General features: G+C 49.4%; 1 pseudogene; it reads right to left on the bottom strand.

The window, feature by feature from the left end:
- Window positions 1–30,686: 30,686 nt before the first annotated feature.
- LOC138645413 (trichohyalin-like) lies at window positions 30,687–46,961 on the bottom strand (annotated as a pseudogene).
- Between the last annotated feature and the right edge of the window lie 24,949 nt (window positions 46,962–71,910).

The raw sequence follows: 71,910 nt of genomic DNA, 5'->3' as shown, positions 1-71,910 counted from the left end.
GAACCGCTGCAGCAGGAAGTGCGGGGGAGCGGGCGGAAGTGCGTGGGCGGAGTGTGGCTGCCCCCCCGTGCTCCGATCCCGCCCCCCCGTGCTCCGATGCCCCCCCCCGTGCTCCGATGCCCCCCCCCAGTGCTCCGATGCCCCCCCCGTGCCCTAATCTCCCCCCCTTATACTTACCCGGCGTCCCGGTGTCCGTCCGGCCGTCTTCTCCCTGGGCGCCGCCATCTTGCAAAATGGCGGGCGCATGCGCAGTGCGCCCGCCGAATCTGCCGGCCGGCAGATTCGCTCCAAAGTGCATTTTGATCACTGAGATATAACCTATCTCAGTGATCAAAATAAAAAAATAGTAAATGACACCCCCCCCACTTTGTCACCCCCATTGGTAGGGACAATAAAAAAATTAAGAATTTTTTTTTTTTTTTTTTTCACTAAGGTTAGAATAGGGTTAGGGTTAGGGTTAGGGGTAGGGTTAGGGGTAGGGTTAGGGTTAGGGGTAGGGTTAGGGGTAGGGTTAGGGGTAGGGTTAGGGGTAGGGGTAGGGGTAGGGGTAGGGGTAGGGTTAGGGGTAGGGTTAGGGGTAGGGTTAGGGGTAGGGTATTTTCAGCCATTTTAGCCCTAAAAAGCTTCCTAGGAAACACACAGTAAAAAAAGGATAAAAAAACGCATCAAAAAAGGACAAAAAAAGGACCTGCGTTTTCTGCCAAGAGCTGCAGTTTTTTAAAAAAACTGTCCTGAAAAAAAAAGGATGGAAATCCTGAACGTGTGAACATACCCTTACAGTCACTGATGTGAAAGAATGTATAGTTAATAGTGATGAGCGAATATACTCGTTACTCGAGATTTCCCGAGCACGCTCGGAGGTCCTCAGAGTATTTTTTAGTGCTCGGAGATTTAGTTTTTATTGCCGCAGCTGAATGATTTACATCTGTTAGCCAGCATAAGTACATGTGGGGGTTGCCTGGTTGCTAGGGAATCCCCACATGTAATCACGCTGGCTAACAGATGTAAATCATTCAGCTGCGGCAAGAAAAACTAAATCTCCGAGCACTAAAAAATACTCAGAGGACCCCCAAGCGTGCTCAGGAAATCTCGAGTAACGAGTATATTCGCTCATCACTAATAATTAGTTGAACTTGTTGGACCCGAGTCTTTTTCCAGTCTATGTAACTGTGTCCTACAGGAGAACAGGCTTAAAGTTGATCTCCGGAGAAGCTTTATAGAAATCTCTTCCTGCCCCAAGGATGGATTCCTTCTACATCACCTAAGAAACCATTTTTATACCAGAAACCTTTTACCTAATGTTTTCTATCTGCAGCCTGCAGTATAAAGCATGGAGGTTTTTGGAGCGCCCCCAGACAAAGGGCCACGACGTTTCGGTACTGGGCCTCTCTGGTTCGGTTCTGAGGCTGTCATGGTGGCTAGACCCGGTCCGTGACCCTGCTAAGGGGAGTCCAATGAAGGTGGTAGTACAGTCTGTCAGGAGTTCGTGACACCACCTGTGGTGTTCGGTCAGGGTGACCGACGCTGCTGTGGGGTCCGCTGGGGTGATGGAATAGCAGCCGGATGATATACCTTCCCACAGGTGAAGTATGTCCCCAGGGCTTCCCAGTAAGGTAGATGGTGATGGTGTGAGGTGCAGGCAATAACGAGGACACAGGATTGCAGTCTCTTTACCTTTTACTGAAGGCTTCAGTACACTCAGTCCAGAGCACGTTCAACCGGGCTATCAGAGACCGGCCAGTCCGATAGGCACATCCAGAGTTTCCCTCGCAGATGGAAATCGTTGCCTACCAATAGCGCCTGTGTGGTGTAGTCCTACCCTGCTGAGCATTCGGAATAGTCCTCACAGCTGCTGTTCTCCTTCGTTTGTTCTCTATAGCTTTCTCTCTCTCTCTCGTTCTTTGGTTCCAGATGTTGCTAGTTTCTAACGTCCCCCAGATATGTTATGGCTAGGACGCCACCCGTTTGACGGGAAGGCTTGGAGGTCTTCCGGGACCCTAGAGACGCCCCTCTCCCAATGTTGCCTGTTGTGAATTCTGTTGTCGGGCTCCCTCCTGTGGTCATGAATGGTACTTCGGCTGGTTCTGTCCATGGACTTCCTCTGGTGGGTGTTTCTGAGTTTCCTTCCACAGGTGACGAGGTTAATTCGTTAGCTGGCTGCTCTATTTAACTCCACTTAGATCTTTGCTCCATGCCACCTGTCAATGTTCCAGTATTGGTCTAGTTCACTCCTGGATCGTTCTTGTGACCTGTCTTCCCAGCAGAAGCTAAGTTCCAGCTTGTATTTCTTTGGTTTGCTATTTTTCTGTCCAGCTTGCTATTTTTATTGTCTTGCTTGCTGGGAGCTCTGGGACGCAGAGGGAGCGCCTCCGCACCGTGAGTCGGTGCGGAGGGTCTTTTTTGCGCCCTCTGCGTTGTCTTTTTGTAGGTTTTTGTGCTGACCGCAAAGTAACCTTTCCTATCCTCAGTCTGTTAAGTAAGTCGGGCCTCACTTTGCTAAATCTATTTCATCTCTGTGTTTGTATTTTCATCTTTACACAGTCATTATATGTGGGGGGCTGCCTTTTCCTTTGGGGAATTTCTCTGAGGCAAGGTAGGCTTTTTTTTTTCTTTCTTCAGGGCTAGCTAGTTCCTTAGGCTGTGCCGAGTTGCATAGGGAGCGTTAGGCGCAATCCATGGCTATTTCTAGTGTGTTTGATAGGATTAGGGATTGCGGTCAGCAGAGTTCCCATGTCCCAGAGCTCGTCCTTTATTATCAGTAACTATCAGGTCATTCCGTGTGCTCTTAACCACCAGGTCCATTATTGTCCTGACCACCAGGTCATAACAGTTGCCCCCTATGTCTTCGTAGGTGTAGAAGGTAGACAGCCAACCTATAATTGACTGTCCAGCGGAATTTGAAGTAACGCTTGAAGTCAGTTACTCCTACGGTGATCCGGCCACCGACTACGCGCATCAGTAAGATGTTGCCTTCCTCTCTCGGCACGACTCTTACTGGCTCTCCTTTGTGCTGATCTCATTTACACTGTTCCACAATATTCTTCTCTTCGTGTCTCTCTCTTAGGATACCACCGCAAGGTGTGCAGGCGCGGTTCCGTAACGTTCTCTTCTGTTCGCTAGGCACCTGCCAGGTTCCCACGCCTGACAGGGACCCCCCTGTGCCTTCTCCCTGCAACACCCCCTGCCACGGGATGTTGCCTGGTTCCAACCCAGTCAGCTTCTGACTAACTTCCTCCCCAGCCCCTAGTTTTACCAGTGTGAGGAGTGGCCCAATAAATGAAGCCTTTTTCTCCCCCTAATGGCCGGAGTGTGAAGTGTAATGTGTTCTGGTGATACCTGGTCAGGAGAACTCTTTAGTGCCATCGGACGTACCGCTACTCGCCTTGGGGCCATACTGCAACGACCAGGTCTCTGGGGCGCTGCATTTTCATTCTAGTTCTCCTGGCAATAGCTCTAATTTTACATAATCCCACAGATAGTATGTTTGTATAAGAAGACACAGCAAAGGGAAACACGTCTGCAAGACCCTCACATGGCCTTACCTATCGGAAACCTTCTTACTTTACACTGCAGGCTACAGAAAATTGGAAAATAATTTGAAATCCGTAAGACTTATGATACAAATGATTTACTTAGAATTTCCTGACTAAACAGCTTCATTTATAAAAGTTACCCCCCTGAGGGTATGTGCCCGAGATCCGGAGTTGCTGAGGTTACAGCATAGTGGATTTCTAGGAATCCCATCCACTGTGTGTGTGCGCCTGCGGATCACCCGCGGACACTGACATGGGGTTTACGAGTCGCAGCGTTGCTATTGGGGACAGGCTAGTCACAGTCACTAGCAACAGAAATTCCCACAATAGAAAGTATTGGACGAGGTGAATCCGCACGGTTCAGTGATCACAGAGGATTCACCTGCACAAGGAAAATACACATCCCACGTGCTGCACATGGCCTCATACATTCTGCCGCCATTGTCACATTACCCCGATATCTGACACATTGTAAGAGCGGAGCGAGGATCAATCGTACAAGTCACTTGTGATCAGGGGATTATGGAGCCGACACATTGTGCCGTCACCTCCGCCTGGAACTTCTATTAACATCGCCGGCGGCGTTTATTCCCCACGTCACACATTCATTATCCAGCCTGCAGCTCCGTAATCCAAGAGATATTAATAAGAAGGGAGACAGGAGGAAACGTGACAATCCTACATCTCTTCATATACTGATCTTAACTTACATCGTGTCTAATCCTCCAGTCACCTCCAGAGCTGCAGTCACTATTCTGCTGTTACATCATGTCTTATCCTCCAGGTCTTTTATTAAATAAAATGAAATACTTTACATGACAATAACTGTGATACATTACAAATAAAACACAACAGAACAGAACATAAGAACAAAGCTCCAATCAGACGACAACAAACGACAAAAGCCATAAAGTAATAACCGGAAATGGAACAAAAATGGAGAAAGTTCATGACCTACAAATCAGGGACGAGAAAGAAAAATTCCACTAACATAAAAAAAAGCAAAACTAAAAGACAACAAACAAATACTCATAACTAACGTGAATACCTGTAAAAAATTATAAATAATAAATAGTATAAAATCATGTAAGACCCCCGGCCCAGCTTCATTCATACTACTATATACAACCCCAACTACATTCACACCGTCCTATATACAATATGATATACAATACATACACTATAAACACATTATACTAAACCAAACCCTATACAACACCGCAAACACAACAAAACCCTACTGGTCCCACTGCCTTACCTTACTGCCACCCCTTACACCACCACATTCACCCTACAACAAACCTAAACACAACACAGTGTATAACATAACATTTGTTTTTTTTTATTTTTATTTATTATTTTTTTAAATATATATACACACACCTACTCTAACTATCCCGCCACCCCTGATCCAGCTCTGGCCACAAAGTTCAGGAATCATCCGAGCTAGGATCAGGCCCCAAAGATTTTCCCCAGGCGGGGCCTGGGCCAGGCCAGATCAGTCTCTTATCACCGCCGTTGAACCCCCCAATCCCCCCACCCAACCTAACTAAGACCCTCTATTATACACACTATATACAATATATACAATACACTATATACAATATATACATAAACCAACATCACAGAACACAACTTACATTCTCACCACCCGAGGCTCAAGTTCGATGCCTGCAAACCTTCTATTCAGGGAACAGAAATACAAAACAAAAATCTAGGGTGTAAAGACATCAGCCCACCACCAGGATATAGGAGCGCTAATGGACTAAGGCACCCTGAATGAGAATCCCCTCCAGAGATGGGCCGCCCTCCGGGCACCCAGTCCCCCGCACTTCAGAGAACGCACCTTCACCAGGGCACCTAGGATGCTGCTACAAACTTCATCTACATGGAGGATTTTACTCTGCGTCGAAACTAAAACTCGTGCGTTCCACGTGAAATACCTGACCACTGCGCTGACTAAGAATAAAGTGGCTCGGTCCCTTCTCCCGAGGTCTCTGAACGCTCCATAGGCCCACTCGGCATAGGACAGAGTGGCCAGCCGCGGCCAACCAATGGAAGCGCCCACCCTGTTGTACACCTCTGTATTAAAGGGACAATGAAGCAGGAAGTGCTCCATGCTTTCCAGCATGGTAGCGCAAGCCTCACGGGGACAATTCCTGTCCGCGGAGCTCCTGTGCTTCAAATTGTCCCTCACATACAACTTACCTTGGAAGCAGCGCCAAGTCAAGTCCCAATACTTCTTGGGGATCCTGCTAGAATTTAACAAACTCAACCCAACCTCTAGATCCCGACTCGGGCAGTCCTTGAGGACCAATGGTCTCTGAAAATGCGAAAGCAAGACCCGCATGTCGAGGAGTTTCCTCGGGAGGGACCTCACTTCCCACATTCCCAGACCCCACCGGCGCATCATTTTCAGAACCGGGGTAACATAAGCCGGGAGATGCCCGTGGGGTGTGCGAAGATCCTTCAATCTTCCCCCTGTCTCCCATTCCTGGAAGAAAGGCTGAAACCATCCCTTGCAGGAGAATACCCACGGAGGAGCCCTCTCTTTCCAGAGGTGTGCCACGTTAACTTTCAAAAAGGTGTTCACTGGAAACACCACGGGGTTCACCATATTCAACCCCCCTAGTCTCCTCGTGCGATAAGTGACCTCCCGTTTGACTAGGTTTAGTCTATTCCCCCATAACATCTGGAAGAACAGACTGTAGACCCGTGTCCAGAGAGGCTCCGGCAAGACACAGACGCTGCCCAGGTAGATTAGCAAGGGGAGCAGGAAAGTTTTGCACAGGTCAACCCTTTCCCTCAGGGTCAAAGACCAACCCTTCCATTGGTCCACTCTTTGGGCGACGCCTTTGATTCTGCCTTCCCAGTTTTTCGTGGGGTTTTCACCCTGGCCAAATTCGATGCCTAGGACTTTGGCATGTTCTTGGGGTTCGGGGAGGGTGTCCGGAAGATCAAACGTGGGATCCTCACCTCCCAGCCAGAGACTCTCACACTTGTCCTGGTTGACCTTGGACCCGGATGCCTCCGAGTAGCTCTCCACTTCTGATATCACCACCATCGCCTCCTCTTGCGAAGAAACAAAGACGGTAACGTCATCCGCGTAGGCCACTACCCTCAGGATAGCCTCTGGCGCCTACCCGCCCATCCTCACCCCCGCCAATGGTCCACAATCAACCCTTCTGAGGAAGGGATCGATCGCAAACGCGTAAAGCAAAGGGCTAAGAGGGCAGCCCTGGCGGACACCAGATCCCACCCCGAAAGGTTGTCCAATCCACCCGTTTACCAGAGGGAAAGTCTCAGCCCCTGCGTGTAAGGTCTTAAGCCAGTCCACAAACCCTCCAGGCAGACCATACCTCAAAAGAGTGGACCAGAGGTACTCGTGATCGACCCGATCAAAGGCTTTTGCCTGATCCAGGGTCAGCAAGAACCCCTTCCAAAGGTCCACCCTGCCCCGCTCCACGACCTCTCGGACACCCAGAACAGCACTGAAAGTGCTACGGCCAGGAACGCAACAGTGCTGGTCCTCCGAAAGGAGCCGTGGCGCAAACTTCACCAGCCTGTTGAAGAATATCTTAGCCAAAACCTTCCTGTCCACATTGAGAAGTGATATGGGACGCCAATTCTCAATGCGTGACGGATCCTTACCCTTTGACAAAATGATCAAAGCCGACCTCCTTAATGATCTCGGCAGAGTGCCCGAGGAGAGACACTCATTAAACACCTGAGTCAAGAGGGGGACCAAGGAGTCCCTAAAGGTCTTAAAGAACTCGGATGTTAAGCCATCCGGACCTGGCGATTTTTTTGGGCCGGAGCCCATCGATCGCCAGTCTCACTTCTTCTTCTTTGATTGCTTCTGTGAAACCGCCCAGCGAGAGGTCAGCCCCTGGCTCTGGAACAGCTTCAGCCAGGAAAGCCGACATCCTGTCACGATCCAGTTCCTTCCTTCCCAAGAGGTGCGAGTAGTATGAACCGACAACCTCAAAGATCCCTGATCTGGACCTTCTCAGGGATCCCGTACTGTCCATCAGCCCTGTCACTATCTTACTATTCACTGACATCTTGCAGCTTCTGTAAGGGTTGGGTGAGTAGTACTTCCCGTAGTCCCTCTCAAAAACCAAAGATGCGTGCCTATCGTACTGACACCTCTTTAGTAAGGATTTCACACTGGAGATCGCCTCACGGCTACCCCCAGTCGAGACAAGATGCTCGAGTTTCCTCCTCAGGCTATGATACAAGCGATTCCTGTTCAGGCTTCTGAGGTTCGAGAGTTGCCGGAAGAATTTCGCCACCCGATGTTTGAACATCTCCCACCACTCAGACTTAGTGTTACTTAGGCTCAGCAGCGGTACCTGGCTCTGAAGAAATTCCTCAAAGGACCGTCTTACAGCTTCTTCCTCAAGGAGTGACAAATTCAGCTTCCAATAACCTCTTCCCATCCGAGGAGTCTCTGTAACGCTCAGAGAAAACATAATCAAACAGTGATCGGAGAATTCCACCTCCACAACCGACAACGGCGAAGAGACGGCCTCCTCCTTCAAATAAAACCTGTCTATCCTAGACCTGCACTGACTACCTCTAAAAAAGGTGAACCCCGCGTGGCCTGTGTTGTGCCGGATGTGGACATCCACCAGGCGTGCCTCACTTACTATCCTATTTAGCGCGACGCAATCGTAAGCCAGCCGGTCTCCGGAACCTCCTCTATCACAGGGTCTCGTGACGTTGTTGAAATCCCCTCCAAAGACCACCTGCTGGCTCGAAAATAAGAAAGGTTTGATCTTCATGAAGAGACACTTGCGGTCCCACTTGGACTGGGGACCGTAGATGTTAATGAGCCGAAGCTCCTGTCCCCCCATGGAGACATCTAGGATCAAGCATCTCCCCATTTCTAACTCGATCAATCGTCTGCATTCAACCGCTGCGGTCTTAAAAAGGACCACCACCCCGCTATACGGCTTGGCCGCAAGAGACCAGTAGGAGGGCCCGTGCCTCCACTCCCGCCTTGCCTTATGCATGGTTGATAGATCGGTCAACCTGGTCTCCTGCAAAAACAAAATGTCGCATCAAGTTGGCCAAGAAAATGAAAGGCCATGTACCTTGCCGCTTCTGACTTTATGCTGGCAACATTAATGGTTGCCAGCGTCAACGGGGTGGGTGCCGCCATCATGATTGATTGAATTAGATAGCCTTTTTCTTCCCACCCCCAACAGTTTCACCCTCTTCCTCTGACATTGATGAGTTTTTAGTGCGCTTAAGACAAACAGACTCATCCATTCTCTCCTTACATACACTCTGGCCCTTGTCTGGTGGTCCTGAGGTAGTCCCCCCCTCAGAAGGCTTTGTGTTTGCCCCCTGAGAAGAAGACCCAGCGACCTCCTGAGCCCCAACAACCTTGTCCGCAACCTCCGGCCCCGGGTCCCCATCGCCCCCCTCTGGAGGGGAGTCCTGGAGGGCCCGGAACCGGTTAGAGAGATCCACCAGAGGGGGGGCGGCTGGACCTTCCATTGGCACCTGGATCAGGGCTACGGAGTCAGAGGGGTCGCACTCCAAGGAGGAGGCTCGAGGCCCGGACCCCCTCTTATCCTTAGTTGTTTTCCTGTTACCCTTTTTCTTTTGCTGTGACCACTCGCCCTCTCCCTCATCCAGACTGTCACCGGATGAAGGTTCCTGGGCAGACATGGCGTCCTTTTGCTCCTCCCTTTCAAGTCTCTTGACTTCCTCGCTCAATTCGCTGTCTTTAGGATCCTCAGCTGCAAGTGAAGCACCCGGGTCAGAATTTAGGGTAATTACTCCCTGCCCCCTGTTCCCATGGCGCTGCTCCTGCCGCCTGATATTGGATGGCGGCAGCCTGCTCCTCACCGGTTCCCTGCCTCCTCCGCCTCTGCTGGTCCCTTCACCGGCGAGATTGGTCCCGGCTTTCACCTGTCCCGCACTCGCCGCTTTCAGGACCGCATTGGCGAAGGAACGCGGACAGCGACTGAACGGGTGACCGAGGTCACCACACAGGTTACACCTAATCCTGCCACAGTTAGCAGCGAGATGGCCGAGGTCCCCACACAGTGCGCATTTCTGGGTGGTACACTGCGCACTGAAGTGTGTGGGGCTGCCGCACCTGTGACAGACCTAAGGCTGCCCCCGGTAGAAAATCAAGATCCTGTCCCTCCCCAAAAATGTTGAGGAAGGGATATTTGTAACAGTGTAATTTCAATTTCATTATGAAGGTCCAGTCTCCTGACCAGATGCCATGCTTATCGAGGGTCTTCTCGGGAATACCGACGATGTCGCTGTATCGTCCAACCCAGGTAGAAATGTTGACACAGGAAAGTGACTCGTTACTGGTCAAAATGGTCACCTTCCTGACTGAGTTTTGGCGGGATATTGCTACAGCGAGGAAACCCCGCCATTCGGGGCAACCCCGAGCCAGCTCATGGCGAGACCAGAAAAGCTCAAGGCCCTCTGGTCTCACGAAGCCGACATCGAAGTAGGAGGTCCCATAGGGATGGATCAAGGCAAAGATGTCACATGCCGCGAAGCCCATCCCCAGCAGGAGCTCAGCAACCTTTGACCGATCAGGACAGGCATCCTTGCTTACCCACTGGAGACGGGCCACATTCCTACGGTTACTCCTCTGCCCCGGCGTTGGCAGAGACCAGACAGTCTCTGCCCCTCTATCTCGGAAGGCGGAAAGACCGTGTCTCTCTATCCAGAAAGACAGATCAACCTCCCTCCCCTCTACATTGATGGAACTCTCCCCTCTCCTCAGGGTGTCCAGGAAGCGCTGCTGCAAGTCACCATCCTCAGGGTCACCAGACAAGGGCGCACTACCACCCCCAGCAGTGACAGCTCCTGAATAGCTTGGGGCTGATGCCCCCGCCACCGCTGGGGGGGGGGCAGCAGGACCACTACCTGCTTCCCCTCCACCAACACCAGTAATGCTCTCCTCATTCACTCCACCACTACTCCCATCATTTGCAACACCACTACTCCCATCATTCACTCCACCACTACTCCCACCATTCACTCCACCACTACTCCCATCATTCACTCCACCACTACTCCCATCATTCACTCCACCACTACTCCCACCATTCACTCCACTACTACTCCCATCATTCCCCTTACCATTGCCACCACTTCCCATCACTTTATTACCAGTATTGCCACCACCATTTTTTCCAGTGTTCTCTGCACCTTCCACAGTCACATCCATTCCTTCCTCACTTGTGTCAGGCTTCTCTGCACTCACACCTGCTGGACTGGGGGAGGGGTGCAGCACCACATCCGGTTTCCCTTGATTGGTGCTGTGTTGTGTCTCTGGAGCACCTTGCCCCCCCACTGCAGCAGTTTGCATTTTATTATCCTGGGCCCGCTGCTTGTTGGGGGGCGCCGCCTGCCCCACACCCACAGACTTCGGGGTCCTGGTGTCACGTTTGGGCGCTGGAGCACTCTGTCCTCCCGTCACTGCAGGGCGCCCAGTGTTCCCTGCAGATGATTTTTCCTGCTTTTTTTGTCCTTTTTGGACTCGCTTCTCTCCTGTTACAGCCGCATGCCTCTTCTCTACTGAGGCGCACTGCGCCCCTGTCACAACAGTGTGCCCCCCTTTCGCCGCACCAAGTTTCTCGGACCTGCCCCCCACAGCCCCGGCGTCGGCCGGCTCAGCCGTAGTGAGCAGGGATGGAGTCTGCCCACACCGTCCCCCTTTCTCAATGGCGTGGACATCCCCCTCAGCCCCGGTGATAACCGGCTTAGCCGCAGAGGGCAGTGAGGGAAACTCCTCGGGGTCCCCTATGTCCGGCGCCGTGAGTACCTCCACAGCCTCGCCCCCTGCACTGTTCCCCGCACAGACGGCAGCACCGCCGGACGTCCTCCTCCTCTCCCCACCTTGCCTATGCCCCGGACCCACTGCAGAGCCCGTGCCTTTAGGTTTGGTGGGGTTTACACAGGAGGCGGTAGGTGTAACATCATCCATCAGTACATATCTGTAACTCACCACCTCCCGTGCGGTCTCCTTCCTCTTCTTGGATTCCTCTGCTGGCTCGTCCTCACCAAAGGAAAAGCGGTCCAGGTTCACTGGAGACTCCAGCTGTCGGATCTCCTCTAGCAGACCGCCCTCCTCCTCTTCCTTCGCTGACACTCCAGCCTGTGCTGTCGGAGTCCTCTGCCGTGCCGGGAGGCCGCTCCTCTGTTGTCGGCTCTGCGACTCACTCTCCCGGCTGGTTCCAGCTTGTAGGACTCCAGTCACGACCACATTGTCCTCCTCCTCCTCATCGCTTAGGACGCCGGCTGGCGGCTCTCCTGAGGTATTTAACCCCTTCATTTCTGAGAACCGCCGCTGGTTCTTAAACCTCTCCAGGAAGGGACCTGCGCTTTTCTCAATCCCCTCCCGGAGGAGCACTAACCGGAACACCTCATCTTTGAGGGCTCTGAACCTCTGGGAGGTAGCGGGTCTCTCCTTGTTAGAGGCTTGAGTGTTCAGGACCCGAGCCACCCGCAGCTCCTCCTTCAGCCCGGTCAGTGCTTTGCCGGCGTCCTCGTACTCACGTAGCATGGCGACCACTCGGGAGGAGAAGGTACTCGTGGACTCGCCGGAGCTCGTCTCCCCCCAGGATGTTCCTGGGCTCTCCTTCCTGGGGCCTGGGGTGCCCCTGTCTCCCTCTCTGGGCAGACGATGAGCCGTCTCAGGGTTGGTGTAGGTGGGTATGGTTCTTCTCACCCGTCCCGACCTCCTCAATCCCTCTTGGGCTGGTTGTTGCTGCTGCTCTCTTTCCCCCGCCGGCACAGACCGGGGAACAGAAGCCTGGGAAGCCATGCCGGCCTCCCAGGAAGCCTGCCTCTCCCTGGGGAGAAGAGAGGCAGACTCTGGGCCTCCTCCTGGAAGTGCTGGAGCTCACAAGACAGGTGCTGCTCCTAGCAGGGTGTGGCTGATTGTGGGCACCTATACTCCAGGTCTTTTATTAAATAAAATGAAATACTTTACATGACAATAACTGTGATACATTACAAATAAAACACAACAGAACAGAACATAAGAACAAAGCTCCAATCAGACGACAACAAACGACAAAAGCCACAAAGTAATAACCGGAAATGGAACAAAAATGGAGAAAGTTCATGACCTACAAATCAGGGACGAGAAAGAAAAATTCCACTAACATAAAAAAAAACAAAAAACTAAAAGACAACAAACAAATACTCATAACTTACGTGAATACCTGTAAAAAATTATAAATAATAAATAGTATAAAATCATGTAAGACCCCCGGCCCAGCTTCATTCATACTACTATATACAACCCCAACTACATTCACACCGTCCTATATACAATATTATATACAATATATACACTATAAACACATTATACTAAACCAAACCCTATACAACACCGCAAACACAACAAAACCCTACTGGTCCCACTGCCTTACCTTACAGCCCCCCGTACACCAACACATTCACCCTACAACAAACCTAAACACAACACAGTGTATAACATAACATTTGTTTTTTTTTGTTTGTTTTTTTAATTTATTTATTTTAATTTTTTTTTTTTTTTTTAAATATATATACACACACCTACTCTAACTATCCCGCCACCCCTGATCCAGCTCTGGCCACAAAGTTCAGGAATCATCCGAGCTAGGATCAGGCCCCAAAGTTTTTCCCCAGGCGGGGCCTGGGCCAGGCCAGATCAGTCTCTTATCACCGCCGTTGAACCCCCCAATCCCTCCACCCAACCTAACTAAGACCCTCTATTATACACACTATATACAATACACTATATACAATATATACATAAACCAACATCACAGAACACAACCTACATTCTCACCACCCGAGGCTCAAGTTCGATGCCTGCAAACCTTCTATTCAGGGAACAGAAATACAAAACAAAAATCTAGGGTGTAAAGACATCAGCCCACCACCAGGATATAGGAGCGCTAATGGACTAAGGCACCCTGAAGGAGAATCCCCTCCAGAGATGAGCCGCCCTCCGGGCACCCAGTCCCCCGCACTCCAGAGAACGCACCTTCACCAGGGCACCTAGGATGCTGCTACAAACTTCATCTACATGGAGGATTTTACTCTGCGTCGAAACTAAAACTCGTGCGTTCCACGTGAAATACCTGACCACTGCGCTGACTAAGAATAAAGTGGCTCGGTCCCTTCTCCCGAGGTCTCTGAACGCTCCATAGGCCCACTCGGCATAGGACAGAGTGGCCAGCCGCGGCCAACCAATAGAAGCACCCACCCTTTTGTACACCTCTGTATTAAAAGGGACAATGAAGCAGGAAGTGCTCCATGCTTTCCAGCATGGTAGCGCAAGCCTCAATTCCTGTCCGCGGAGCTCCTGTGCTTCAAATTGTCCCTCACATACAACTTACCTTGGAAGCAGCGCCAAGTCAAGTCCCAATACTTCTTGGGGATCCTGCTAGAATTTAACAAACTCAACCCAACCTCTAGATCCCGACTCGGGCAGTTCTTGAGGACCAATGGTCTCTGAAAATGCGAAAGCAAGACCCGCATGTCGAGGAGTTTCCTCAGGAGGGACCTCACTTCCCACATTCCCAGACCCCACCGGCGCATCATTTTCAGAACCGGGGTAACATAAGCCGGGAGATGCCCGTGGGGTGTGCGAAGATCCTTCAATCTTCCCCCTGTCTCCCATTCCTGGAAGAAAGGCTGAAACCATCCCTTGCAGGAGAATACCCACGGAGGAGCCCTCTCTTTCCAGAGGTTTGCCACGTTAACTTTCAAAAAGGTGTTCACTAGAAACACCACGGGGTTCACCATATTCAACCCCCCTAGTCTCCTCGTGCGATAAGTGACCTCCCGTTTGACTAGGTTTAGTCTATTCCCCCATAACATCTGGAAGAACAGACTGTAGACCCGTGTCCAGAGAGGCTCCGGCAAGACAGACGCTGCCCAGGTAGATTAGCAAGGGGAGCAGGAAAGCTTTGCACAGGTCAACCCTTTCCCTCAGGGTCAAAGACCAACCCTTCCATTGGTCCACTCTTTGGGCGACACCTTTGATTCTGCCTTCCCAGTTTTTCGTGGGGTAATCACCCTGGCCAAATTCAATGCCTAGGACTTTGGCATGTTCTTGGGGTTCAGGGAGGGTGTCCGGAAGATCAAACGTGGGATCCCCGCCTCCCAGCCAGAGACTCTCACACTTGTCCTGGTTGACCTTGGACCCGGATGCCTCCGAGTAGCTCTCCACTTCTGACATCACCACCATCGCCTCCTCTTGCGAAGAAACAAAGACGGTAACGTCGTCGGCGTAGGCCACTACCCTCAGGATAGCCTCTGGCGCCAACCCGCCCATCCTCGCCCCCGCCAACGGTCCACAATCAACCCTTCTGAGGAAGGGATCGATCGCAAACGCGTAAAGCAAAGGGCTAAGAGGGCAGCCCTGGCGGACACCAGATCCCACCCTGAAAGGTTGTCCAATCCACCCGTTTACCAGAGGGAAAGTCTCAGCCCCTGCATATAAGGTCTTAAGCCAGTCCACAAACCCTCCAGGCAGACCATACCTCAAAAGAGTGGACCAGAGGTACTCATGGTGGACCCGATCAAAGGCTTTTGCCTGATCCAGGGTCAGCAAGAACCCCTTCCAAAGGCCTGCCCTGCCCTGCTCCACGGCCTCTCGGACACCCAGAACAGCACTGAAAGTGCTACGGCCAGGAACGCAACAGTGCTGGGCCTCCGAAAGGAGCCGTGGCGCAAACTTCACCAGCCTGTTGAAGAGTATCTTAGCCAAAACCTTCCTGTCCACATTGAGAAGTGATATGGGACGCCAATTCTCAATGCGTGACGGATCCTTACCCTTTGACAAAATGATCAAAGCCGACCTCCTTAATGATCTCGGCAGAGTGCCCGAGGAGAGACACTCATTAAACACCTGAGTCAAGAGGGGGACCAAGGAGTCCCTAAAGGTCTTAAAGAACTCGGATGTTAAGCCATAAGGACCTGGCGATTTTTTGGGCCGGAGCCCATCGATCGCCAGTCTCACTTCCTCTTCCTTGATCGCTTCTGTCAAAACGCCCAGCGAGAGGTCAGCCCCTGGCTCTGGAACAGCTTCAGCCAGGAAAGCCGACATCCTGTCACGATCCAGTTCCTTCCTTCCCAAGAGGTGCGAGTAGTATGAACTGACGACCTCCAAGATCCCTGATCTGGACCTTCTCAGGGATCCCGTACTGTCCATCAGCCCTGTCACTATCTTACTATTCACTGACATCTTGCAGCTTCTGTAAGGGTCGGGTGAGTAGTACTTCCCGTAGTCCCTCTCAAAAACCAAAGATGCGTGCCTATCGTACTGACACCTCTTTAGTAAGGATTTCACACTGGAGATCGCCTCACGGCTACCCCCAGTCGAGACAAGATGCTCGAGTTTCCTCCTCAGGCTCTGATACAGGCGATCCCTGTTCAGGCTTCTGAGGTTCGAGAGTTGCCAGAAGAATCTCGCCACCCGATGTTTGAACATCTCCCACCACTCAGACTTAGTGTTACTTAGGCCCAGCAGCGGTACCTGGCTCTGAAGAAATTCCTCAAAGGACCGTCTTACAGCTTCTTCCTCAAGGAGTGACGAATTCAGCTTCCAATAACCTCTTCCCATCCGAGGGGTCTCTGTAACGCTCAAAGAAAACATAATCAAACAGTGATCGGAGAATTCCACCTTCACAACCGACAACGGCGAGGAGACGGCCTCCTCCTTCAAATAAAACCTGTCTATCCTAGACCTGCACTGACTACCTCTAAAAAAGGTGAACCCCGCGTGGCCTGTGTTGTGCCGGATGTGGACATCCACCAGGCGTGCCTCACTTACTATCCTATTTAGCGCGACGCAATCGTAAGCCATCCGGTCTCCGGAACCTCCTCTATCACAGGGTCTCGTGACGTTGTTGAAGTCCCCTCCAAAGACCACCTGCCGGCTCGAAAATAAGAAAGGTTTGATCTTCATGAAGAGACACTTGCGGTCCCACTTGGACTGGGGACCGTAGATGTTAATGAGCCGAAGCTCCTGTCCCCCCATGGAGACATCTAGGATCAAGCATCTCCCCATTTCTAACTCGATCAATCGTCTGCATTCAACCGCTGCGGTCTTAAAAAGGACCGCCACCCCGCTATACAGCGCGGCCGCAAGAGACCAGTAGGAGGGCCCGTGCCTCCACTCCCGCCTTGCCTTATGCATGGTTGATAGATCGGTCAACCTGGTCTCCTGCAAAAAAAAAAAATGTCGGCATCAAGTTGGCCGAGAAAATGAAAGGCCATGTACCTAGCCGCTTCTGACTTTATGCTGGCAACATTAATGGTTGCCAGCGTCAACGGGGTGGGTGCCGCCATCATGATTGATTGAATTAGATAGCCTTTTTCTTCCCACCCCCAACAGTTTCACCCTCTTCCTCTGACATTGATGAGTTTTTAGTGCGCTTAAGACAAACAGACTCATCCATTATCTCCTTACATACACTCTGGCCCTCGTCTGGTGGTCCTGAGGTAGTCCCCCCCCAGAAGGCTTTGTGTTTGCCCCCTGAGAAGAAGACCCAGCGACCTCCTGAGCCCCAACAACCTTGTCCGCAACCTCCAGCCCCGGGTCCCCATCGCCCCCCTCTGGAGGGGAGTCCTGGAGGGCCCGGAACCGGTTAGAGAGATCCACCAGTGGGGGGGCGGCTGGACCTTCCAATGGCACCTGGATCAGGGCTACGGAGTCAGAGGGGTCGCACTCCAAGGAAGAGGCTCGAGGCCCGGACCCCCTCTTATCCTTAGTTGTTTTCCTGTTACCCTTTTTCTTTTGCTGTGACCACTCGCCCTCTCCCTCATCCAGACTGTCACCGGATGAAGGTTCCTGGGCAGACATGGCGTCCTTTTGCTCCTCCCTTTCAAGTCTCTTGACTTCCTCGCTCAATTCGCTGTCTTTAGGATCCTCAGCTGCAAGTGAAGCACCCGGGTCAGAGTTTAGGGTCATTACTCCCTGCCCCGTTCCCATGGCGCTGCTCCTACCGCCTGATATTGGATGGCGGCAGCCTGCTCCTCACCGGTTCCCTGCCTCCTCCGCCTCTGCTGGTCCCTTCACCGGCGAGATTGGTCCCGGCTTTCGCCTGTCCCGCACTCGCCGCTTTCAGGACCGCATTGGCGAAGGAACGCGGACAGCGACTGAACGGGTGACCGAGGTTACCACACAGGTTACACCTAATCCTGCCACAGGTAGCAGCAAGATGGCCGAGGTCCCCACACAGTGCGCATTTCTGGGTGGTACACTGCGCACTGAAGTGTGTGGGGCTGCCGCACCTGTGACAGACCTAAGGCTGCCCCCGGTAGAAAATCAAGATCCTGTCCCTCCCCAAAAATGTTGAGGAAGGGATATTTGTAACAGTGTTTCCTGAAACCTTCAATTTCATTATGAAGGTCCAGGCTCCTGACCAGATGCCATGCTCATCGAGGGTCTTCTCGGGAATACCGACGATGTCGCTGTATCGTCCAACCCAGGTAGAAATGTCGACACAGGAAAGTGACTCGTTACTGGTCAAAATGGTCACCTTCCTGACTGAGTTCTGGCGGGATATTGCTACAGCGAGGAAACCCCGCCATTCGGGGCAACCCCGAGCCAGCTCATGGCGAGACCAGAAAAGCTCAAGGCCCTCTGGTCTCACGAAGCTGACATCGAAGTAGGAGGTCCCATAGGGATGGATCAAGGCAAAGATGTCATATGCCGCGAAGCCCATCCCCAGCAGGAGCTCAGCAACCTTTCCTACGGTTACTCCTCTGCCCCGGTGTCGGCAGAGACCAGACAGTCTCTGCCCCTCTATCTCGGAAGGCGGAAAGACCGTGTCTCTCTATCCAGAAAGACAGATCAACCTCCCTCCCCTCTACATTGATGGAACTCTCCCCTCTCCTCAGGGCGTCCAGGAAGCGCTGCTGCAAGTCACCATCCTCAGGGTCACCAGACAAGGGCGCACTACTACCCCCAGCAGTGACAGCTCCTGAGTAGCTTGGGGCTGAAGCCCCCGCCACCGCTGGGGGGGCAGCGGGACCACTACCTGCTTCCCCTCCACCAACACCAATAATGCTCTCCTCATTCACTCCACCACTACTCCCATCATTCACTCCACCACTACTCCCATCATTCACTCCACCACTACTCCCATCATTCCCCTTACCATTGCCACCACTTCCCGTCACTTTATTACCAGTATTCTCACCACCATTTGTCCCAGTGTTCTCTGCACCTTCCACAGTCACATCCATTTAGTGATGTGACGTTCATGAACGAGCCGACTCAAAGAGCCTGCTCTTCCCTGTGAACGATATGAGCCGGCACCTATCAGTGAGCCGCTTGTTATCTAGTGGCTCTCTGCTCTCCTCCCTTCCCTGTGCTGCTGACATCAGCCTGGTGGTGGAGGGGGAGGAGGGGAGCCAGGACTCGGAGAGACTGTGTGCTGGAGGGGGAGAGAGGAAAGCTGCTGCTGAAAGTCCTGTAGGAGAGGAGTCAGCAGCAGCGCTCAGTGTTATCTCATTCACCCGGCCAATACAGAAGCAGGATGTAAATGAAGGTAGAAAATGTGACCACAGAGCAGCCAGTCACAACTCAAGTTTCACTTGTCCTCATGCACTGTCTTCTTACATCTTTGGCTACTTTCACACTAGCGTTAACTGCAATCCATCACAATGCGTCATTTTGCAGAAAAAACGCATCCTGCAAAAGTGTTTGCAGGATGCGTTTTTTCTCCATTGACTAACATTACGCAACGGATTGCCACACGTCGCAACTGTCGCGCGACGGTTGCGCCGTGTTGTGGCAGACCGTCGGCCGCAAAAAACGTTCCATGTAACGTTTTTTGCAGCCGACGGATCGTCTTTCCGACCGCGCATGCGCGGCCAGAACTCCGCCCCCACCTCCCTGCACCTCACAATGGGGCAGCGGATGCGCTGAAAAGCAGCATCCGCTGCACCCGTTGTGCGGCGGAGACAACGCTAGCGTCGGTAACCTCGGCCCGACGCCCTGCGACGGGCCGAGCCCGACGCTAGTGTGAAAGAAGCCTTTATTGGCATCCTGCCCTGTGTTCAGTAGCAACATCAGTCCCTTCAGAGAGAATTTTCTCCAAAACAGGGCAGATAATCACAGAGAGAAGAAACCGGATCAGCCCGTCCAAACTGAGGCACTTAGTGTTTCTTAATGCCAATTTGTCCTAATGACCTTCTAAAAATGTTTCACTATTAAGTTATACTGCTGTTTTGCACATTTTTTGCATTTGTTTGATGTTCTTATAATGAAAAATAATATAAACAATGTTAATCTGTTAACTAGAAGGTTTTGTGTCATTATTTTGGTGAGATTACTGAAGAGCCGATTCAAGAGCCGAAAGAGCCGGCTCTTCTTGCTGAGCCGAGCCGAAAGAGCCGATTCCCAAAAAAAAAAACCGAAGTTCCATCACGACATCCATTCCTTCCTCACTTGTGTCTGGCTTCTCTGCACTCACACCTGCTGGACCGGGGGAGGGGTGCAGCACAACACCCGGTTTCCCTTGATTGGTGCTGTGTTGTGTCTCTGGAGCGCCTTGCCCCCCCACTGCAGCAGTTTGCATTTTATTATCCTGGGCCTGCTGCTTGTTGGGGGGCGCCGCCTGCCCCGCACCCACATACTTCGGGGTCCTGGTGTCACGTTTGGGCGCTGGAGCACTCTGTCCTCCTGTCACTGCAGGGCGCCCAGTGTTCCCTGCAGATGATTTTTCCTGCTTTTTTTGTCCTTTTTGGACTCGCTGCTCCCCTGTCGCAGCCGCATGCCTCTTCTCTACTGAGGCGCACTGCGCCCCTGTCACAACAGTGCGCCCCCCTTTCGCCGCACCAAGTCTCTCGGACCTGCCCCCCACAGCCCCGGCGTCGGCCGGCTCAGCCGTAGCGAGCAGGGATGGAGTCTGCCCACACCGTCCCCCTTTCGCAACAGCGTGGACATCCCCCTCGCCCCCCTCAGCCCCGGTGAGAACCGGCTTAGCCGCAGAGGGCAGGGAGGGAAACTCCTCGGGGTCCCCTATGTCCGGCGCCGTGAGTACCACCACAGCCTCGCCCCCTGCACTGTTCCCCGCACAGACGGCAGCACCGCCGAACGTCCTCCTCCTCTCCCCACCTTGCCTATGCCCCGGACCCACTGCAGAGCCCGTGCCTTTAGGTTTGGTGGGGTTTACACAGGAGGCGGTAGGTGTAACATCATCCATCAGTACATATCTGTAACTCACCACCTCCCGTGCGGTCTCCTTCATTGTCTTCTTCCTCTTCTTGGATTCCTCTGCTGGTTCGTCCTCACCAAAGGAAAAGCGGTCCAGGTTCACTGGAGACTCCAGCCGTCGGATCTCCTCTAGCAGACCGCCCTCCTCCTCTTCCTCTTCCTCCGCTGACACTCCAGCCTGTGCTGTCGGAGTCCTCTGCCGTGCCGGGAGGCCGCTCCCCTGTTGTCGGATCTGCGACTCACTCTCCCGGCTGGTTCCAGCTTGTAGGACTCCAGTCACAGCCACATCGTCCTCCTCCTCCTCCTCGTCGCTTAGGACGCCGGCTGGCGGCTCTCCTGAGGTATTTAACCCCTTCATTTCTGAGAGCCGCCGCTGGTTCTTAAACCTCTCCAGGAAGGGACCTGCACTTTTCTCAATCCCCTCCCGGAGGAGCACTAACCGGACCATCTCATCTTTGAGGGCTCTGAACCTCTGGGAGGTCACGGGTTTCTCTTTGCTAGAGGCTTGTGTGTTCAGGACCCGAGCCTCCCGCAGCTCCTCCTTCAGCCCGGTCAGTGCTTTGCCGGCGTCCTCGTACTCACGTAGCATGGCGACCACTCGGGAGGAGAAGGTACTCGTGGACTCGCCGGAGCTCGTCTCCCCCCAGGATGTTCCTGGGCTCTCCTTCCTAGGGCCTGGGGTGCCCCTGTCTCCCTCTCTGGGCGGACGATGAGCCGTCTCAGGGTTGGTGTAGGTGGGTATGGTTCTTCTCACCCGTCCCGACCTCCTCAGTCCCTCTTGGGCCGATTGCTGCTGCTGCTCTCTGTCCCCCGCCGGCACAGACCGGGGAACAGAAGCCTGGGAAGCCATGCCGGCCTCCCAGGAAGCCTGCCTCTCCCTGGGGAGAAGAGAGGCAGACTCTGGGCCTCCTGCTGGAAGTGCTGGAGCTCACAGGACAGGTGCTGCTCCTATCAGGGTGTGGCTGATTGTGAGCACCTGTCCTCAAGTCACCCCCAGAGCTGCAGTCACTATTCTGCTGGCACATTGTGTCTTATCCTCCTATCACACCTCATGCTCAGTGAGTGAGCGCTCTGGAGCACTTTATTGGTGACGGCTCTCCAGTTCCTCTTCGCTGTACGTAGATTATATCTGGTTAGTAAGTGAAGCCCCCTTTGGTGTGCACGCAGCACGGGTCGCCCTCTGCTCCCCCCGGAGACACACACTTGCATTAGGCTGATATGGATCAATGTGAATTACATCAATATGACACCCGCTAACATGGGGCGCGCGGCATGTACGGCCCCCGATGCCACAGATCTTCCTCTGCCGCCTCCAGGTACTGGCGGTAAATTAGTCATTGGCTTATTGATCATTACTACAAGACCGGCGGAGCTGTGAGAAGAGTCCACGCTGTGGCCCCTCCAAATTTCCTGCCCCTTCTAACAGCAGTGTGAACAATTCCCAGAACCGCAGAGAACCGTCCATGTCGCGGCCACGCGAGAGATAACGTTCTGTACCCTCCCATCACAGTCTGTGTGTCACGGCTCCATCATCTCTGCTTGCTGTCTGCGATCACAATTACCACAGATCTGATCATTCTCACAGCTGAGGGTTTGGAACAATTGTTTTTAACTTAAGGTACCGTAAAGGTACCGTCACACATAACGATTTCGTTAACGATATCGTTGCTTTTTGTGACGTAGCAACGATATCGTTAACGAAATCGTTATGCGTGACAGCGACCAACGATCAGGCCCCTGCTGGGTGATCGTTGGTCGCTGCAAATGATCAGGACCTTTATTTGGTCGCTGATCACCCGCTGTCATCGCTGGATCGGCGTGTGTGACGCCGATCCAGCGATGTGTTCACTGGTAACCAGGGTAAATATCGGGTTACTAAGTGCAGGGCCGCACTTTGTAACCCGATGTTTACCCTGGTTACCATTGTAAATGTAAAAAAAAAAAAACACTACATACTTACATTCCGGTGTCTGTCGCGTCCCCCGGCGTCAGCTTCCCTGCATTGTGTAAGCGCCGGCCGTAAAGTGGTGAGCGGTGACGTCACCGCTGTGCTCTGCTTTACGGCCGCCCGGCGCTGACACAGTGCAGGGAAGCTGACGCCGGGGGACGTGACAGACACCGGAATGTAAGTATGTAGTGGTTTTTTTTTTTTTACATTTACAATTGTAACCAGGGTAAACATCGGGTTACTAAGCGCGGCCCTGCGCTTATTAACCCGATATTTACCCTGATTACCAGTGAACACATCGCTTGATCGGCGTCACACACGCCGATCCAGCGATGACAGCGGGTGATCAGCGACCAAATAAAGGTCCTGATCATTCGCAGCGACCAACGATCTCCCAGCAGGGGCCTGATCGTTGGTCGCTGTCACGCATAACGATTTCGTTAACGATATTGTTGCTACGTCACAAAAAGCAATGATATCGTTAACGAAATCGTTATGTGTGACGGTACCTTTAGACAATCCTCTGGGAGCAAAAGCACTAATCTCACTCCTGTGCTGATAGTTTGCTACAATGTATCAGTGTGAGATGTATGAGTCTGGATTCCAGATTTACAGAGACCGGATACAACTGTGACAAACCCTCAGCTGTGAGACTAGGTCAGGATTGAATGCAGTAAAAGGAGTTCATAGCAGACGGCACCGGGGTCCCTTCTGTTTATGCCACTGTACCCCCCACATTCAGTATGGCCCAAGGTCTGAGTGGTAACATGAAGCTCCTGAGCCCCAAAGCAGAAGCTGCAGCAGTCCCCCAACCGCCAGGTGCCATCTCTAGTACCGGGCTGGGGGACCCCTTCAGGATCAGAAGACTGCTGCTGCTACCTCTGCTCCTAGCGCTACACCCCAGCCCGGAGAAGCGGTGTATACCCCATGATGGGGTATGGGCGGCTTCTGTGGTTAGGATTCATATCTAGTATATAGCAAACATCGGAGCCTGCTGGGAGTTGTAGTATCACAACTGGTGGAGAGGCGCAGATTGAGAAGCACAGATTTGGGTAAAAAAGTTTGAAAACAAGAGAGAAAAAGGCAAGGAAAGATGGAAAAAAGGGAAGAGGAAGGAAGGCAGGGATGTGAAAGTCTGTGATGCCTCCCTGGGACATCTCTGTGTTTTCATCTCTGGTTTTTCTGCAGTTTCTGAGGTTCCTCAGTAGTTCCTCTGGGATTCTTTCCTTTGCAGCTCTCCTGCAGTTACTTTGTGGCTTCTCTATGGTTTGTCGTTAGGTCTTGTGGTTGAGATGCGGTTCTAAGGCTACGTTCACATTAGCGTTGTGCGCCGCTGTGTCGGCGACACAACGCACGCTAAAACGCACCAAAACGCACGCAAAAACGCTGCGTTTTGCGACGCATGCGTCGCTTTTTGCCGAAATTTGGACGCAAGAAAAATGCAACTTGTTGCATTTTCTTGGTCCGATGCTTGCGGCAAAAAAGACGCATGCGTCGCACAACGCAGCACAAAAAGACGCCCGACGCAAACACGACGCAAAACGGGAAACGCTAGTGTAAACGTAGCCTTAGCGTTCCCTTGCGGTTCTTCTGTGCTTCTTCTGTTGTTCATCTTCAGTTCCTCTGCGGTTCCTGTTAGATATCGCCGTAGTTTCGCTGCCCTCCCTCTGTGGTCCCGCTGACTCCTCCAAGCACCTTCTTTGGTCCTTCTTCGGTTCCTCTATGTCTTCTCTGTGGTCTCTATGTGGTTCGTCTTGGTTTTTGGGATAATGATCGCCACTTTAAATCAATAATCTCTATAAAAATAACCTCACAAATTCCACGAGAAAAGAAACAAATGCAAAACCCAAACATTTCCCTAAACAAACGAGATCGCCACATGCAAAACCGCAGCTCTGCAGTCACCTGTCAGCGCCTCCTCTGACCGGTGACCCCGAGAACTATCCATATGTGACACAATGTGCTGCCCCTGTGAGAGGCGGACCACTGTGTGACAGCAGGGAAATGATCAGGCAGGGCTACAATTATTAGACAGACGTCAGATTTAACAGGTGGTCTCATCTTAAGATGGGACAAACTGCAAAAACAAGCAACTTATTGAAAATTCGCCTTATTCTTAAGAACGGTGGGATTTTGAATTTATTTTGTTTGTTGCCTTGGTTACCGGCCTCAGTGGTGGCAAGTCTCCAAGGTCTGCGTCCTCCATCATCCCATTAAAGTTTGCAACAAAGTTTGTGAAATATCATGAAAACCCAAAGCCACACGTGGAATTGTGCACGCGATGAATCGCGGGGGAGGGGAGCGGGGCGGAAAATGGGTCGCCGTTAATTAATTTCCATATAAAATGAGACTAACGGAGCGATATCAGGTCTCATCAGCGACTGGGGTCTCAGCCAGAAGATGGATTGTATCACTCTCCTTTGTTTCCATCCTCACAAAGTGGCCGCCGACAATTCCGCTTATTATCCGGGTCTTGTCGGGGCTGAAATATGTTTCCATAAATCTCTGTAGTAAATTAACCTCTGGTTATTCACGCCGCAGATTAACACTCATCAATTATCCATTACTTAATGACTTTTTAAACATTGAAATGTTGAAATGGCATTTTTAATGCTGCGGTGATTGAGGGGACGCGGGTGAATCATTCATGGTATGGAAAGTGTTTTATTCATATTTCATGGCAGTAAATTATTTGTATGATGCTTGGGTATTTTTATCTTCCATCGTCTCCCTGAGATATTAATGCAGCGAGAGGACGCAGCCAATCAGATGCATCGAAATACTGCAACATTGTAGCAAAGCGCCGATATCATTTTTTATCCACAGACACCAGAGAGCAATAGAACTAGGTATAACCTGGGGAGAGCAGAGGAAGCAGCATGAGATACGTACATATATAATTATATACAGGAGATGCCCAGGTTATACCGGCTGTACTTATATAATTATATACAGGAGATGCCCAGGTTATACCAGCTGTACATATATAATTATATACAGGAGATGCCCAGGTTATACCAGCTGTACATATATAATTATATACAAGAGATGCTCAGGTTATACCAGCTGTACATATATAATTATATACAGGAGATGCCCAGGTTATACCGGCTGTACATATATATAATTATATACAGGAGATGCCCAGGTTATACCAGCTGTACATATATAATTATATACAGGAGATGCCCAGGTTATACCGGCTGTACATATATAATTATATACAGGAGATGCCCAGGTTATACCAGCTGAACATATATGATTATATACAGGAAATGCCCAGGTTATACCGGCTGTACACATATAATTATATAGAGGAGATGGCCAGGTTATACCAGCTGTACATATATAATTATACTAGATTGTGGCCCGATTCTAACGCATCGGGTATTCTAGAATATGCATGTCCCTGTAATATATGGACAATGATGATTCCAGAATTCGCGGCAGACTGTGCCCGTCGCTGATTGGTCGAGGCAACCTTTATGACATCTTCGTCGCCATGGCAACCATTATGACATCATCGTCGCTGTGCCCGTTGCTGATTGGTCGAGGCCGCCAGGCCTCGACCAATCAGAGAGCCGGGATTTCCAGGACAGACAGACAGACAGACAGACAGACGGAAAAACCCTTAGACAATTATATATATAGATAGAGAAGATGCCCAGGTTATACCGGCTGTACAAATATAATTATATACAGGAGAAACCCAGGTTATACCATCTGTAAATATATAATTACTAGATTGTGGCCCGATTCTAACGCATCGGGTATTCTAGAATATGCATGTCCCCGTAGTATATGGACAATGATGATTCCAGAATTCGCGGCAGACTGTGCCCGTCGCTGATTGGTCGAGGCAACCTGGCGGCCTCGACCAATCAGAGACGCGGGATGTCTACGTCCTTTATGACATCATCGTCGCTGTGCCCATTGCTGATTGGTCGAGGCCGCCAGGCGGCGCGGGATTTCTACGTCGATGCTGTGCCGGTCTCTGATTGGTCGAGGCCTGGCGGCCTCGACCAATCAGAGACGTGGGATTTCCAGGACAGACAGAAAGACAGACAGACAGACAGACGGAAAAACCCTTAGACAATTATATATATAGATATACAGGAGATCCCCAGGTTATACCAGCTGTACATATGTAATTATATACAGGAGATGCACAGAGTGCGAAACGCGCGTTGGGGTTCTTCTCTCCCACGTCCTTAGCAGGTCGGTCTATTTACATCACTATTTTGAATTATGCTGTTGGTCACCTGTGTGTATGGTTTGTCCTGGTGCAGCAATGTCTGTATATAAGGTTGGCTTATATATGGCTGAACTCTGTATTTGTTTAGTGGACACCCACATATATGCTTATATACATATTACTTTTTGCACCATTCACTTTATCTTAAATTCTTGATTTTGTGGCAATTTTGAGTTCACTCTTACTATCAAGGTTCTTATATATGTTGGTTCCAGTTGTATATTGACTAGTATTATGTCACTGAGACTATATATTTTCCCATAAAACTTTTTATGGAATATTATTTCCAGTATCTCTCATATTGTATGGAAATACTGCCATTTACATTTATTCTGATTGAGTTGCCTAGCTCTATAGATAGACTGCTCTTCAACTAATTGCCATTTATCTCCTGCACGGACATGGCACTATGGTGTCATCTCTTGTTTTTAATTGTTTTTGTCTTGATTGCATTTGCTTATTTATATAATATTTTGTGAATAAAAATTATTTTTTTTTACCTAGCTCTGTTGTCTATTTTCCTTCGGTTTTCTTTAAGTCCCATATGGTAGAGCTTGCTTATTATATGCCCCCTTCTGGTTTATTATATACAGGACATGCCTAGGTTATACCAGCGTGCTCGATATCACTGTGCACCCTGATCCTTGTGCTGCTATGACCCGGGCGGTCACATGACTATGAACCGCGCTGTTTGCCTGCCGTACTGTTTGTCTGATACGCAGATGATATGGAAATTCCTGCACTTTTCTCCGCGGCCTCTTACGTTTGTGGCTCTGGGTGATTTGCGTCCCGTGTACATAACAGACCTGTCGCTTCTCTCTGGACTCACTGAGGACTTTATGTATTTTTGGCAAAGAAATAATATTGTTTGCATTTGGTTTTCCTTAACATTTTTCCTAGTTTTCTTTTTACAGCGGCTGAGAGGCATGGACTATAACCGGCAGCAGAATGAGTGAACCTGTCACTAGCGTCATGGTGCCGCACTCGTCTGGTGTCCGGCTATGATCCGCTGCCTGATCTTCAAAGTATATTTACATTCATTATTTCACATTATAGCCACAAACTGAAATGTATTTTATTGGGATTTTATGTGAGATCAACGTTAAATGGCCAGTATTTTTGACGTGTAGAGGAGATGATACATGGTTTTCTAAATGTTTTAAAAATATAAATCTGAAAATAATGACGTACATTTGTGTTCAGCCCCCTGTAGTCTGATGTCCTTAAATAAAATCCTGAGTAGCTAGCCGCCCCCAGAAGTTACATAATTAGTACATTCTGTCCACCTGGATGTGATTTCTTCTCAGTATAACTACAGCTGTTCTGTGAAGGCCTCAGAGGTTTGTGCAACAACATTTGGGATCAAACAGCATCATGAAAACCAAGGAGCTCACCAGACAGGTCAGGGATAAAGCTGTGGAGAAGAGTATAGCAGGGTTAGGTTATAAAAAAATAGCCCAAGCTCTGAACATCTCACGGAGCATCAATCAATCATCCAAACATGGATGGAGTATGGCACATGCACAAACTTACCAAGACATGGCTGTCCACCTAACCTGACATCCCAAGCAAGGAGAGCACTAATCAGAGAATCAGTCAAGAAGCCCACGGTCACTGGAGGAGCTGCAGATCCAGAGCTCAGAGGAGAATCTGTCCACAGGACAATGATTAGTCGTATACTCCACAAATCTGGCCTTTGTGGAACAGTGGCAAGAAGAAAGACATTTTTGCAAGCCATATAAAGTCTAGTTTGCAAAAGTCCATGAAAAAGAAACAGTGAGCATGTGGAAGAAGGGTCTCTGGTCAGATGAGACCAAAGGAGAACTTTTAGGGCAAAATACACAATGCTATATGTGGTGGAAACGCCATTAAAACATCATCCCCACCGTCACACATGGTGGTGGCAGCATCCTGCTGTGGGGAGGCTTTTCTCTAGCAGGGGCAGGGAAGCTGGTCAGAGGTGATGAGAAGATGGATGCAGCTAAACACAGGGCAATCATGGAAGAAAACATGTTAGAGGCTGCAGAAGACATGAGACGGGCGTAGTTTCACCTTCCAGCAGCACAACAATACTAAACATCCTGCAGAGCCACAATGGAGGGTTTAGTTCAGAGCATATTCATGTGTGTGTACGACCCAGTCACCGTCCATTGCCAAATCCCAGAGAATCTGTGACAAGATGTGAAAATTACTGATCACAGACGTCTCCATCCAATGTCACAGAGCGAGTGTGCAAAGAAGAAGGGGCAAAATGTCTCCTCTAAATGTGCAAAGCAGGAGAGACAGACCCCAAAAGACTCCAGAGAAAGGTGGGAGAGACAGACCCCCAAAAGACTGCAAAGAAATCTGGGAGAGACAGTTTGTAAATTTAATTCGAATACCCTGTATAATTTCCTTTACACATCACAAATTCTCACTACTTTCTGCTGTATCACATAAAGTAGCAATAAAATATATTCAAGTTTGTGGTGTAATGTGAACAAATGTGGACAAGTTCACGGGGTATGAAGATTTTTTTCAAGGCACTGCACCTGTTTGCAGCCGACCAGCCAGGCCCTGATTCATGCAGCCTGAACTGTGGCCATTCAGTGACAGCCTGTGACAATTATGAGCCTGTCAGTGAGCTCTTTATGAAGGGGGACTGTATAACCCCAATTTATGCTGTTCTTTCACGTGGTCGGCTGTCCGCTGAGCAGAAGGAAGATAAGAGTGATAAGCTACCCTTTCAAAATGAGCTCACTGACAGATTTTTAGTTTACTCATTTTCCAGTCTGTAACAGATCTGGCCACACAGAGGCTCTAAGTGGCGAACGGTGCAAAATATATAATAAGACACCATTTAAAGGATGATTTTAGCTAAAAATTTATGCATTTACGTAAAAAAAATCCATAGAATTGTTGGCTCTGCTCATTGCATCCCTCATGTCGGGATGGATGATGGCACTTTTGATGAAGCTGTGGGTTACTGTATATACCGTATACCTTGTTGTGCACTTCTCCCTAGAACCACTGTGATCTGAACTTTCAGAGAGTGAACAGCTGCTTAGAGAAAATATAAAACTATCATCAGACTTTCTCGTTTGGCAGCTGGACGTCCACTCCATGGCAGGAGGGAGAGGCTCGTCCACCTCTCGGGGGGCACTTATTTATCACATTCTTTCCATATTGTACTTGCCAGTGGTCCCCACCCTGCACTGGGGTCCGGCTCCAACCTCGCAGCCGCAGATTCCTTGGCACAAAGATACTGGCCCCAGGGTCAGAGTGTGATGGATGTGAGACCAAAGTATGAGAAGGCACCAAACTACAGCAGGTACACCCACGAGCAGTGCACTCTGGGAAACAGCTAAAAATGGGCAGAATGATGGAAACTGCTGATGATATTTGTGCAGTTATAATTTGAAATGTAAATATTTGTGTTTGCACACAGGATACAATGCAGTCATACAGATTATTTATCATAGCAATGTATCTGAACACGTAGAGCTGCAGTGTAAAGCATGGGGAGAGAACGAGCAGAAGCTTGAGTCTGATTAGAATAGATAATGCATCTACACTGGAGGCCATAATCAACTAAAGTGTAAAGCATTGTGAAAAAATGCGTTCTAGAGCCAATGTAGCTGATATTTTGATTTTAATTATGAGGGCCTGCATTGCAGGGGGAACAAATGGAGCCTATGCCCAGGGCCCCCAGCCACAAATTAGGCCCCCAACTTTTGCCTTCACACTGGTCCTTTAAACTGCAGTTCTGGTATGGCAGACATCAGTAGAGCCACCCTGTCTCTTCTCCTCCACCCGCCTCTTCTCCTCCACCCACCTCTTCTCCTCCTCCTGCCTCTTCTCCTCCTCCTCCTCCACCAACCTCTTCTCCTCCTCCTCCTCCACCCGCCTCTTCTCCTCCACCCGCCTCTTCTCCTCCTGTGTCTTCTCCTCCTCCTGTCTCTTCTCCACCCGCCACTTCCCCTCCCGCCTCTTCTCCTCCTCCCACCTCTTCTCCTCCTGTCTCTTCTCCTCCACCCGCCTCTTCTCCTGTGTCTTCTCCTCCTCCCGCCTCTTCTCCTCCTCCTGCCTATTGTCTTCCTCCTGCCTCTTCTCCTCCTCCTGCCTCTTCTCCTCCCGCCTCTTATCCTCCTTCCGCCTCTTCTCCTCCTTCCGCCTCTTCTCCTCCTCCCGCCTCTTCTCCTCCTCCTGTCTCTTCTCCTCCACCCGCCTCTTCTCCTCCTCCTGTTTCTTCTCCTCCTCCTGCCTCTTCTCCTCCTCCTGCTTCTTCTTCTCCTCCCAGTTCTTCTCCTCCTCCTGCCTCTTCTCCTCCTCCTGTCTCTTCTCCTCCAGCCGCCTCTTCTCCTCCTCCCACCTCTTCTCCTCCTCCTGCCTCTTCTCCTCCTCCTCCTGCCTCTTCTCCTCCACCCACCTCTACTACTCCTCCCGCCTCTACTACTCCTCCCGCCTCTTCTCCTCCTCCTGCTTCTTCTCCTACTCCTGCCTCTTCTCCACCTCCTGCTTCTTTTCCTCCACCCGCCTCTTCTCTTCCTCCCACCTCTTCTCCTTCTCCTTTCTCTTGTCCTCCACCTGCCTCTTCTCCTCCTGCTTCTTCTCCTCCTCCTCCTGTCTCTTCTCCTCCACCCGCCTCTTCTCCTCCACCCGCCTCTTCTTCTTCTCCTGTATCTTCTCCTCCTCCTGTCTCTTCTCCTCTTCCTGCCTCTTCTCCTCCCGCCTCTTCTCCTCCCACCTCTTCTCCTCCACCTGCCTCTTCTCCTCATCCTCCTGTCTCTTCTCCTCCACCCGCCTCTTCTCCTTCTCCTGCATCTTCTCCTCCTCCTGTCTCTTCTCCTCCTCCTGCCTCTTCTCCTCCTGCCTCTTCTCCTCCTCCCGCCTCTTCTCTTCCTCCTGCCTATTCTCCTCCTCCTGCCTCTTCTCCTCCCACCTCTTCTCCTCCCGCCTCTTCTCCTCCTCCTGCCTCTTCTCTTCCTCCTGCCTCTTCTCCTCCTCCTGTCTCTTCTCCTCCACCCGCCTCTTCTCCTCCTCCTGCTTCTTCTCCTCCTCCTACCTCTTCTCCTCCTCCCGCCTCTTCTCCTCCTCCTGCTTCTTCTCCTCCTCCCGCCTCTTCTCCTCCTCCTGCCTCTTCTCCTCCTCCTGCCTCTTCTCCTCCTCCTGCATCTTCTCCTCCTCCCGCCTCTTCTCCTCCTCCTGCATCTTCTCCTCCTCCTGTCTCTTCTCATCCTGCCTCTTCTCCTCCTCCTGTCTCTTCTCCTCCTCCTGCCTCTTCTCCTCCTCCTGTCTCTTCTCCTCCTCCCGCCTCTTCTCCTCCTCCCGCCTCTTCTCCTCCTCCTGTCTCTTCTCCTCCACCCGCCTCTTGTCCTCCTGCCTCTTCTCCTCCTCCTGCCTCTTCTCCTCCTCCTGCCTCTTCTCTTCCTCCCGCCTCTTCTCCTCCTCCTGTCTCTTCTCCTCCACCCGCCTCTTCTCCTCCTGCCTCTTCTCCTCCCGCCTCTTCTCTTCCTCCCGCCTCTTCTCCTCCTCCTGTCTCTTCTCCTCCACCCGCCTCTTCTCCTCCCGCCTCTTCTCCTCCTCCTGCCTCTTCTCCTCCTGCCTCTTCTCCTCCCGCCTCTTCTCCTCCTCCCGCCTCTTCTCCTCCTCCTGCCTCTTCTCCTCCCGCCTCTTCTCTTCCTCCCGCCTCTTCTCCTCCTCCTGCTTCTTCTCCTACTCCTGCCTCTTCTCCACCTCCTGCTTCTTCTCCTCCACCCGCCTCTTCTCTTCCTCCCACCTCTTCTCCTCCTCCTGTCTCTTCTCCTCCTCCTGCCTCTTCTCCTCCTGCCTCTTCTCCTCCTCCCGCCTCTTCTCCTCTTCCCGCCTCTTCTCTTCCTCCTGCCTCTTCTCTTCCTCCTGCCTATTCTCCTCCCCCTGCCTCTTCTCCTCCCACCTCTTCTCCTCCCGCCTCTTCTCCTCCTCCCGCCTCTTCTCTTCCTCCTGCCTCTTCTCCTCCTCCTGTCTCTTCTCCTCTACCCGCCTCTTCTCCTCCTCCTGCTTCTTCTCCTCCTCCTACCTCTTCTCCTCCTCCCGCCTCTTCTCCTCCTCCTGCTTCTTCTCCTCCTCCCGCCTCTTCTCCTCCTCCCGCCTCTTCTCCTCCTCCTGTCTCTTCTCCTCCTCCTGCCTCTTCTCCTCCTCCTGCATCTTCTCCTCCTCCCGCCTCTTCTCCTCCTCCTGCCTCTTCTCCTCCTCCTGTCTCTTCTCATCCTGCCTCTTCTCCTCCTCCTGTCTCTTCTCCTCCTCCTGCCTCTTCTCCTCCTCCTGTCTCTTCTCCTCCTCCCGCCTCTTCTCCTCCTCCTGTCTCTTCTCCTCCTCCCGCCTCTTCTCCTCCTCCTGTCTCTTCTCCTCCACCCGCCTCTTCTCCTCCTGCCTCTTCTCCTCCTCCTGCCTCTTCTCCTCCTCCTGCCTCTTCTCCTCCCACCTCTTCTCCTCCTCCCGCCTCTTCTCCTCCTCCTGCCTCTTCTCCTCCCGCCTCTTCTCTTCCTCCCGCCTCGTCTCCTCCTCCTGCCTCTTCTCCCGCCTTTTCTCCTCCTCCTGTCTCTTCTCCTCTTCCTGTCTCTTCTCCTCCCGCCTCTTCTCCTCCTCCCACCTCTTCTCCTCCACCTGCCTCTTCTCCTCCTCCTCCTGTCTCTTCTCCTCCACCTGCCTCTTCTCCTCCTCCTGCCTCTTCTCCTCCTCCTGCCTCTTCTCCTCCTGCCTCTTCTCCTCCCGCCTCTTCTCCTCCTCCCGCCTCTTCTCCTCCTCCTGCCTCTTCTCCTCCCGCCTCTTCTCTTCCTCCCGCCTCTTCTCCTCCTCCTGCCTCTTCTCCTCCCGCCTCTTCTCTTCCTCCCGCCTCTTCTCCTCCTCCTGTCTCTTCTCCTCTTCCTGTCTCTTCTCCTCCCGCCTCTTCTCCTCCTCCCACCTCTTCTCCTCCACCTGCCTCTTCTCCTCCTCCTCCTGTCTCTTCTCCTCCACCTGCCTCTTCTCCTCCTCCTGCCTCTTCTCCTCCTCCTGCCTCTTCTCTTTCTCCTGCCTCTTCTCCTTCTCCTGCCTCTTCTCCTCCTGCCTCTTCTCCCGCCGCTTCTCTTCCTCCCGCCTCTTCTCCTCCTCCTGCTTCTTCTCCTCCTGCCTCTTCTCCTCCTCCTGCCTCTTCTCCTCCTCCTGCCTCTTCTCCTCCCGCCTCTTCTCTTCCTCCCGCCTCTTCTCCTCCTTCTGTCTCTTCTCCTCCATCTGCCTCTTCTCCTCCTCCTGCCTCTTCTCCTCCTCCTGCCTCTTCTCTTTCTCCTGCCTCTTCTCCTTCTCCTGCCTCTTCTCCTCCTGCCTCTTCTCCTCCCGCCTCTTCTCTTCCTCCCGCCTCTTCTCCTCCTCCTGTCTCTTCTCCTCCTCCTGCCTCTTCTCCTCCTCCTGCCTCTTCTCCTCCTCCTGCCTCTTCTCTTTCTCCTGCCTCTTCTCCTTCTCCTGCCTCTTCTCCTCCTGCCTCTTCTCCTCCCGCCTCTTCTCTTCCTCCCGCCTCTTCTCCTCCTCCTGCCTCTTCTCCTCCTGCCTCTTCTCCTCCTCCTGCCTCTTCTCCTCCTGCCTCTTCTCCTCCTGCCTCTTCTCCTCCTCCTGCCTCTTCTCCTCCACCTGCCTCTTCTCCTCCTCCTCCTGCCTCTTCTCCTCCTCCTGCCTCTTCTCTTTCTCCTGCCTCTTCTCCTTCTCCTGCCTCTTCTCCTCCTGCCTCTTCTCCTCCCGCCTCTTCTCTTCCTCCCGCCTCTTCTCCTCCTCCTGCCTCTTCTCCTCCTGCCTCTTCTCCTCCTCCTGCCTCTTCTCCTCCTGCCTCTTCTCCTCCTGCCTCTTCTCCTCCTCCCACCTCTTCTCCTCCACCTGCCTCTTCTCCTCCTCCTCCTGTCTCTTCTCCTCCACCTGCCTCTTCTCCTCCTCCTGCCTCTTCTCCTCCTCCTGCCTCTTCTCTTTCTCCTGCCTCTTCTCCTTCTCCTGCCTCTTCTCCTCCTGCCTCTTCTCCTCCTGCCTCTTCTCCTCCTGCCGCTTCTCCTCCTCCTGCCTCTTCTCCTCCTGCCTCTTCTCCTCCTGCCTCTTCTCCTCCTGCCGCTTCTCCTCCTCCTGCCGCTTCTCCTCCTCCTGCCTCTTCTCCTCCTCCTCCTGTCTCTTCTCCTCCACCTGCCTCTTCTCCTCCTCCTGCCTCTTCTCCTCCTCCCGCCTCTTCTCTTCCTCCCGCCTCTTCTCCTCCTCCTGCTTCTTCTCCTCCTGCCTCTTCTCCTCCTGCCTCTTCTCCTCCTGCCGCTTCTCCTCCTCCTGCCTCTTCTCCTCCTGCCTCTTCTCCTCCCGCCGCTTCTCCTCCTCCTGCCTCTTCTCCTCCTGCCTCTTCTCCTCCTGCCGCTTCTCCTCCTCCTGCCTCTTCTCCTCCTGCCTCTTCTCCTCCTCCTGCCTCTTCTCCTCCTGCCTCTTCTCCTCCTGCCGCTTCTCCTCCTCCTGCCTCTCCTCCTCCTGCCTCTTCTCCTCCTCCTGTCTCTTCTCCTCCTCCTGCCTCTTCTCCTCCTCCTGCCTCTTCTCCTCCTCCTGCCTCAGAGCCGCACTGACAGTGTAAGGTTATGTTCACATAATGCAATCAAGCTGCATTTTTTGGCTATAATTTTCTGAAATTGCAATTAAAAACACATTGTTACTATCACGGTTTTGGAAAATTGCGGCCATAACCCACAGGGTGAATACACTGTGCGAATAAGGCCATAGGCTGCGTTCACACACTGCAGTTATTCTCGCTATAAAAACTCAACTTCTCTACAGGGTCCTTCAGGCTGAATGTTACATGGTCCGGTGGCTAGGAGTCCCTAGATCCAACGCAGGCCGCTCCTTGTTCATCGCTATCACCTGTCTGCTGCAGCCCATCACTGGTGATGCCATCTCTTCTGGTGCTGCTGCATCCCAAAAATCTCTGGTTCTTGGTGACAACCAGTAGGTGACTGGTTGTGCTATTTGTAGCCAAATATTAGCATGGTATTGTGGATGCAGTATTTTACGATCTGGGGCCCTAATTAGAATTTTGCTTAGGGCCACACATTGTCTAAACACAGCTTGGACCTCCCACCCCCCCTATGTCCCCTATGTCCCCCTCTGGCTTTCGTCAGTCCGTCAGCCGCCGCTCGTTTCCCCCTCCTCTGCGGTGTGATACATTGTTACTATCTCTCTTCTGATACATTGTATTCCTGACAAGCCGATAGCGCTGACACAGAACCCACACACAATGTTCTGAGCTGTGGAAATGTATCGCTGCCGCTCCGGCCTCCACAACATCACTTCTAAACGCTAAGATCCCTCCGAGGAACAATTCAGAAGCCGGAAGGTGGAACATTTCCATATACGCCAGCGGAATTTAAATACGAGCAGCTTATTGTGGATCCTGAACTTTCCTGCAGGTCCCGCACAAATCAGCTCCTCCAGGGGAAGATTTCTACTCTGCTTTCTGCGCTGCATTAAGTCAAGACGCGGCGGATTATTTCATAACAGGATGCAAATCTGGAGCGCGTGGTGTAAACTAGGACATTGTGCATGAAAGCGGGGGAAATCCTGCGCAGGGCGCAGCCCGCGGGAACCAAAACGTCACCAAAGTCATAAAGTAGGACAGGCGCATGTAAGGATCAGCGGCGGCATCACAATAAGCGGGAACACTGGACGCGGTTTTGATGCGTTTTTTTGCGCATTTTTGATGCGTTTTTGATGCGTTTTTTCCAAATGCAGAGAATAGCTGGAAAAACGCAGAAAATCAGCAAAATTAATGAACATGCTGCTTTTTTTACCGCAATGCGTTTTTTTTTGCGGAAAAAAGCGCATCATGTGCACAAAAATTGCAGAATGCATTCTAAATGATAGGATGCAGATGTAGGTGTTTTCTAAAGCGTTTTTATCGCGAAGAAACCTGAACGTGTGCACATACCCTAAAGGGGTCCTCACCCCTGACCGTAGGAGGTCTCTGCAGGCTTCCTCAGCTGTAATATAGGGGGGAACCTCACAAAATTCATCAACCACTTGGGCCATTTTGCTGACTTTGGCGCAAAGAAGATCAGTGAAAGTCACAAGTCAAAAAAGAAAAGTCACTTAGAAAAAGTGATGAATCTGCCCGATGTCTAGTGGAGAATCATCAGCCTGCGACTCTCAGCAGTGGCAGTGACGCCATTTCCTCCCCTCGCCCTGTTTTCAGCATATTCTCCTATTAGCGCTTGTGACTGTTTCCCACTGCTGTATTTCACCTGCGCAGTGAGCGGAGATGATAATTCTTCGTCTAACAAGGCCACATTAATGTTCTGCTCGGTGACACTAGGGATTCATCTGCAGTGACAGGTGGGGTGCGCAGACCGCCGCGCCATGTGCGCCATATGTCTACGTGGCCTTTCTGCAGCCATCAGTCCGGGAGCCGCGCAGTATATCTGCCAGTCCCGGGGATATGGATCTTCAACATGTCAGTAAAATGGTGAAGAACTTTATTGGCGTTCGTAAAGTTACAAAGGTTACGGAGGAGATGGGGGGAGGGGTAATTAATCTGCCCCTTTAATTTATCGAGGCCCCGACCTATAAATATTCGGTGAAAAGTCCAATTACTGGCAATGATATATACAGTGACGGGCGCTGTATGGTACAGCCGAGAAGGCAAAACCTCTGCAGATCTTCCTCTGTAGTCTCTGATATTGGGTGGAGACTTTCCTCTGTAGTCTCTGATATTGGGGGATACTTTCCTCTGTAGTCTCTGATATTGGGGGAGACTTTCCTCTGTAGTCTCTGATATTGGGGGAAACTTTCCTCTGTAGTCTCTGATATTGGGGGAAACTTTCCTCTGTAGTCTCTGATATTGGGGGAAACTTTCCTCTGTAGTCTCTGATATTGGGGGAGACTTTCCTCTGTAGTCTCTGATATTGGGGGAGACTTTCCTCTGTAGTCTCTGATATTGGGGGAAACTTTCCTCTGTAGTCTCTGATATTGGGGGAAACTTTCCTCTGTAGCCTCTGATATTGGGTGGAGACTTTCCTCTGTAGTCTCTGATATTGGGGGATACTTTCCTCTGTAGTCTCTGATATTGGGGGAGACTTTCCTCTGTAGTCTCTGATATTGGGGGAGACTTTCCTCTGTAGTCTCTGATATTGGGGGAAACTTTCCTCTGTAGTCTCTGATATTGGGGGAAACTTTCCTCTGTAGCCTCTGATATTGGGGGAGACTTTCCTCTGTAGTCTCTGATATTGGGGGAGACTTTCCTCTGTAGTCTCTGATATTGGGTGGAGACTTTCCTCTGTAGTCTCTGATATTGGGGGATACTTTCCTCATGTAGTCTCTGATATTGGGGGAGACTTTCCTCTGTAGTTTCTGATATTGGGGAGACTTTCCTCTGTAATCTCTGATATTGGGGGAGACTTTCCTCTGTAGTCTCTGATATTGGGGGAGACTTTCCTCTGTAGTCTCTGATATTGGGTGGAGACTTTCCTCTGTAGTCTCTGATATTGGGGGAGACTTTCCTCTGTAGTCTCTGATATTGGGTGGAGACTTTCCTCTGTAGTCTCTGATATTGGGGGATACTTTCCTCTGTAGTCTCTGATATTGGGGGAGACTTTCCTCTGTAGTTTCTGATATTGGGGAAACTTTCCTCTGTAGTCTCTGATATTGAGGGAGACTTTCCTCTGTAGTCTCTGATATTGGGGGAGACTTTCCTCTGTAGTCTCTGATATTGGAGGAGACTTTCCTCTGTAGTCTCTGATATTGGAGGAGACTTTCCTCTGTAATCTCTGATATTGGGGGCGACTTTCCTCTGTATTCTCTGATATTGGGGGAGACTTTCCTCTGTAGTCTCTGATATTGGGTGGAGACTTTCCTCTGTAGTCTCTGATATTGGGGGATACTTTCCTCTGTAGTCTCTGATATTGGGGGAGACTTTCCTCTGTAGTTTCTGATATTGGGGGAGACTTTCCTCTGTAGTCTCTGATATTGGGGGAAACTTTCCTCTGTAGTCTCTGATATTGGGTAGAGACTTTCCTCTGTAATCTCTGATATTGGGGGAGACTTTCCTCTGTAATCTCTGATATTGGGGGAGACTTTCCTCTGTAGTTTCTGATATTGGGGGAGACTTTCCTCTGTAATCTCTGATATTGGGGGAGACTTTCCTCTGTAGTTTCTGATATTGGTTAGAGACTTTCCTCTGTAATCTCTGATATTGGGGGAGACTTTCCTCTGTAGTCTCTGATATTGGGGGAGACTTTCCTCTGTAGTTTCTGATATTGGTTAGAGACTTTCCTCTGTAATCTCTGATATTGGGGGAGACTTTCCTCTGTAGTCTCTGATATTGGAGGAGACTTTCCTCTGTAGTCTCTGATATTGAGGGAGACTTTCCTCTGTAGTCTCTGATATTGGGGGAGACTTTCCTCTGTAGTCTCTGATATTGGAGGAGACTTTCCTCTGTAGTCTCTGATATTGGAGGAGACTTTCCTCTGTAGTCTCTGATATTGGAGGAGACTTTCCTCTGTAGTCTCTGATATTGAGGGAGACTTTCCTCTGTAGTCTCTGATATTGGGGGAGACTTTCCTCTGTAGTCTCTGATATTGGAGGAGACTTTCCTCTGTAGTCTCTGATATTGGGGGAGACTTTCCTCTGTAGTTTCTGATATTGGGGAAACTTTCCTCTGTAGTCTCTGATATTGAGGGAGACTTTCCTCTGTAGTCTCTGATATTGGGGGAGACTTTCCTCTGTAGTCTCTGATATTGGAGGAGACTTTCCTCTGTAGTCTCTGATATTGGAGGAGACTTTCCTCTGTAATCTCTGATATTGGGGGAGACTTTCCTCTGTAGTCTCTGATATTGGGGGAGACTTTCCTCTGTAGTCTCTGATATTGGGTGGAGACTTTCCTCTGTAGTCTCTGATATTGGGGGATACTTTCCTCTGTAGTCTCTGATATTGGGGGAGACTTTCCTCTGTAGTTTCTGATATTGGGGGAGACTTTCCTCTGTAGTCTCTGATATTGGGGGAAACTTTCCTCTGTAGTCTCTGATATTGGGTAGAGACTTTCCTCTGTAATCTCTGATATTGGGGGAGACTTTCCTCTGTAATCTCTGATATTGGGGGAGACTTTCCTCTGTAGTTTCTGATATTGGGGGAGACTTTCCTCTGTAATCTCTGATATTGGGGGAGACTTTCCTCTGTAGTTTCTGATATTGGTTAGAGACTTTCCTCTGTAATCTCTGATATTGGGGGAGACTTTCCTCTGTAGTCTCTGATATTGGGGGAGACTTTCCTCTGTAGTTTCTGATATTGGTTAGAGACTTTCCTCTGTAATCTCTGATATTGGGGGAGACTTTCCTCTGTAGTCTCTGATATTGGGGGAGACTTTCCTCTGTAATCTCTGATATTGGGGGAGACTTTCCTCTGTAGTCTCTGATATTGGGGAGACTTTCCTCTGTAGTTTCTGATATTGGGGGAGACTTTCATCTGTAGTCTCTGATATTGGGGGAAACTTTCCTCTGTAGTCTCTGATATTGGGTGGAGACTTTCCTCTGTAGTCTCTGATATTGGGGGAGACTTTCCTCTGTAGTCTCTGATATTGGGGGAGACTTTCCTCTGTGGTCTCTGATATTGGGGGAGACTTTCCTCTGTAGTCTCTGATATTGGGGGAGACTTTGCTCTGTAGTCTCTGATATTGGGGGAGACTTTCCTCTGTAGTCTCTGATATTGGGTAGAGACTTTCCTCTGTAGTCTCTGATATTGGGGGAGACTTTCCTCTGTAGTCTCTGATATTGGGGGAGACTTTCCTCTGTAGTTTCTGATATTGGGGGAGACTTTCCTCTGTAGTCTCTGATATTGGAGGAGACTTTCCTCTGTAATCTCTGATATTGGGGGAGACTTTCCTCTGTAGTCTCTGATATTGGGGAGACTTTCCTCTGTAGTTTCTGATATTGGGGGAGACTTTCATCTGTAGTCTCTGATATTGGGGGAAACTTTCCTCTGTAGTCTCTGATATTGGGTGGAAACTTTCCTCTGTAGTCTCTGATATTGGGGGAGACTTTCCTCTGTAGTCTCTGATATTGGGGGAGACTTTGCTCTGTAGTCTCTGATATTGGGGGAGACTTTCCTCTGTAGTCTCTGATATTGGGTAGAGACTTTCCTCTGTAGTCTCTGATATTGGGGGAGACTTTCCTCTGTAGTCTCTGATATTGGGGGAGACTTTCCTCTGTAGTTTCTGATATTGGGGGAGACTTTCCTCTGTAGTCTCTGATATTGGGGGAAACTTTCCTCTGTAGTCTCTGATATTGGGTGGAGACTTTCCTCTGTAGTCTCTGATATTGGGGGAGACTTTCCTCTGTAGTTTCTGATATTGGGGGAGTCTTTCCTCTGTAGTTTCTGATATTGGGGGAGACTTTCCTCTGTAGTTTCTGATATTGGGGAAACTTTCCTCTGTAGTCTCTGATATTGAGGGAGACTTTCCTCTGTAGTCTCTGATATTGGCGAAGACTTTCCTCTGTAGTCTCTGATATTGGGGGAGACTTTCCTCTGTAGTCTCTGATATTGGAGGAGACTAGTCTCTGATATTTGGGTAGACTTTAATCTGTAGTCTCTGATATTGGAGCAGACGCTTCCCTGTAGTCTCTGATATTGGGGGAGACTTTCATCTGTAGTTTCTGATATTGGAGGATACTATCCTCTGTAGTCTCTGATATTTGGGTAGACTTTAATCTGTAGTCTCTGATATTGGAGCAGACGCTTCCCTGTAGTCTCTGATATTGGGGGAGACTTTCATCTGTAGTTTCTGATATTGGGGTAGACTTTCCTCTGAAGTCTCTGATATTGGGGGAGACTTTCCTATGAAGTCTCTGATATTAATAGAGACTTTCTACTGTATTCTCTAATATTGGGGGAGACTTTTCTCTGTAGTCTCTGATATTGGAGGAGACTTTCCTCTGTAATCTCTGATATTGGGGGAGACTTTCCTCTGTAGTCTCTGATATTGGGGAGACTTTCCTCTGTAGTTTCTGATATTGGGGGAGACTTTCATCTGTAGTCTCTGATATTGGGGGAAACTTTCCTCTGTAGTCTCTGATATTGGGTGGAGACTTTCCTCTGTAGTCTCTGATATTGGGGGAGACTTTCCTCTGTAGTCTCTGATATTGGGGGAGACTTTGCTCTGTAGTCTCTGATATTGGGGGAGACTTTCCTCTGTAGTCTCTGATATTGGGTAGAGACTTTCCTCTGTAGTCTCTGATATTGGGGGAGACTTTCCTCTGTAGTCTCTGATATTGGGGGAGACTTTCCTCTGTAGTTTCTGATATTGGGGGAGACTTTCCTCTGTAGTCTCTGATATTGGAGGAGACTTTCCTCTGTAATCTCTGATATTGGGGGAGACTTTCCTCTGTAGTCTCTGATATTGGGGAGACTTTCCTCTGTAGTTTCTGATATTGGGGGAGACTTTCCTCTGTAGTCTCTGATATTGGGGGAAACTTTCCTCTGTAGTCTCTGATATTGGGTGGAGACTTTCCTCTGTAGTCTCTGATATTGGGGGAGACTTTCCTCTGTAGTCTCTGATATTGGGGGAGACTTTGCTCTGTAGTCTCTGATATTGGGGGAGACTTTCCTCTGTAGTCTCTGATATTGGGTAGAGACTTTCCTCTGTAGTCTCTGATATTGGGGGAGACTTTCCTCTGTAGTCTCTGATATTGGGGGAGACTTTCCTCTGTAGTTTCTGATATTGGGGGAGACTTTCCTCTGTAGTCTCTGATATTGGGGGAAACTTTCCTCTGTAGTCTCTGATATTGGGTGGAGACTTTCCTCTGTAGTCTCTGATATTGGGGGAGACTTTCCTCTGTAGTTTCTGATATTGGGGGAGTCTTTCCTCTGTAGTTTCTGATATTGGGGGAGACTTTCCTCTGTAGTTTCTGATATTGGGGAAACTTTCCTCTGTATTCTCTGATATTGAGGGAGACTTTCCTCTGTAGTCTCTGATATTGGAGAAGACTTTCCTCTGTAGTCTCTGATATTGGGGGAGACTTTCCTCTGTAGTCTCTGATATTGGAGGAGACTAGTCTCTGATATTTGGGTAGACTTTAATCTGTAGTCTCTGATATTGGAGCAGACGCTTCCCTGTAGTCTCTGATATTGGGGGAGACTTTCATCTGTAGTTTCTGATATTGGGGTAGACTTTCCTCTGAAGTCTCTGATATTGGGGGAGATTTTCCTATGAAGTCTCTGATATTAAGAGAGACTTTCTACTGTATTCTCTAATATTGGGGGAGACTTTTCTCTGTAGTCTCTGATATTGGAGGAGACTTTCCTCTGTAATCTCTGATATTGGGGGAGACTTTCCTCTGTAGTCTCTGATATTGGGGAGACTTTCCTCTGTAGTTTCTGATATTGGGGGAGACTTTCATCTGTAGTCTTTGATATTGGGGGAAACTTTCCTCTGTAGTCTCTGATATTGGGTGGAGACTTTCCTCTGTAGTCTCTGATATTGGGGGAGACTTTCCTCTGTAGTCTCTGATATTGGGGAGACTTTCCTCTGTAGTTTCTGATATTGGGGGAGACTTTCATCTGTAGTCTTTGATATTGGGGGAGACTTTCCTCTGTAGTCTCTGATATTGGGGGAGACTTTCCTCTGTAGTCTCTGATATTGGGGAGACTTTCCTCTGTAGTTTCTGATATTGGGGGAGACTTTCATCTGTAGTCTTTGATATTGGGGGAGACTTTCCTCTGTAGTCTCTGATATTGGGGGAGACTTTCCTCTGTAGTCTCTGATATTGGGGGAGACTTTCCTCTGTAGTCTCTGATATTGGGGGAGACTTTGCTCTGTAGTCTCTGATATTGGGGGAGACTTTCCTCTGTAGTCTCTGATATTGGGTAGAGACTTTCCTCTGTAGTCTCTGATATTGGGGGAGACTTTCCTCTGTAGTCTCTGATATTGGGGGAGACTTTCCTCTGTAGTTTCTGATATTGGGGGAGACTTTCCTCTGTAGTCTCTGATATTGGGGGAAACTTTCCTCTGTAGTCTCTGATATTGGGTGGAGACTTTCCTCTGTAGTCTCTGATATTGGGGGAGACTTTCCTCTGTAGTTTCTGAAATTGGGGGAGTCTTTCCTCTGTAGTTTCTGATATTGGGGGAGACTTTCCTCTGTAGTTTCTGATATTGGGGAAACTTTCCTCTGTAGTCTCTGATATTGAGGGAGACTTTCCTCTGTAGTCTCTGATATTGGCGAAGACTTTCCTCTGTAGTCTCTGATATTGGGGGAGACTTTCCTCTGTAGTCTCTGATATTGGAGGAGACTAGTCTCTGATATTTGGGTAGACTTTAATCTGTAGTCTCTGATATTGGAGCAGACGCTTCCCTGTAGTCTCTGATATTGGGGGAGACTTTCATCTGTAGTTTCTGATATTGGAGGATACTATCCTCTGTAGTCTCTGATATTTGGGTAGACTTTAATCTGTAGTCTCTGATATTGGAGCAGACGCTTCCCTGTAGTCTCTGATATTGGGGGAGACTTTCATCTGTAGTTTCTGATATTGGGGTAGACTTTCCTCTGAAGTCTCTGATATTGGGGGAGACTTTCCTATGAAGTCTCTGATATTAAGAGAGACTTTCTACTGTATTCTCTAATATTGGGGGAGACTTTTCTCTGTAGTCTCTGATATCGGGGCAAGACAAAGAAAAGTTCCTATGAACTAGAAGAGAAAATCCTACTTTGTTCTCACCTTGCATCCATATCACAGCATGATTCGTGTGTGATGTATCAGCACTAAATAGTCTAAGTTGGTAAAGTGAGAAAATATAGGCATAAATTAAATTTATGGGCTGAAATAACTAAAAATTGGCATGTGCATATGTATTCATTCCTTTTGATATGAAGCCACTAATAATTTCTGGTGCAAGCATTTCCCTCCATAAGTCCTATGCTCGGTGACAGGACGTCCCCCTGTGTGCAATCTAATGTGACATGTTGGTCAGTATAGATACTTTACCTTTTCTGAAAGGCCACAGATGCTACAACACAATTATCAAAAGGCTCCACTAATCAAACAATACCATGAAGACCAAGGAGATCTCCAAACAGAAGGCCAAGGAGATCTCCAAACACCACCATGAAGGCCAAATAGATCTCCAAACACCACAATGAAGGCCAAGGAGATCTCCAAACACCACTATGAAGGCCAAAGAGATCTCCAAACACCACCATGCACGCCAAGGAGATCTCCAAACACCACCATGAAGGCCAAGGAGAGCCCTAAACAACACCATGAAGACTAATGAGATCTTCAAACACCACGATGAAGGCCAATGAGATCCCCAAACACCACCATGAAGACAAAGGAGATCTCCAAACAAGATGAAGACCAAGGAGATCTCCAAAGAAGTCAAGACAAAGTTGTTGAGAAGTACACAAGTCAGGGTTGTGTTATAGAAAAATATCACAATCTCTGATGATCCCCCAGAGCACCATCAAATCCATTATTATCATCAAATGGAAAGAACATAGTACCACAACAAACTTACCAATAGAGGGCGGTCACCAAAACTCTCAGCCCGGGCAAGGAGAGCATAAATCAGAAAGGCAGCAGAGAACAAAGGTAACCCTGAAGGGGCTGCAGAGTTCCCAAGCAGAGACTGGATTATATGTCCATACGACCACAATAAGCCGTGCACTTTGTAGAGATGGCTTTTAAGGAAGAGTGGGCAGAAAAAAGCATTTACTTACACACAAAAATTGTAAGGCTCGTTTTGAGTTTGCCAAAAGACATTAGGGAGACTTCCCAAATGTATGGAGGAAGTTGCTGTAGTCAGATGAGACCAAAATTGAATTTTTTAGCCACCAAGATGAACACTATGTCTGGGAACAAACCAAGACGGCTCATCACCTCAAGAACACACTCTCCACAGTGAAACATGGTGGTAGCATCATGCTGTTGTAATATTTATTGGCAGTAGGGCAGGGAAAATTGTCCCACTAGAGGGGAAGATGGATGGTGCAAAATACAGGCATACTCTTGAGCAAAACCTTTTTCAGCCTGTCAGTGATTTGAGACCGGGACGGAGGTTCACCTTCCAACAAGACAATGACCCAGAGAACACTGCTAAAGCAACACTCGAGTGATTTAAGGGGAAACCAGACCTTAATCCAATGGAGAATCTGTGGTCAGACGTGAAGATCGCTGTTCACCAGAGGAAACCATCTAACTTGAAGGAGCTAGAACAGTTTTGCCTTGAGGAATGGGCAAAAATCCCAGTGGCCAGATGTGGAAAGCTCATAGAGACTTATCCAAAGCCACTTGTAGCTGTAATTACTGTGAAAAGAGGCTCTACAAAGTACTGACTTTAGGAGGGTGAATAGTTATGCTTACTGAAGTTTTCCGACATTTTGTCCTATTTATTAATTCACAGAAAAAAGAAAACAACATTTTCACAGTTGTCAGCATGTTTTTTTTACATGAACTGATACAAAACCTAAAAAACAGTGAAATTCCAGGTTGTGATGTAGCAAAACACAAAATATGGCAATGGGGAGCAAATACTTTTGGAAGCCACTGTAGCCTTCCTGTGCATCTTTTTTTTTTTTTTACCTTTGACCTGTGCAGCCTCTGTTCCCCAATATTCGTTGATTAAATCATGCGCGAACCCAAGAGTTTTCTTCTGACAAGCCTGGGAGGGCAGCAGCAGGGTGGGAGATTTCTGCTGCTGCAGGGTGGTAGGTTTCTGATGCTGCAGGGTGGGAGATTTGTGCTGCTGCTGCAGGGTGGGAGGCTTCTTTTGCTGCAGGGTGGGAGGTTTCTGCTGCAAGGTGGAAGGTTTCTGCTGCTGCCAGTGGGAGGTTTCTGCTGCTGCATGGTGGGAGGTTTCTGCTGCTGCAGGGTGGGAGGTTTCTGCTGCTGGTGCAGGGCGGGAGATTTGTGCTGCTGTTGCAGTGTGGGAGAATTGTGCTGCTGCAGGGTGGTAGGTTTCTGCTGCTGCAGGGTGGGAGATTTGTGCTGCTGCTGCAGGGTGGGATGTTTCTTTTGCTGCATGGTGGGAGGTTTCTGCTGCTGCTGCAGGATGGAAGATTTGTGCTGCTGCAGGGTGGGAGGTTTCTGCTGCTGCAGGGTGGGAGATTTGTGCTGCTGCTGCAGGGTGGGAGATTTGTGCTGCTGCTGCAGGGTGGGAGGTTTCTTTTGCTGCAGGGTGGGAGGTTTCTGCTGCTGCTGCAGAGTGGAAGATTTGTGCTGCTGCAGGGTGGGAGGTTTCTGCTGCTGCAGGGTGGGAGATTTGTGCTGCTGCAGGGTGGGAGGTTTCTTTTGCTACAGGATGGGAGGTTTCTGCTGCTGCTGCAGGGTGGGAGGTTTGTGCTGCTGCAGGGTGGGAGGTTTCTTTTGCTGCAGGGTGGGAGGTTTCTGCTGTTGCTGCAGGGTGGGAGATTTGTGCTGCAGGGTGGGAGGTTTCTGCTGCAAGGTGGAAGGTTTCTGCTGCTGCAAAGTGGGAGGTTTCTGCTGCAGGGTGGAAGGTTTCTGCTGCTGCAGGGTGGGAGATTTGTGCTGCTGCAGGGTGGTAGGTTTCTGCTGCTGCAGGGTGGGAGATTTGTGCTGCTGCTGCAGGGTGGGAGGTTTCTTTTGCTGCAGGGTGGGAGGTTTCTGCTGCAAGTTGGAAGGTTTCTGCTGCTGCAGGGTGGGAGGTTTCTGCTGCTGCAGGGTGGAAGATTTGTGCTGCTGCATGGTGGGAGATTTGTGCTGATGCAGGGTGGAAGGTTTCTGCTGCAAGAGAGAGGGTTTTTGTGCTGCTTCAAGGCGAGATTTTTGTGCTGCTACAAGGTAGGATTTTTGTGCTGCTGCAGGGTTGTGGGCTTTGTGCTCCTGAAGGGTGGGAGATTTTTGCTGCTCTCATCTCCTGCAATGATCTCTCCAGGGCAGTGATTCTGACAGTAGGAGTAAAGTAGCAAATGACTGAAAGTATACAATATATATGAGACCCGTTACCCTCTGGGAGCACGGCAAACTCCATTCTTCCTCAGCAGTGTAATAGTATGCAGGTACTGAGTATGTCACCACGGAACAGACAGACCAACAGTTGAGGGGTTTAATAACAGGAATCAGGTTCTCCTCGCAGGGAGGAAGCAATGGAAAATTGCTAGCAATAAAGCAGTGCAAAAATATGGGAGTCAAACAGTGTAACAGAATTAAGCAGGATTTCTTGAGAAAAGAACACTTATCAGTCTGATGAGGACTTGCTTGAAGGGTCGTCTTCTCCAAGCAGCACAGGTATTTTCTTAGCACAGGACTGGCACACAATTTATTTCTTTCAAAGACCATACTGAGGACCATGGGCCACTCATTACAGGTGGAGGAAAGGTGATCCCGACATCTAAATAGGAAAGGGTTCTTTACAGTTAGAGCAGTCAGACTGTGGAATGCCGACCAGAGGAGGTAGTAATGGCAGACACTATGACAGCTTTTATACAATTGCCGGATGTTTTCTTTGATACACAGAACATTGCGGGTTAAGCTCACACAATTTTAAAATCGGTTCGATTTTGATGCACGAGAGTTGGACTAGTGTAATGCAAGTGTCTTAGAGATGTGCCTTTTCTGGGGCGGCTGAGAGCTGATGGTTTTAGCCTTGGGGGCAGTATCCATAAACCGATCCGAGATGGAAATAAAAACGCAGATGAACACACAATCATAGAATAACGTTGGTCCGAAATCAATCCGATTTTTTATTAGATTGCATTCATCCGATTTCATCATAAGTGGGAATGGGCCCTTGCAGATAAATTAGTGACAAAATGCACAATAGGTGGAGGAAGGTGGAGCCTGATGGACCGTCAGCTTTTCTCAACCTATGTAACTATACAACTATATGAGGTCTCTGTCGATCTCGCCCTGATCTTCGCTTCCATTGTTCTCTGATTTCCATCAGATACAATAATAAAGTTATTAATTTCCAGTTAACGTTTTCATGCCTGTATCGACTGGAAATCCTCCAAACATGAATTTCTCTGTTTTCTTCTGTTTTCGCATTCAGTCCTCATTATTTTTCTAACATCTGAGGAATGTGTAACCTCACACTGAATCCCACAAGTGCTGAATCCGTGAAGATCGGCTCCAGCGACTTTAGAAAGAAACTTTGTTGTTTAATTTATGGAAATGTATCTGATGTGTTTAGCGCTGAGCCCGACTCCTGCTCTGCGTTACTCCAATGGCTTGTGACTTGTAGACAGGCCTGGGGGGCACTTCTGATACAGGGCAGACCACGGTGTGCGCAGCTGGCATGATGTCCCAGCATACTATGGGGGTCTGTCATACAGAATTCTGGGGGCTACCAGATTCCAGGACATTCATGGGTCTTATGGCTCAGCTGTAAGTCGTTACAATGTATCACTGTCTCTCATCACTCAGCGCCCCTAATAACACGGGTGGAGTGCTGGCACAGTGCCCTCCAGGAGCCTCGTGAATGGGGGACACCTGTACCCTGTGATGTCAGCGGTGACCTCACTCTTCCTTCTAAACACCATTAAGCAGGGCAGTAAACGGTTTGGTGGAAGCTCTTATGCTGCGGGTGGCGTACAGATGGGATAAAGTGCACAGCATATCCAGCATGTCGGCTTTTTTCAGTTTTTTCCCCTCTTAAACAGCATTTTTAAGTAGGATTAACCTCCAGATGATACATAGTACTTGAACTGATAGATTGTAACAATCGACAAGAACAGGAGTGATTTGTGCTGTTGCTGGCTAGACTGGATTCCAGTGTACCAAACCCTCAACTGTAAGAAGTGTTAGGCTGGTTTCACATTTGTGTTTTTTGCCGCTGCGTTTTAGCGCAAAAAAACGCATGCGTTTTTTTTCTATACTTAACATTAAAAGCGCATGCGTTTTTTTGCATGCGTTTTTCCGCGTTTTGACGACGCATGCCTCGTTTCTATGCTTGCGTTTTGTTGCAGAAAAGCAACATGTAGTAATTTCTAGAGGCGTTTTTTTGCGGCAAAAAAACGTATTGCTGTCTATGTAAACACATGCGTTTTTAAGCACATGCGTTTGCTTGTGTTTTTAAACGCATGCGTTTCAATAGAAAAACACAAGAATACACACTGATAAGCCACCCCCCAACCCTAACCCTAACCCTAAAGGGATCCTAACCCTAACCCTAGGGATCCTAGCCCTAACCCTAGGGATCCTAACCCTAGCTATTTCTGTTTATAGTGGGTTTTCTAGTTGATTTTGATGATTGGCAGCTGTCACACACTTCTCATCATGCGTTTCAAAAACACAAACGCAGGAAAAAACGCATGTAAACGCGTCAAAACGCCGCGTTTTTTTACCACATGCAAAAACGCATGCATCTAAAAACGCTGATGGAGGAGGAGGAGCTGATGTACTGAGCAGGGGAGGTGCTGATATAATGAGCAGGGGAGGTGCTGATGTACTGAGCAGGGGAGGAGGTGATGTACTGAGCAGGGGAGGAGGTGATGTACTGAGCAGGGGAGGAGGTGATGTACTGAGCAGGGAGGAGCTGATGTACTGAGCAGGGGAGAAGCTGATGTACTGAGTAGGGAGGAGCTGATGTATTGAGCAGGGAGGAGCTGATGCAATGAGCAGGGGAGGAGCTGATGTACTGAGCAGGGGAAGAGCTGATGTACTGAGCAGGGGAGGAGCTTATGTACTGAGAAGGGGAGAAGCTGATGTACTGAGCAGGGGAGGAGCTTATGTACTGAGAAGGGGAGAAGCTGATGTACTGAGCAGGGAGGAGCTGATGTACTGAGCCAGGGAGGCGCTGATGTACTGAGCAGGAGAGGAGCTGATGTACTGAGCAGGGGAGGTGCTGATTTAATGAGCAGGGGAGGTGCTGATGTACTGAGCAGGGAAGGAGGTGATGTACTGAGCAGGGGAGGAGGTGATGTACTGAGCAGGAGAGGAGCTGATGTACTGAGCAGGGGAGGAGCTGATGTACTGAGCAAGGGAGGAGCTGATGTACTGAGCAAGGGAGGAGCTGATGTACTGAGCAGGGAGGAGCTGATGTATTGAGCAGGGAGGAGCTGATGCACGGAGCAGGGGAGAAGCTGATGTACTGAGCAGGGGAGGAGCTGATATACTGAAAAGGGGAGAGGCTGATGTACTGAGCCAGGGAAGAGCTGATGTACTGAGCAGGGAAGAAGCTGATGTACTGAGCATTGGAGGAGCTGATGTACTGAGCAGGGGAGGTGCTGATTTAATGAGCAGGGGAGGTGCTGATGTACTGAGCAGGGAAGGAGGTGATGTACTGAGCAGGGGAGCAGGTGATGTACTGAGCAGGGGAGGAGCTGATGTACTGAGCAGGGGGGAGCTAATGTATTGAGCAGGGAGGAGCTGATGTATTGAGCAGGGAGGAGCTGATGTATTGAGCAGGGAGGTGCTGATGTACTGAGCAGGGAAGGAGGTGATGTACTGAGCAGGGGAGGAGCTGATGTACTGAGCAGGGAGGAGCTGATGTATTGAGCAGGGAGGAGCTGATGTATTGAGCAGGGAGGAGCTGATGCACTGAGCAGCGGAGGAGCTGATGTATTGAGCAGGGAGGAGCTGATGCACTGAGCAGGGGAGGAGCTGATGTATTGAGCAGGGAGCTGATGTACTGAGCAGGGAGGAGCTGATGTATTGAGCAGGGAGGAGCTGATGTATTGGGCAGGGAGGAGCTGATGTATTGAGCAGGGGAGGAGATGATGTACTGAGCAGGGAGGAGCTGATGTATTGAGCAAGGAAAAGCTGATGTATTGAGCAGGGAAGAGCTGATGTACTGAGCAGGGGAGGAGCTGATGTACTGAGCAGGGGAGGAGCTGATGTACTGAGCAGGGGAGAAGGTGATGTACTGAGCAGGGGAGAAGCTGATATACTGAGCAGGGAGGAGCTGATGTATTGGGCAGGGAGGAGCTGATGTATTGAGCAGGGGAGGAGATGATGTACTGAGCAGGGGAGGAGGTGATGTACTGAGCAGGGGAGGAGCTGATTTACTGAGCAGGGGGGAGCTAATGTATTGAGCAGGGAGGAGCTGATGTATTGAGCAGGGAGGAGCTGATGCACTGAGCAGGGGAGGAGCTGATGTACTGAGCAGGGGAGGAGCTGATGTATTGAGCAGGGAGGAGCTGATGTATTGAGCACGGAGGAGCTGATGTACTGAGCAGGGAGGAGCTGATGTACTAAGCAGGGAAAAGCTGATGTATTGAGCAGGGAGGAGCTGATGTACTGAGCAGGGGAGGAGCTGATGTACTGAGAAGGGGAGAAGCTGATATACTGAGCAGGGAGGAGCTGATGTATTGAGCAGGGAGGAGCTGATGTACTGAGCAGGGGAGGAGCTGATGTACTGAGAAGGGGAGAAGCTGATATACTGAGCAGGGAGGAGCTGATGTACTGAGCAGGGGAGGAGCTGATGTACTGAGCAGGGGAGGAGCTGATGTACTGAGAAGGGGAGAAGCTGATATACTGAGCAGGGAGGAGCTGATGTATTGAGCAGGGAGGAGCTGATGTACTGAGAAGGGGAGAAGCTGATATACTGAGCAGGGAGGAGCTGATGTACTGAGCCGGGGAAGAGCTGATGTACTGAGCAGAGAAGAAGCTGATGTACTGAGCAGGGGAGGAGCTGATGTACTGAGCAGGGGAGGAGCTTATGTACTGAGCAGGGGAGGGGGTGATATAGTGAGCAGTGGAGGAGCTTATGTACTGAGCAGGGGAGGAGCTGATGTACTGATCAGGGGAGGAGCTGATATACTGAGCAGGGGAGGAGCCTATGTACTGAGAAGGGGAGAAGCTGATGTACTGAGCAGGGAGGAGCTGATGTACTGAGCCGGGGAGGCGCTGATGTACTGAGCAGGAGAGGAGCTGATGTACTGAGCAGGGGAGGTGCTGATTTAATGAGCAGGGGAGGTGCTGATGTACTGAGCAGGGAAGGAGGTGATGTACTGAGCAGTGGAGGAGGTGATGTACTGAGCAGGAGAGGAGCTGATGTACTGAGCAGGGGAGGAGCTGATGTACTGAGCAAGGGAGGAGCTGATGTACTGAGCAAGGGAGGAGCTGATGTACTGAGCAGGGAGGAGCTGATGTATTGAGCAGGGAGGAGCTGATGCACGGAGCAGGGGAGAAGCTGATGTACTGAGCAGGGGAGGAGCTGATATACTGAAAAGGGGAGAGGCTGATGTACTGAGCCAGGGAAGAGCTGATGTACTGAGCAGGGAAGAAGCTGATGTACTGAGCATTGGAGGAGCTGATGTACTGAGCAGGGGAGGTGCTGATTTAATGAGCAGGGGAGGTGCTGATGTACTGAGCAGGGAAGGAGGTGATGTACTGAGCAGGGGAGGAGGTGATGTACTGAGCAGGGGAGGAGCTGATGTACTGAGCAGGGGGGAGCTAATGTATTGAGCAGGGAGGAGCTGATGTATTGAGCAGGGAGGAGCTGATGTATTGAGCAGGGAGGTGCTGATGTACTGAGCAGGGAAGGAGGTGATGTACTGAGCAGGGGAGGAGGTGATGCACTGAGCAGGGGAGGAGCTGATGTACTGAGCAGGGAGGAGCTGATGTATTGAGCAGGGAGGAGCTGATGTATTGAGCAGGGAGGAGCTGATGCACTGAGCAGCGGAGGAGCTGATGCACTGAGCAGGGGAGGAGCTGATGTATTGAGCAGGGAGCTGATGTACTGAGCAGGGAGGAGCTGATGTATTGAGCAGGGAGGAGCTGATGTATTGGGCAGGGAGGAGCTGATGTATTGAGCAGGGGAGGAGATGATGTACTGAGCAGGGAGGAGCTGATGTATTGAGCAAGGAAAAGCTGATGTATTGAGCAGGGAGGAGCTGATGTACTGAGCAGGGGAGGAGCTGATGTACTGAGCAGGGGAGGAGCTGATGTACTGAGCAGGGGAGAAGGTGATGTACTGAGCAGGGGAGAAGCTGATATACTGAGCAGGGAGGAGCTGATGTATTGGGCAGGGAGGAGCTGATGTATTGAGCAGGGGAGGAGATGATGTACTGAGCAGGGAAGGAGGTGATGTACTGAGCAGGGGAGGAGGTGATGTACTGAGCAGGGGAGGAGCTGATTTACTGAGCAGGGGGGAGCTAATGTATTGAGCAGGGAGGAGCTGATGTATTGAGCAGGGAGGAGCTGATGCACTGAGCAGGGGAGGAGCTGATGTACTGAGCAGGGAGGAGCTGATGTATTGAGCACGGAGGAGCTGATGTACTGAGCAGGGAGGAGCTGATGTACTAAGCAGGGAAAAGCTGATGTATTGAGCAGGGAGGAGCTGATGTACTGAGCAGGGGAGGAGCTGATGTACTGAGAAGGGGAGAAGCTGATATACTGAGCAGGGAGGAGCTGATGTATTGAGCAGGGAGGAGCTGATGTACTGAGCAGGGGAGGAGCTGATGTACTGAGAAGGGGAGAAGCTGATATACTGAGCAGGGAGGAGCTGATGTACTGAGCAGGGGAGGAGCTGATGTACTGAGCAGGGGAGGAGCTGATGTACTGAGAAGGGGAGAAGCTGATATACTGAGCAGGGAGGAGCTGATGTACTGAGCCGGGGAAGAGCTGATGTACTGAGCAGAGAAGAAGCTGATGTACTGAGCAGGGGAGGAGCTGATGTACTGAGCAGGGGAGGAGCTTATGTACTGAGCAGGGGAGGGGGTGATATAGTGAGCAGTGGAGGAGCTTATGTACTGAGCAGGGGAGGAGCTGATGTACTGATCAGGGGAGGAGCTGATATACTGAGCAGGGGAGGAGCCTATGTACTGAGAAGGGGAGAAGCTGATGTACTGAGCAGGGAGGAGCTGATGTACTGAGCCGGGGAGGAGCTGATGTACTGAGCAGGGAAGAAGCTGATGTACTGAGCAGGGGAGGAGTTGATGTACTGAGCAGGAGAGGAGCTGATGTACTGAGCAGGGGAGGAGCTGATGTACTGAGCAGGGGAGGAGCTGATGTACTGAGCAGGGGAGAAGCTGATGTACTGAGCAAGGGAGATGCTGATGTACTGAGCAAGGGAGATGCTGATGTACTGAGCATGGGAGAAGCTGATGTACTGAGAAGGGGAGGAGCTGATATACTGAGCAGGGAGGAGCTGATGCACGGAGCAGGGGAGAAGCTGATGTACTGAGCAGGGGAGGAGCTGATATACTGAAAAGGGGAGAGGCTGATGTACTGAGCCAGGGAAGAGCTGATGTACTGAGCAGGGAAGAAGCTGATGTACTGAGCATTGGAGGAGCTGATGTACTGAGCAGGGGAGGTGCTGATTTAATGAGCAGGGGAGGTGCTGATGTACTGAGCAGGGAAGGAGGTGATGTACTGAGCAGGGGAGGAGGTGATGTACTGAGCAGGGGAGGAGCTGATGTACTGAGCAGGGGGGAGCTAATGTATTGAGCAGGGAGGAGCTGATGTATTGAGCAGGGAGGAGCTGATGTATTGAGCAGGGAGGAGCTGATGTACTGAGCAGGGAAGGAGGTGATGTACTGAGCAGGGGAGGAGGTGATGCACTGAGCAGGGGAGGAGCTGATGTACTGAGCAGGGAGGAGCTGATGTATTGAGCAGGGAGGAGCTGATGTATTGAGCAGGGAGGAGCTGATGCACTGAGCAGCGGAGGAGCTGATGCACTGAGCAGGGGAGGAGCTGATGTATTGAGCAGGGAGCTGATGTACTGAGCAGGGAGGAGCTGATGTATTGAGCAGGGAGGAGCTGATGTATTGGGCAGGGAGGAGCTGATGTATTGAGCAGGGGAGGAGATGATGTACTGAGCAGGGAGGAGCTGATGTATTGAGCAAGGAAAAGCTGATGTATTGAGCAGGGAGGAGCTGATGTACTGAGCAGGGGAGGAGCTGATGTACTGAGCAGGGGAGGAGCTGATGTACTGAGCAGGGGAGAAGGTGATGTACTGAGCAGGGGAGAAGCTGATATACTGAGCAGGGAGGAGCTGATGTATTGGGCAGGGAGGAGCTGATGTATTGAGCAGGGGAGGAGATGATGTACTGAGCAGGGAAGGAGGTGATGTACTGAGCAGGGGAGGAGGTGATGTACTGAGCAGGGGAGGAGCTGATTTACTGAGCAGGGGGGAGCTAATGTATTGAGCAGGGAGGAGCTGATGTATTGAGCAGGGAGGAGCTGATGCACTGAGCAGGGGAGGAGCTGATGTACTGAGCAGGGAGGAGCTGATGTATTGAGCACGGAGGAGCTGATGTACTGAGCAGGGAGGAGCTGATGTACTAAGCAGGGAAAAGCTGATGTATTGAGCAGGGAGGAGCTGATGTACTGAGCAGGGGAGGAGCTGATGTACTGAGAAGGGGAGAAGCTGATATACTGAGCAGGGAGGAGCTGATGTATTGAGCAGGGAGGAGCTGATGTACTGAGCAGGGGAGGAGCTGATGTACTGAGAAGGGGAGAAGCTGATATACTGAGCAGGGAGGAGCTGATGTACTGAGCAGGGGAGGAGCTGATGTACTGAGCAGGGGAGGAGCTGATGTACTGAGAAGGGGAGAAGCTGATATACTGAGCAGGGAGGAGCTGATGTACTGAGCCGGGGAAGAGCTGATGTACTGAGCAGAGAAGAAGCTGATGTACTGAGCAGGGGAGGAGCTGATGTACTGAGCAGGGGAGGAGCTTATGTACTGAGCAGGGGAGGGGGTGATATAGTGAGCAGTGGAGGAGCTTATGTACTGAGCAGGGGAGGAGCTGATGTACTGATCAGGGGAGGAGCTGATATACTGAGCAGGGGAGGAGCCTATGTACTGAGAAGGGGAGAAGCTGATGTACTGAGCAGGGAGGAGCTGATGTACTGAGCCGGGGAGGAGCTGATGTACTGAGCAGGGAAGAAGCTGATGTACTGAGCAGGGGAGGAGTTGATGTACTGAGCAGGAGAGGAGCTGATGTACTGAGCAGGGGAGGAGCTGATGTACTGAGCAGGGGAGGAGCTGATGTACTGAGCAGGGGAGAAGCTGATGTACTGAGCAAGGGAGATGCTGATGTACTGAGCAAGGGAGATGCTGATGTACTGAGCATGGGAGAAGCTGATGTACTGAGAAGGGGAGGAGCTGATATACTTAGCATTGGAGAAGCTCATACACAGGAGAGGAGTTGATGTTCTGAGCAGGGGAGTAGCCCATATACAGAGCAAAGGAGAAGATCATGTGCAGAGAAGGCACTCCTGTAATGAGCAGGGGAGGAGCTCATACACAGTAGAGGAGCTCATGTACTGAGCAGGGGAGAAGCTCATTTATTGAGCAGGGGAGTAACTCATGTGCAAGGGAAGACCTGTAACAGGGGAGATCATGGACAGGGGAAATGCTCAAACATAGTGCAGGGGAAGAGCTCATAAGTAGGGGAGGAGCTGATGTACTGAGCAGGGGAGGAGCTGATGTACTGAGCAGGGGAGGAGCTGATGTACTGAGCAGGGGAGGAGCTGATGTACTGAGCAGGGGAGGAGCTGATGTACTGAGCAGGGGAAGACCTGTAACAGAGGAGATCATGGACAGGGGAAGTGCTCATAGTGCAGGGGAGGAGCACATGTACAGTACAGGGGAAGAGCTCAAACATAGTGCAGGGAAGCAGCTCATATGTATGGGAGGAGCTCACGTACTTAGCAGGGGAGGAGCTAATGTGCACGTGCGATTATGCAGGGAAGGAGCTCATGTACAGTACAAAGGAACAACTCATACACAGTGCAAGGGATAAGCTCATGTTCCATACAGTGGAAGAGTTCACGCGCAGGGGACGAGCTTATACACAGTAAGAGTTATATAATGTGCAATGGAGGAGTTCATACAGTGCAAAAGAGGAGCTTGTGAGGGAGGAGGAGCTCATGTGAGGGAGGAGGAGCTCATGTGAGGGAGGAGGAGCTCATGTGAGGGAGGAGGAGCTCATGTACTGAACAGGGGGAGCTAATGTGAGGGGGAGGAGTTCATATTCAGAGCAAAGTAGGAGCTAATGTCCAAGGGAGGATTTCATACACAGTGCAAAAGAGGAGGTCATATAAGAATAGGATCGCATGAGAAGCTCATACACGTGCGGGCGGGGCAAAGCTCATACACTGTGTATCAAATACTATGTGCAGAAGCAGAGACAGAAGAGATCTCTGTACAGTTACAGTAAATTACAATATATGGGCCCTTTGGCGGTGGTAGTCGCCACGTTAACTCTTGAGCTGCTGTGCTGCTACGGAGGTTGCACTAATGGAATGTCTGCCTCTGTTATGTGGGTGACGGGCCCATACCCTGAGCAGGGGAGGGGCTTAAATATTTGCATGGGAGGAGCTGAAATATTATGCAGGGGTTGAGCACATATATTGTGTTGGGGGACTTGGCACTTTGTGGGGGTAGAACTAAAGTTTTCCTTTCAAAGCTGTTTATCAGAATCTAGTTGGGTTATAAGAGGTCCTGCAAAATACATTTTCATTATTATTATTTTGTTTTTTTAGTGCTTTTTCTTGTCCAAAAACCACAGAATGTGGAAATGAAAGACTGAGCTGTAAACAGTCTGCTGATGTATAAAAGTAACATTTGCCGGTCGACACGTTGTATTTACATTACTTCTCCGTTATGACTGAATTGTTTGGGTTTCTGCAGCTCAGAAAAGCGAGAAACGTGACTTTCATGTAATAAGTTTCATCAGTTTCATTATGTTGTAAAAATATTTTCAGGGTAAAAAAATTTGAACAGCTCAAGAATGTGCCAGAGCCGCACACAACCGAGACCCGAGCGGGTCCCTCCCCCCGCTGGTCTGCGGCACGGCGCTGGTTAATGTTCGGCACAGGATCAAATAAAACTCAATATTTCCTTGCAGCCTTGGAGCAGAGATTGATCTATTCAATTTAAAAAGTTATTGATTGTGGCGCTTTCCTGGGGTCGCTGACTGGAGCCGCCACTTACATGGGAAGATATTCGTTACCAGCATTTCCAGCTCATAATCAAATCGCCGCTGATTGGTGGTGAAGGCCATAATGTGTCCAGACAATCGGCGGGTTCAGGACAATTATCTATGACGCGTTTTGTCACTCGCTAAGATGGCTGAATTTCTATCGTGGTGATTTTACAAAGGTAAATTGGTGTCTGATTTGGTGCCTGAAAAAGACCCAACCGCTTTTCCAATATACAAAGATTCAGTGTGTGGGGCAGAAACCCGCAGGATCAGGAGTTGATCTGCTTGGTACCTAGAGTGATCGTGGCAGTTATCAAAAGCTCATGGGGCACAATGCAAAATTTGGCTTTCACGGCCATAAATATTCTCAGAACCCCACATCAAAATGAAGCCCCACTTGGCTATTCCAGCCCCTATACATGTGCACCCTTCTGAAGATCTGAAGAGGCTAGTTTTAATTTGTCTAGAAATCAGCAAAAGGTTGAAAATCAACCAAACTCAAGAAAAAAAAAGGGGGTATATTAAATGTTATGTTTTAGGTCCCTTTACTGTGCTATTTATCTAGTTTTAATTTGTCTGTACAAACTCACAATATGTATTTTTAATGAGGATTTTTCATTCCTGTGAATCACTGACCTAATATTTAGTTGTTATCCACAGTTTTTAGATCTGCTTCACATCTATGTTGCACAGAGTCACCGACTTCTGTCCCGTCACCTGTTATTCCAGCCCAGGACGCTTGGATGACATCCCACAATTTTTTGGCATTTGTTGGCTTTGCCTCAGAAATGGCATTTTTTTTGTCACCTCACAAGTGTCCTATCGGATTAAGGTCCGGGGATTGGGCTGGCCGCTTCATAACCCCAATTTTGTTGGACTGGAACCCAGATTTTGCTTGTTTACTGCTGTCTTTAGGGTCGTTGTCTTGATGAAACCTCCATTTTGAGGGCATAACCTCTACAGATTAAGGCAACATGACGTCTTCAAGTATTAAAATATGTGCAAACTGGTCCCTGATCCCTGGTGTGCGGTAAATAGACCGGCACCATAGTAAGAGAAGCATGCCCATATCATGATGCTGGCACCTCCATGCTTCACTGTCTTCATACTGTACAGTGGCTGAATGCAGAGTTTCGTGGTCGTCTGACGAACTGTCTGCGGCCCTTGGACCCAGAAAGAACAATTTTACTTCCATCAGTCCATAAAATGTTTCTCCATTTCTCTTTAGGCCAATTGATGTGTTCTTTGGCAAATTGTATCCTCTACAGTACACGTCTTTTTTATAACAGTGGGGACTTCTTTCTACAATTTGCGTCACACAGACGTCTACCTGTCCCAGTCCTCACAGGTAACCTGAGCCTGTCTATGATCACCCTGGAGCCGATCAGTGGCTGGGCCTTTGCCATTCTGGCTATTCTTCCATCCATTAGAATGGTCGTCTTCCGTTTCCTTCCACGTCTCTCTGGTTTGATTTTCCATTGTAAAGCATTGGAGATAATTTTAGCTGAACAGCCGATCATTGTCTGCACTTCTTTACCCTTTCCAATCAACTTTTTACCCAAAGTGCGCTGCTCTTCTGTACAATGGCTGGAATGACCCATAATTCTCTCAAGGAGAAATGCATGTACAACATGTCCTGGCTTCACCCTATGATAAAGGCCACCTGATTCACACCTGGTTCCTCCCAGAATGATTGACCGCACTAATTCATCTCCTCACTGCTATTATTTTGAACACTTTCCCCTTTAATTCATTATTCTAATACATTACGGTATATTTGCTATACAGATGGATTGAAACCAATCAGAAAAGACCAAACTAAGCCAATGTGAACAGTCCTAACATAGATAATTGTGAATAGTATACCTTTATTGTAAATAGAAGTTGGTACGTGGTGGCAGGAAGAAGAGACAACACACACATTAAAACAAATAAAAAAAGACCCAAAAGGGGTTAAAACAAATGAAAGGCAGGACCACCACCAAAACCAATTAATGGTTTACAGTATTGTAGCTGCTGGTTTAAACCTTAATATTTATATATAAGTCAGATGGAACAAAAGTTGCTGAAGGTATTTTTAGACGAGCATATAGCACATGTGTTTGGGAACGGGTCAGTATAACAAATAACGCAAAGTAACCAATATGTAGGTACCTTCAAAGGTACGCACCGAAATGCGCGTCGTGGTGAGCGCCAGAGTCTCTGCAGGATCCTTCATTCCCAGGTATGTTTTCACCAATCTCTCTAACAATGATGGATCAATGCCATATACGTAGACATTGGTGATGGACTGTGAAATGACTTACCGTAGATGGGGAAGTGCAATACAATGAACATCATCGTTACTTAATACATTCCACTAGGCTAAGGGTTTGTGCAATTAAACATAACATGATTATCATACAAATATTGGTTACTTTGAGTTGCTTACTAACCTGTGCCTCAACACATGTACTACATGATCCGCAAAGAGTACCTTCAGCACCTTTCGTTCCATCTAATACATAGGCGTTAAGGTTTAAACCTACAACTACAATACTCTAAACTATTAATTGGTTTTGGTGGTGGTCCTGCCATGCATTTCTTTTAACCACTTTTGTGTCTGTTTTTATTTGTTTTAATGTGTTTTTTTTAAAAGGTATTTTATACACAATTATCTATGTTTGGACCACTTATTTGGGCTGTTCCTATTGGTTTAGTTCAAAGAGGCTAATTGCATAGATGAATTTCCGAATTTTCAGAGGAGCAAAGCAAGAGTCATAAGTCTCCTTACATTGGCTTAGCGCTCTTCACAAGGAGAAATGCTCCCCCTTAGGGTACCGTCACTGTTGTGAATTCTGTGGCAGAGCTCCCTCCTGTGGTCACAAGTGGTACTTCGGCTGATTCTCTCTGTGAGCTTCCGTTGGTGGAGGAAAGTGGTACTGCGGCTTCTGAGTTTCCTTCCTCAGGTGATGTGGTGAAGTCGTTAGGTGCTGCTCTATTTAACTCCACCTAGTGCTTTGATCCTGACCTCCAGTCAATGTTCTAGTATTGGACCTGTTTCCTCCTGGATCGTTCCTGTGGCCTGCTGCTCTGCATAGCTAAGTTCCGCTTTGCTATTTTGTTTGCTGTTTTTTTCTGTCCAGCTTGTCTATTTGTTTTTTTCCTGCTTGCTGGAAGCTCTGGGACGCAGAGGGTGTACCTCCGTGCCATTAGTTCGGTACGGAGGGTCTTTTTGCCCCCTTTACGTGGTTTTTGTAGGGTTTTGTGTTGACCGCAAAGTTACCTTTCCTATCCTCGCTCTGTTCAGAAAGTCGGGCCTCACTTTGCTAAATCTATTTCATCTCTACGTTTGTCTTTTCATCTTGACTCACAGTCATTATATGTGGGGGCTGCCTTTTCCTTTGGGGTATTTCTCTGAGGCAAGGTAGGCTTATTTTCTATCTTCAGGCTAGCTAGTTTCTCAGGCTGTGCTGAGTTGCATAGGGAGCGTTAGGTGCAATCCACGGCTGCCTCTAGTGTGGTTGGAGAGGATTAGGGATTGCGGTCAGCAGAGTTCCCACGTCTCAGAGCTCATTCAATGTTTTTGGGTTATTGTCAGGTCACTGTATGTGCTCTGACCTCTATGTCCATTGTGGTACTGAATTGCCTTATCATAACAGTACTGGAGGCCCAAAGTACTAATGGTTCTCAATAGAGGGAAAAAAGAATTTCTGAGACCATTTTTTTTTCTCTGCACTGTGTTTTGCCTTTTTTTTCCCCCTAGACATTTGGGTGGTTCAGGACACAGGTGTAGCGATGGACATTAAAGGTCTGTCTTCATGTGTGGATCAGCTCACGGCAAGAGTACAAAATATTCAAGACTTTGTGGTTCAGAATTCTATGTTAGAACCGAGAATTCCTATTCCTGATAGAACTACATTTCTGAGTTTCAAAAATAATTGTAAACTATTTCTGGCTTTGAAACCTCGCTCCTCTGGTGACCCAGTTCAACAAGTTAGGATCATTATTTCTTTTTTACGTGGCGACCCTCAGGACTGGGCATTTTCTCTTGCGTCAGGAGATCCTGCATTAAGTAATATCGATGCATTTTTCCTGGCTCTCGGATTGCTGTACGATGAACCTAATTCAGTGGATCAGGCAGAGAAAAATTTGCTGGCTCTGTGTCACGGTCAGGATGAGATAGAGGTATATTGTCAGAAATTTAGAAAGTGGTCCGTACTCACTCAATGGAATGAAGGTGCGCTCGCAGCTATTTTCAGAAAGGGTCTCTCTGAAGCCCTTAAGGATGTCATGGTGGGATTTCCTATGCCTGCTGGTCTGAATGAGTCTATGTCTTTGGCCATTCAGATCGGTCGACGCTTGCGTGAGCGTAAATCTGTGCACCATTTGGCGGTATTACCTGAGCTTAAACCTGAGCCTATGCAGTGCGATAGGACTTGGACCAGAGTTGAACGGCAAGAACACAGACGTCTGAATGGGCTGTGTTTCTACTGTGGTGATTCCACTCATGCTATCTCTGATTGTCCTAAGCGCACTAAGCGGTTCGCTAGGTCTGCCACCATTGGTACGGTACAGTCAAAATTTCTTCTGTCCGTTACCTTGATCTGCTCTTTGTCATCGTATTCTGTCATGGCATTTGTGGATTCAGGTGCTGCCCTGAATTTGATGGACTTGGAGTATGCTAGGCGTTGTGGGTTTTTCTTGGAGCCCTTGCAGTGTCCTATTCCATTGAGAGGAATTGATGCTACGCCTTTGGCCAAGAATAAGCCTCAGTACTGGACCCAGCTGACCATGTGCATGGCTCCTGCACATCAGGAGGTTATTCGCTTTCTGGTGTTGCATAATCTGCATGATGTGGTCGTGTTGGGGTTGCCATGGCTACAAGTCCATAATCCAGTATTAGATTGGAAATCCATGTCTGTGTCCAGCTGGGGTTGTCAGGGGGTACATGGTGATGTCCCATTTCTGACTATTTCGTCATCCACCCCTTCTGAGGTTCCAGAGTTCTTGTCTGATTACCGGGATGTATTTGATGAGCCCAAGTCCGATACCCTACCTCCGCATAGGGATTGTGATTGTGCTATCGATTTGATTCCTGGTAGTAAATTCCCAAAAGGTCGACTGTTTAATTTATCTGTGCCTGAGCATGCCGCTATGCGGAGTTATGTGAAGGAGTCCTTGGAGAAGGGGCATATTCGCCCGTCATCGTCGCCATTAGGAGCAGGGTTCTTTTTTGTAGCCAAGAAGGATGGTTCGCTGAGACCTTGTATAGATTACCTCCTTCTAAATAAGATCACGGTTAAATTTCAGTACCCCTTGCTGTTGTTATCTGATTTGTTTGCTCGGATTAAGGGGGCTAGTTGGTTCACCAAGATAGATCTTCGTAGTGCGTATAATCTTGTGCGTATTAAGCGAGGCGATGAATGGAAAACTGCATTTAATACGCCCGAGGGCCATTTTGAGTATCTAGTAATGCCATTCGGACTTGCCAATGCTCCATCAGTGTTTCAGTCCTTTATGCATGACATCTTCCGAGAGTACCTGGATAAATTCCTGATTGTGTACTTGGATGACATTTTGATCTTCTCGGATGATTGGGAGTCTCATGTGAAGCAGGTCAGAACGGTGTTTCAGGTCCTGCGTGCTAATTCTTTGTTTGTGAAGGGATCAAAGTGTCTCTTTGGTGATCAGAAGGTTTCATTTTTGGGGTTCATCTTTTCCCCTTCTACTATCGAGATGGACCCTGTTAAGGTCCAAGCCATCCATGATTGGACTCAGCCGACATCTCTGAAAAGTCTGCAAAAGTTCCTGGGCTTTGTTAATTTTTATCGTCGCTTCATCTGCAATTTTTCTAGTATTGCTAAACCATTGACCGATTTGACCAAGAAGGGTGCTGATGTGGTCAATTGGTCTTCTGCTGCTGTGGAAGCTTTTCAAGAGTTGAAGCGTCGTTTTTCTTCTGCCCCTGTGTTGTGTCAACCAGATGTTTCGCTTCCATTCCAGGTCGAGGTTGATGCTTCTGAGATTGGAGCAGGGGCTGTTTTGTCGCAGAGAAGTTCTGATTGCTCGGTGATGAAACCATGCGCCTTCTTTTCCAGGAAGGTTTCGCCTGCTGAGCGAAATTATGATGTGGGCAATCGAGAGTTGCTGGCCATGAAGTGGGCATTCGAGGAATGGCGTCATTGGCTTGAAGGAGCTAAGCATCGCGTGGTGGTCTTGACTGATCATAAGAACTTGACTTATCTCGAGTCTGCCAAGCGGTTGAATCCTAGACAGGCTCGTTGGTCGCTGTTTTTTGCCCATTTTGACTTTGTGATTTCGTACCTTACGGGCTCTAAAAATGTGAAGGCGGATGCTCTGTCTAGGAGTTTTGTGCCCGACTCTCCGGGTTTATCTGAGCCGGCGGGTATCCTCAAAGAGGGAGTAATTGTGTCTGCCATCTCCCCTGATTTGCGGCGGGTGCTGCAAAAATTTCAGGCTAATAAACCTGATCGTTGCCCAGCGGAGAAACTGTTTGTCCCTGATAGGTGGACAAATAAAGTTATCTCTGAGGTTCATTGTTCGGTGTTGGCTGGTCATCCTGGAATCTTTGGTACCAGAGAGTTAGTGGCTCGATCCTTTTGGTGGCCATCTCTGTCGCGGGATGTGCGTTCTTTTGTGCAGTCCTGTGGGATTTGTGCTCGGGCTAAGCCCTGCTGTTCTCATGCCAGTGGGTTACTTTTGCCCTTGCCGGTCCCGAAGAGGCCTTGGACACATATCTCTATGGATTTTATTTCAGATCTTCCCGTCTCTCAAAAGATGTCAGTCATTTGGGTGGTCTGTGATCGCTTCTCTAAGATGGTCCATTTGGTACCCTTGTCTAAATTACCTTCCTCCTCTGATTTGGTGCCATTGTTCTTCCAGCATGTGGTTCGTTTACATGGCATTCCAGAAAATATCGTTTCTGACAGAGGTTCCCAGTTTGTTTCAAGGTTTTGGCGAGCCTTTTGTGGTAGGATGGGCATTGACTTGTCTTTTTCCTCGGCTTTCCATCCTCAGACAAATGGCCAGACCGAACGAACCAATCAGACCTTGGAAACATATCTGAGATGCTTTGTTTCTGCTGATCAGGATGACTGGGTGTCCTTTTTGCCTTTGGCTGAGTTCGCCCTTAATAATCGGGCCAGCTCGGCTATCTTGGTTTCGCCGTTTTTCTGCAACTCTGGATTCCATCCTCGTTTCTCTTCAGGGCAGGTTGAGTCTTCGGACTGTCCTGGTGTGGATACTGTGATGGACAGGTTGCAGCAGATTTGGACTCATGTAGTGGACAATTTGACCTTGTCCCAGGAGAAGGCTCAACGTTTTGCTAATCGCAGACGCTGTGTGGGTCCCCGACTTCGTGTTGGGGATTTGGTTTGGTTATCTTCTCGTCATATTCCTATGAAGGTTTCCTCTCCTAAGTTTAAACCTCGTTTCATTGGTCCGTATAGGATTTCTGAGGTTCTTAATCCTGTGTCTTTTCGTCTGACCCTTCCAGATTCTTTTTCCATACATAACATATTCCATAGGTCATTGTTGCGGAGATACGTGGCACCTATGGTTCCATCTGTTGATCCTCCTGCCCCGGTTTTGGTGGAGGGGGAGTTGGAGTATACTGTGGAGAAGATTTTGGATTCTCGTGTTTCAAGACGGAAACTCCAGTATCTGGTTAAGTGGAAGGGTTATGCTCAGGAAGATAATTCCTGGGTCTTTGCCTCTGATGTCCATGCTCCCGATCTTGTTCATGCCTTTCATATGGCTCATCCTGGTCGTCCTGGGGGCTCTGGTGAGGGTTCGGTGACCCCTCCTCAAGGGGGGGTACTGTTGTGAATTCTGTGGCAGAGCTCCCTCCTGTGGTCACAAGTGGTACTTCGGCTGATTCTCTCTGTGAGCTTCCGTTGGTGGAGGAAAGTGGTACTGCGGCTTCTGAGTTTCCTTCCTCAGGTGATGTGGTGAAGTCGTTAGGTGCTGCTCTATTTAACTCCACCTAGTGCTTTGATCCTGGCCTCCAGTCAATGTTCTAGTATTGGACCTGTTTCCTCCTGGATCGTTCCTGTGGCCTGCTGCTCTGCATAGCTAAGTTCCGCTTTGCTATTTTGTTTGCTGTTTTTTTCTGTCCAGCTTGTCTATTTGTTTTTTTCCTGCTTGCTGGAAGCTCTGGGACGCAGAGGGTGTACCTCCGTGCCGTTAGTTCGGTACGGAGGGTCTTTTTGCCCCCTTTGCGTGGTTTTTGTAGGGTTTTGTGTTGACCGCAAAGTTACCTTTCCTATCCTCGCTCTGTTCAGAAAGTCGGGCCTCACTTTGCTAAATCTATTTCATCTCTACGTTTGTCTTTTCATCTTGACTCACAGTCATTATATGTGGGGGCTGCCTTTTCCTTTGGGGTATTTCTCTGAGGCAAGGTAGGCTTATTTTCTATCTTCAGGCTAGCTAGTTTCTAAGGCTGTGCCGAGTTGCATAGGGAGCGTTAGGCGCAATCCATGGCTGCCTCTAGTGTGGTTGGAGAGGATTAGGGATTGCGGTCAGCAGAGTTCCCACCTCTCAGAGCTCGTTCAATGTTTTTGGGTTATTGTCAGGTCACTGTATGTGCTCTGACCTCTATGTCCATTGTGGTACTGAATTGCCTTATCATAACACGTCACACATAACAATATCATTAACGATATCGTTGCCTTTTGTGACGTAGCAACGATATCGTTAACTAAATCGTTATATGTGACAGCGACCAACGATCAGGCCCCTGCTGGGAGATCGTTGGTCGCTGGGGAAAGTCCAGCACTTTATTTTGTCGCTGGATCTCCCGCTGACATCGCTGAATCGACGTGTGTGATGCCGATTCAGCGATGTCGTCACTGGTAACCAGGGTAAACATCGGGTTACTAAGCGCATTGTGGCGCTCAGTCAGTGCTGGAAGCTGAAGGTGAGGGACCTGACCAGACACCGGGAATGTAAGTATGTAGTGTTTGTTTTTTTACATTTACAACGGTAACCAGGGTAAACATTGGGTTACTAAGCGCGGCCCTGCGCTTAGTAACCCGATGTTTACCCTGGTTACCCGGGGACTTCAGGATCGTTGGTCGCTGGAGAACTGTCTGTGTGACAGCTCTCCAGCGACCAAACAGTGACGCTGCAGCGATCGACATCGTTGTCGGTATCGCTGCAGCGTCGCTTAGTGTGACGGTACCTTTAGACATACAATTAACACATGGTCTGCCTTTTACTGAATGACCCCTGGAGACCCTGAACCCAATGCGAATCAATTCTATACCATGCAACACTTATAATACAGGTGTCTTCTCAGGTGGCTAAGGCGCATCGTGCCCTCATCAAGCACCAGGACCCCATTACATCTGCTACGTCTACACATCACTGTATACTTCCTACCCCCGAGATGAGTGTCAGTGCGCTTTCTCCTACAAGGTGAAACCTTTATATAGTTTCCTAGTTTATATTCACACCATTCTGAGCTGGTCCAGAACACATCTTCTGTTGTCTCCACTAATACAAGGTAAGACTTTGTGCATAGTAATGTGGTTACACCACGGCTGATCTCACCGGGACGCCATCTGATGAGCTCAGCTCAGATCTGTGGATTATTGCAGACTTGTTTATATTGGGGAGAGATAAAGGGGTCACAGAGAATTCCAGTGTGTGCCCGGCTCCGGGGGACTTGTGCCACAGGCCTCGCTGCCATTGAGCTTCTTGTAGCTGCAGCTGGCTCCTTCAGCTCAAGTTACTGGCACCAACAGCTGAGACATCCATGGGGGCTTTGATACGGCCCATATCCTCCTCTCCGGCCCCCATCTATATCCAGCTCAGGGTTAGTTGGGTTCTAGATAGCGACGGACCACCTGCCACTCCATAACCATAGAAAATCAGGATTGTCACAGCTTCAAGGGCGCTGTTATGTAAAGACGTGCCAACCTGCTCCAACAGCAACAGCTCTCATGTCCCATCCTGCTTAACATACCGCACAACCGAAGGAGAACCACAAATACAGTGGGGCAAAAAAGTATTTAGTCAGTCAGCAATAGTGCAAGTTCCACCACTTAAAAAGATGAGAGGCGTCTGTAATTTACATCATAGGTAGACCTCAACTATGGGAGACAAACTGAGAAAAAAAAATCCAGAAAATCACATTGTCTGTTTTTTTAACATTTTATTTGCATATTATGGTGGAAAATAAGTATTTGGTCAGAAACAAACAATCAAGATTTCTGGCTCTCACAGACCTGTAACTTCTTCTTTAAGAGTCTCCTCTTTCCTCCACTCATTACCTGTAGTAATGGCACCTGTTTAAACTTGTTATCAGTATAAAAAGACACCTGTGCACACCCTCAAACAGTCTGACTCCAAACTCCACTATGGTGAAGACCAAAGAGCTGTCAAAGGACACCAGAAACAAAATTGTAGCCCTGCACCAGGCTGGGAAGACTGAATCTGCAATAGCCAACCAGCTTGGAGTGAAGAAATCAACAGTGGGAGCAATAATTAGAAAATGGAAGACATACAAGACCACTGATAATCTCCCTCGATCTGGGGCTCCACACAAAATCCCACCCCGTGGGGTCAGAATGATCACAAGAACGGTGAGTAAAAATCCCAGAACCACGCGGTGGGACCTAGTGAATGAACTGCAGAGAGCTGGGACCAATGTAACAAGGCCTACCATAAGTAACACACTACGCCACCATGGACTCAGATCCTGCAGTGCCAGACGTGTCCCAATGCTTAAGCCAGTACATGTCCGGGCCCGTCTGAAGTTTGCTAGAGAGCATTTGGATGATCCAGAGGAGTTTTGGGAGAATGTCCTATGGTCTGATGAAACCAAACTGGAACTGTTTGGTAGAAACACAACTTGTCGTGTTTGGAGGAAAAAGAATACTGAGTTGCATCCATCAAACACCATACCTACTGTAAAGCATGGTGGTGGAAACATCATGCTTTGGGGCTGTTTCTCTGCAAAAGGGCCAGGACGACTGATCCGGGTACATGAAAGAATGAATGGGGCCATGTATCGTGAGATTTTGAGTGCAAACCTCCTTCCATCAGCAAGGGCATTGAAGATGAAACGTGGCTGGGTCTTTCAACATGACAATGATCCAAAGCACACCGCTAGGGCAACGAAGGAGTGGCTTCGTAAGAAGCATTTCAAGGTCCTGGAGTGGCCTAGCCAGTCTCCAGATCTCAACCCTATAGAAAACCTTTGGAGGGAGTTGAAAGTCCGTGTTGCCAAGCGAAAAGCCAAAAACATCACTGCTCTAGAGGAGATCTGCATGGAGGAATGGGCCAACATACCAACAACAGTGTGTGGCAACCTTGTGAAGACTTACAGAAAACGTTTGACCTCTGTCATTGCCAACAAAGGATATATTACAAAGTATTGAGATGAAATTTTGTTTCTGACCAAATACTTATTTTCCACCATAATATGCAAATGAAATGTTAAAATAACAGACAATGTGATTTTCTGGATTTTTTTTTCTCAATTTGTCTCCTATAGTTGAGGTCTACCTATGATGTAAATTACAGACGCCTCTCATCTTTTTAAGTGGTGGAACTTGCACTATTGCTGACTGACTAAATACTTTTTTGCCCCACTGTATATACAGTATGTATACAGTCTGTGCAACAACATAAGGCGGCAAGTCAGTGATGTCACCGCGGATCTCTGGTGATGGATAGGAGGCATTCTCAGTGATGTCATCGCCGATCTCTAGTAATGGATAGGAGACATTCTCAGTGACGTCACCGCTGATCTCTAGTGATGGATAGGCGGCATTCTCAGTGATGTCACTGCTGATCTCTAGTGATGGATAGGAGGTATTCTCAGTGATGTCATCGCTGAACTCTAGTGATGGATAGGAGGCTGTCACGATTCCACACCGCTGCCACCATAATGTCACGATTCACACCGTGACCGTCACCCCCACATCACAGATCGGGGTGACTTTAGGCCAACAGACGGCTATCACATGTGCAGGGGGCTTATCTTAGTTATTCCTCCACTGCTACAATGTAATGGAAAAACACACACAAGGTTATTCACCTCTTAGTTTACAGCAGGGGCTTATTGTAGGTATCCCACTGCTCTTCAATATACCACAAACTGCAGGGATTTATGTATATCCCGCTTTACAGTTTTGCTTGAACTTGCTGCTCTCTAGCGCCCCCCCTCACCCTCCAGGTCAGACTAGGTACTGCACCTAGGGTAATTAGTCGCCAGAAAGGCTGCCTGCTATGTACTGGCTATTGGGAACGCTGCAGCGAGGCAATTTAACTACTTACGCTCAGGCAGGAACAATAATTATCAGCGCCGCAATCCCTACAATGACACCCAAAAGCCCCGCACACAATATGCTGCCACCAGCTCCGATTAAACAGGTCCGAAGCTAACCCAAAACAGTAGCGTAATTCCCTTCAGAAGACTTAGGGTACGTTTTAGAACAGGAGAACGAATCTAGTATTTTAAATATTATACTCCATTAAAGATTAAGGCAGTGTTTATAAAAAGGTATAAAAGATGTTACAATATGAGACAACTGAAAATATGTACACGGTAATTATAAAAATAACAGGGATTAAATAAGAAATCAACACTTACATGTGTTCAGATCATGGCAGGCAGAGCCAGGCTAGTGGGCGGAGCTCCCAAATGTCCCAATGCATCAGGACTGGCAGTACGAGCTCCTCAAGTCAGACTCAGACAGACTCTGCAGACTCTGAAGGCTGGGCAAAGTGGAGTCACTTAAATAACCACAGCCTTGTGACATCACTAACAGGGCTGGCTTCCTCAGACCCTCCTACCTCTTCAGTCTTAGTAAACTTCACACAAGTTTGTCTAATGCCTGTATCTCCGCTACAGAACATGTCAGAATCATAACACACCCAGCATTCATCTTGTATTAAGATTTGCTCTGTATAGATACTAAATTCGGGCTAGTAGGGACACTCCGTTCCAGAGCAATCTGTACTTATTTACCTGGTGGAATTAGAGGCTAGCGCTTACAGTGATGGATAGATGCGCCGATGGACTTTAGCAATATGTACTCATTATTTTCCTAGCCCAAATCGTTGGCCCAGAATCTTACAAGATTCAGACAAAGAGCCTCATGTTTCAAAAGGGAGATCCGACCAG

Source organism: Ranitomeya imitator, chromosome 1, assembly GCF_032444005.1.
Source record: "Ranitomeya imitator isolate aRanImi1 chromosome 1, aRanImi1.pri, whole genome shotgun sequence".
NCBI classification, from domain to species: domain Eukaryota; kingdom Metazoa; phylum Chordata; class Amphibia; order Anura; family Dendrobatidae; genus Ranitomeya; species Ranitomeya imitator.
Note: the sequence above shows the minus strand (reverse complement) of the source record. Positions and strands in the feature narration are given on the sequence as shown.